Source organism: Cyprinus carpio, chromosome A14, assembly GCF_018340385.1.
Source record: "Cyprinus carpio isolate SPL01 chromosome A14, ASM1834038v1, whole genome shotgun sequence".
In the NCBI taxonomy this organism is placed as follows: domain Eukaryota; kingdom Metazoa; phylum Chordata; class Actinopteri; order Cypriniformes; family Cyprinidae; genus Cyprinus; species Cyprinus carpio.
Window position 1 is genome coordinate 25,153,809 of NC_056585.1, and position 58,788 is coordinate 25,212,596.

Consider the following 58,788-nt stretch of genomic DNA (forward strand, 5'->3'; position numbering starts at 1 on the left):
ACAAGCAATTTCTGAGTGAACACTAAAAGGTAAATCATACACCAAATTTGCATCAGTGTAATAGACAAAACACTGTTTAAACAACATTTAAACTGTAAAAATTCTTTTTCAAGTTTTAAACAAAAATCATTGGAGTATGTTTTAAAAGAAAACACTATTTCAGTCTTTCAACTTAAAAATGTTCATGTTTAATTCAATGTGTTACTTTCCATTTTATGTGATTATTCATTAAATTCACTGGCAATATCTGAGTCATTTTTTTTTTTTTATAAAAGTTTTGTTTCACTTTTATGTTTAATGATTTTTATGAAGTTTGACATACAGATTATGAAAATCACATTTCTTTTTGTGCTTATGAATATATATATATATATATATATATATAATTCTATATATATATATATATATATATATATATATATATATTGACTTATACTAGGTAATGTATTATTAATGCATAAAATGGCATGGTATATAATATGAGCTAACAACAGTTTTTAACAAAAAAAAGGTTCCCAAAAGTGAGGTCGTCCAAATCTTGGATGACTTTTATTTTTTATGAGCATTCCCACAATGTTCAGGAATGTTACAGAAAGCAAAAGAATATTATAGAACATTAAAGAATGTTACAGAAACTTCTAGAATGTTTCAATCCTTGCAAAAGCAAAATATCTTTTTAAAAAAAGTAAGCAAAATTAGTACAAAAACTTATCTGTACTAAACCAATGTTTCATAATTAATGATCGTAGTTCTAAAATATAGCCCTACCTATAAAATATTGATGCTACGGGAAAAATAAATAGTACAATAATTAGCACCACAGAATTACAAAAAAGAACCACTTTTGGTTCCCCTTTAAAAGAACCATTTTTCTTAGTGTGAAAAAATCTTAAAGATCTTAAGCAGCTTCTGACACTCTGTGGAATGGAAAGGTTCCATGGATGTTAAAAGGTTCTTCATGTATGGAAGGTTGCTAATGCATTTTAGAATGAATATCAAAAACAAGAGCTGATTATTTAAGTATTAAAGCATTACAAACACAGCACTATGACTTTCCATAAAGCTGCTTTGAAATGATGAGTATAGTGAAAAGTACTAAATGTGCCATATGGGACATATTTCCCTGGACCTACAAGTTTGAAAATACAGATTCAATTCATTGAAATTCTTTTTGTTGCTATAAGAGAAGGATATAGAGGGACGACATGGAAAAGTAAAACAAAGAGAGAATAGGCACTGTGTATTACAGCCTCGCAAAACAAGGAGGTCGCCTTGCGGACATTAAATCTTTCTGCTGCTCTGCTTCTCTCATGTGTCCGATGACAACTCCCCTGGTTCACCTTTGAGCCGGGTCTTCACCCCGACCGCTCCTTGGGGAATGGCGGTCATGCGAGTCTGAACCCTGCTTCCCTCGGACGACAATACAGAACGCCCAAGATCCCTCTCCATTTCCTTGAAGGGCTAAGCATGTCCACAGCGAGGTCAGAGGGGGCATCCCAAAGTGGATAACAAAGCTTTGAAAAGCTTTGCCACTTGAAGATTGCCTGACAGAGCTGCTGGCTCCCTTCCCCCTCCCATCCCCGGCGACTTTGCCCACCCTCAGATCAAGCCCTGAAGCTCTCTCTGTGGCCGTCAGTGATACAAAGGAAGCCCTCGCTGCAAAGAATGAACCCACTTGTCTATATACAGTACATGCTGTAACAACAGACATGGCAAGACTGATGAATGAACAAGTGTTCGCGCTCTTGTTATGGTAACATTCAGAGCAATGACCGAGACTTGCTTGAGGTAATTCCTCTGTCCTGATGTGAATACCACCACTCTACCAATAAACAAAATTTAATACAATGTTTCTTCAGTCCATTTTAATTTCATCAAAGGTGTTTTGTCAATTTCACTATTTAATTGTGAATTCATATAATTTTCATGCTTTTTTTTTTTTTTGAACAATAATTTTATTTTCAAAGATTTACATACAGATTAAGACAAGAGTTAAATTTTTCATTATGACATACACATATATTACCTATATATACATACAAAAATAATAATAAAAATAAAATAAACAAATAAATAAAAATAGTAAATGTAAGTGAACTCTTTCATGCTATTTTTGAAAGAAGATGCTATATTACAAAGAATGCTATTTTTAGTGTAAACACTTTCCAGTGACTTTCAGGGTTTTGGTTGTTTTAGAATGGAGCCACAACAATTTGCATAAAACTACTGTAACAAAAAAGTTCTATAAACATCTGGTGTACTATTATGGTTTAAGGATATTCTTTAAGATCTATATAAATATATTCAGTACTATGATACGGAGTGTCCCCAAAAACTATTTGGACACTTATGCCATACTCAAAAATGTATTAATATTTTTGCATCATAAAAAATACATATAAAACTAAGTGCCATTTATTTTAAGAAACTCATAAGCACAATCAAACATAAAAAGATGCATCCTGCACACCACTTTAGCTTGGAAATTTGAACACAATGTTACAAAATTAGGTGAATAATGCAATGTAAAAATGCAACAATGTGTATTGTGGATAGTGATAATATGAATTGTGTATAGTTCACCCAAAAATTAAAGTTTAGGCTTTTATTCACATATAAACAATGATTAAACCACACACAACTATTAAAAAACAAAAAAAAAACCATGTCTATTAATCATTAAAAATAAAATTAAAATAAAATATATTATTTAATAAAATGCAATGTTTAAAACTTTTTAAACACATGTAGACAGGGACAGAGTTCAAGCATCATGAATATTATTTGAACTAGAAACGAACTGTCCAAAAGAACCAGTTCACAGAAAAGAATCAGATTTCCAGTTGCCTGAGGCTTTGAATTACAGGTAATGATGTTTTAAATAATATTCTGTTTCTTGCACAGACCTCTTGTTTTGCTTCATAAGACCTCAGTATATCGTCTGGAGCCACAGGTATTAATTTTGATTGCTTTGCTTCTTTATGCTTTTTTTTTTTTTAATTCTCAGAAAATGGTAGCCGCAGACTTGCATTTTAAAAATCATCAAGGACCAATGTTTCAGCTAATAAAATCTTCTTTACTGTTCTACTGAAAAAAGTGACCTAGCTACATCTTAGATGGCCTGAGGGTGAGTAAATTAACAGCAAATTAAATTTTGGGGTGAACTATCCCTTTAAGAGATCTTACACTGCAAAACTACAAAATACGATATAATTCTTCCATGCACAGTGTAATCTGTCTGTATGAGTTGTGCCATATGCAGCGGTTGAGCTCTCTAACACTAATGACAGATCCTCTGTCCATAAGTATCACCTGTAGCTCTGACCTCAGAGAGCGGTTGATCTGCTTTTGTGCAGGGGGCCTCTCTGTGCGCACCAGGGAGAGCTGGGGGGCTGAAGTGTGCCGTCCGGCTGCCAAAAGACTCTGTGAATGGGCATGCAGGAGATCAATGCAAGCCCCTGAAAATCCCATTAGGTCCCAAAGGCACTTGTTGCCTTGGCTTAGACCTTTGCTAGCCGTCCTGCCCAGGGCTACATCTTTCTCTTTGTCTACCTTGTCTTTTTTCTTAGATTTTATCACATTAGTTCCAGGGGAAGTTAGAAATCGGCAATTATTGCAAGGTCTGTGATGCTGGCAGGACTAAGGAGGGGAGGGAGAGATCAGGGCAAAAGGCCAAATGAAGCAAGGGACAAATAGTACATGGTAAAATTGGAAAGGCATCTCTGTTTTCCACAGTTAAAAAAGTGAAAAATGAATTGAGACCACATATCACGGCCAAGTCGAGTGTTCTTTGTCGCAGTTCAGGGGATTCGTCACACTGGACCTTTGAGTTTAAACTTTTAACAGAATACAAATGACACTTCAGGTCTTCAAATGTATCAGGCTTTTTAAAATGTGCTTGATGTTTTTTTTGTTTTGTTTTTTTGTGTAGATGAAGAAAATTATTTTATGTCAAATAGATCAAATTGAAAATGTCTCTTACTACTGTTAAAACAGCCAGCTGGATGCCTTATACAAGATGGGAACAAAATAAGTGAAGCATTACATGAAAATAAATTGAACGTAATTTAATAATCAAGATGATTCACATAAGTTAGTGAATATAGTCACTGCCTGTACTGCTGACATGAAAAATGTTACAAAAACTACTGAATGTTTAAAAAACTTCACAAGATGGTACAACATATTTAGAAAGGCACAACCTAAAAATGACAGTGGAATTTAACAAGCACTTCTTTGAATAAGCATGAACATAAAGGCCCATCTATGATAGTGGATGGCAATAATCCTTCTTCATATACAACTTAAATATTTTCTGACTGATACACAAAGAAAAAATGCTAATTTTATTTGTAAAGTTACATCCTATTTCATAATTCCACTGGAATTGAGTTTCATACATAGCCAATATGTTCTATATTGATGCTAGAAAAGTTGCATTTGACTTTATGCAGTTCTGCTTTGACATATTACTTAAGATAACTGTGTGTATGTTAATGTCACCAAGAGCAGCATTTTGAGAATTTCCATGCTGCTCTTTTCCATACAACTACTGTTCATAGTAACCATGACTAATAAACTCCAAAAAGAAATATTGCAGCGACAACGAACGTCAAGATGACGCAACACAATTTGATTAAAAATCAAAAGAAAAGATAAATAAAAAAATAAAAATAAACATATGTATGGATGAATCATTCAAGGTAACATCTGTTACATGCATTTAGAAAATACTGTAGACCTGAAAATAGGGTGAATATTCATTTCATATGACATTAACTTTTTAACAAATTGAAATTATTAAATATTAATGCAAATTAATAGTTATGAATAATTCATTAAAACAGTGACATGTAACTATTGAATATTTTTCAAATAAGAAAAATTAGTTCAAGAACACAAGTAGCTAAAATAAAATTTGATTGTTTGGTTATTTTTTATTAAGGACATAATACACAGTGGGTAAAAATTGTCATTAAATTTGCTTCATTTTGCAACTTCTACCTACCGACATTGCTAAGTATACGCTAGTCTAGCTGCAGTCTAGTCTAGTCTAATCTGTGGCCTTTTGACTGCGATTTAAAATCTTTCACAATGTTTTATTAAATCGGTCTAGCTTGAATAATTAGCAATTAAATTTCACATTTGTTTAAGATTAAAAATCAAAGAAAGAAGACTGCATTTGATAAATAGCCAGAATTATGCATTGTTAGCAAGTTACTTTAATCTTGCCAAAACATGCTCTACATATATACTTATTTCTTAATTTGCCTCAACAGTAAAGAGAATGCACACACACACAATGCAGCTGAATCACGCCGCAGTTTGCCATATCCACTGGGACAAACTAGATATTGATCTCAGACAAATATACAAACAATCTGTCTCTGTCAATGACAAGTAATGGCATGTGTTTGGGTCTTTAGCTTTAGAGATATATATAGAAAGAATATATAGAGAGAATATAGAGGAAGCTGTACCTTAATGTGGAATACATAAATGTATCTGTGTTCTTTTAAGAGGAAAGTGTAATTCATTCATTCATGCATATTTACGTATGTATGTATTTGTTAAATCTTATTATTATGTCAGATGCATTTTTTTAAAAATATTATTCGGTTTGAGTTATTTTTTTACATGGGTTAAAGGAAAAAAGACATAGATAGTACAAACACGAAATACATAGTGCAAATAGGTTCCCCAGGCTTTATAAATAAATAAATAGATGAATGAATGAATGAATGAATGAAAAAGAAAAGTTGTATATAAAATGTATGCTCTAATCTAAAAGACAAACTTTAAAAAGAGGTAAAATGACAGCATGTTTTACATGTCATTTAAAATATATACGTATAATATATAGAATATTTAAAAGGATTATTATTTTATTTTTGTTACCAGATGCATTATGTTTTGTGTGAATACAAATAAGAGTGATTTTATGAATACAAAGAGACAAAATACCTTCTATGGCCTCTTTGGTTACATTAATATTTTGTTAGATATTTGTTACTTTGTCCAGCCCTGTATTTCTGATTTTATTTCAGTTTCAGTTTTTAGTTGAAATGTTTGTCCAAGCCTAGCAGTTTTTCCAGTGCATACTAAAGAGCGTTCTTAATCCTCCTGTCAGAGGAATAATGCAAAGAGAGGACAGTACCCGGGGTGTGACACTCGTGCGACGCCTCAGCTGTCCCGCTTCCACCTCCAGATTGGGAGAGCAGTGGGAGCGATGATCAATAAAGCTGCTGATCAATCGTGCCCTCTCTTTTTCTTATTCAGCGCTGAGAAACCCACTCCACTCTTGACGTAGCACTTCTTTTACAAACTGGGCTTCCTGTCCTCATTATTGTAAAGCCAGAGGAGACTGCTGATCACTCCTCTGGAGGCTCAGAGTGGGGCGAGCATCCATCACTCGCCCTGAGGACCTGACACTCAGGCTTTTGATGGGTTCTTGCCTGTACTCTGTCACGAGAATGATTAACATACTACCAAATACCCTTCACAACCTAACTAGACCTGCCACCTCTCATTCACAGGGTAATGCTCAGGAGTCATCACTTCTGCTATGACAGACTGACAAGATGAAGTTTTGCTGTGAACCACAATCAAGTGTGACTCTAAAGTTTTATATAAAGTGCATGACCCAAAAATCCTGTAAGTTGACAGCTCTCTGCACTGCAGATCTTTTCAGTTGAAAGTGTGTCTTATTTTACCTAAATGTGCTTGTAGCTCACCTACAACACTGAAAAAGAGCACACAACCTGCTCTTACCTCACAAAAATGTTGACATTGCCATTGAAAAACCACTATGGGTTACCTAAAGAACCTTTCGGTGAAAAGCTCTTAAAAGAACACTTTCTTAGTGTGAAGAGCATTTTAAAAATCAAGCATTTTTTTCTAAAGAGCCTTTTTGCACTATGAAGAACCTTCTGTGGAACTGAAAGGTTAAATGTTTTTCACAGAACCACTGATGTCAAAAAATAACCTTTCTTTTTTTAAGAGTGTAAGGGCCTATTTCTACCTGATGTGAAATGTAAAAATGATTTTTATTGATGTAACTTGATATAGTGAGGTTAATTTATTTTCCAGTTCATTTACAGATTTGCACCCAGCAATTGAAGAAAATACCATAATACAATTACAAAATTTTAAAAGGTTTTCCCTAAAGAATAGAAATTCAACCTCTAATCCATCAGATATTAAATTAACAACAATAAATACAAACTTAAAATAAATATTAAAAACAATGACAGTGATGATAATGTGCACATTATACTGACACCAGTAAAATAATATCCGTAAGAGGCAAAAGAAATGTGACCAGCCTCTTTCCTTATTAAATTATAGTCTGTAATTTTCTTATTTCCCCAAGGGCTGAATTTCACAGTTATCCACTTCTAATCTACTATAATATAGTCCACACATAATGTTATTAATGTAATGTAATTTAATTTTAGATTGTTCAAATTAATGTTTGATTATGAAACCATTACATTTGAGTAATTTATCATTTTGCATTAGTTCAATTTACATCCTATCTTATCATTGACTAGTACTAGTACTTTTTTATTTTTGAATTATTGCTAAACATAACACCTAAGAAAATACTATTTTATTATAAAGGCCAAGAGACAGAGTGGTCAGTATGTGGACGTGAAAGAAATATAGTATGGAGAAAAGGATAGTGTCACATTTATGATTCCTCTTTACTCCCGGTAACAATTGTGGACTCCCTTTGCAAGTCGAGTTTATCGTGTGAACTTCTGAACCCATTATTATGACCACTGTGTAAACACAACCTGCAAACAATTCTGATACCATGGAAACACCAATATTGGTTATGTAATGTCTGAAGAAAAATAATTGTTTTCCTGTGGTGTTGAATTAAGAATTGAGACTCAGTGTTGGTTGCAATGAGGTGTTCAAAACTGGACTGCCAAATAAAAATGTGAGGTGCAACTCTGTTTAATAGAGATTTTTTAAGACAATAGAAAAGAACCTATTATAATTCAAAGTGTAAGTCAATACAAACACATTCTGTATGCAACAATCTTACAAACTTCACCTCACCATAAACAATACAAAATATAGTAGCAGTCGTAACATCATACTTTTTAAATAATAGGTGTATTTTAAAAATTATATTATAAAATGAAATTATATTTCAATATTACACAATGTAACAAAAATTTGGTTCAATTATTTTTTTATGGTTCTTCTGTAATTCTGTGGTGCTAATACTATTTATTTTCATGTGGTATAAATATTTTCGTAAATATTGAGGAATTTTAGAAATTTTATCATTAATTATGAAACATTGGTTTAGTACAGATAAGTGTTTGTACAAATGCATGTTTTTTTTAAAAAGATAATTTGCTTTTGCAAGGATGGGAACATTCTAGAAGTTTCAGTAACAATCTGGAATGTTCTAGCACTTTCTGGAACATTCCAGAACATTGTGGGATAATATACACTTCTGGGTCACTTCTGAATTTTTGGACCACTCACTCTTTGTAACTGTTTATGTTAAACTATTGTTGTGAGATCAGTATAATGTACCATGTGATTTTTATACATGAGTAATAAATTAGCTTGTATAGGTTGTTGACATATAAGTTTTCATGAGCACTGTTAATGATACACAAAAAGTAATGTGTTTTTCGTATTCATTCATTCATTCATTCATTCGTTCATTCATCCATTCCTTTTAAATTCTAAAGCACATGACAACTGCACCTGCTGTAGACCAAAGTTCTGTAAAATCATACAATACATTAAAAAAACAATCCAACTGAAAACAACATATACTAGCCCAACTCCTTAAAAGCTAATGACAAGAAATACTTTTTAACCCCAGCTTTAAAGGCGTTTATAGATGTAATCTCTCTGATATAAGATAGCAGACTATTCCAAAACCTGATCCCCTATCAGCTTTAAATGAGTTTGAGGGATAGTAAAACACAAATTATTAGCTGGTCTTAAAGACTTAGATGTTTGACAAAAAGTAATAAGTTCAGACACATAAACAGGAGCCATTCCTGCCTTGAACACATACAACAGAACCTTATATTTTATCCTGAAGCCCACTAGTAGCCACCTGAGAGATGCCAAAATAGGAGAGATATGCTGACTTTTCTTAGCACTCACAAGCAGCCTAGCCACCTCATTCTGAACTAATGGCACTAAACTAATAGGTTTTAATCGAGCACAAGACCTAATTTGGAAAAACAGCTCTTAAACACAGCATTCATTTGCTTGTCAAATTTCAGATCCGGGTCCAACACAACTCCTATATTCCTTATTTGGACATGAGAGTAGGCTGTCCCGATTTTAAAAGAAGATAAATTTGTTTCAATCATTGGCATACAAATGGTAAGACATGCCATATTTTTTAAAGATCGAGCCCAGAGGCAGCATACAAAGAAAACAATACAGGGCCAATAACAGAACCCTGAGGAACCCCACAGGTAATAGGAGCTGTTGTTGAAACAAAGTCACTATACTTCACAGTGAATGTTTTATTCGCAAGATAAGAATTTTATCACTTTAAAATTGTCCCATGGATCCTAAATAGATGTTATATAATTAATGCTTTAAGAGAATCACATAATCTAAAGGCTGCACTCAAGTCCAGTAAAATCAGAGTTGCAGAATTTCCTGAATCTTTGAATGTCAAACTTCATAAAGAAACATTAAAAATAAAAGTAAAACAAAATTTAGAAATTTGTTTCACTATGTTATTCATATTTTATTTAAATGTTTTGTGTGTGTGTGTGTGTGTGTGTGTATTTTAACATTGATGAGACATTTAAAACGTGTATTTTTGTGTGTGTGTGTGTGTGTGTGTGTATTTTAACATTGATGAGACATTTAAAATATTTGCATTAAAATGTTTTAATATTTTAACAATTATTATAATGTTCGGATTAAAACTGTCTAGTGCTATGCTAAACATTTTTCAATGAATCAGGCCGATTTTACCTATATGAAACCCTGATTCTACTGTTTTGATGCAGGCCTATACTAACTCTAGTGTTTTGTTAAACCAGTTGGCCAAAAAAGCCAAGGAACATGGAAACAGAAATGACTATAGTGACTTCCTGCAAGCTCAATGGATTTTACCTAATGATTCTTCTACTATCTCAAGTTAGCACATGTATAGTGACTTGCTGCATGGTAGTATGCTTTGGGATACCTCAGATTTATGCAATTTCAGATAACAGCACTTGTTTTGCTTGTTAGCGGGAAGAACAAATCAATAAAATAAATACTGGAAAGGACAATGTTTCTTAGCAGTGTAGGCTAGTCTTTGGCTATCCTGGTTCCCTGCTGTGAAACCTGACCTGTGTGCATTGGTCCAGAATGCTTGGTTTTATTATGGAAGGCTTCAGTGGTGCCACCTTCTTACCATTCTATTGTGTGTTCAGAGAGGGAAAGGATTATGTGGTCATGTTTAAAAAGCTGGGGAAACAACTCCCCTTTGCAAAATGCTTAAATGGTGGCCATAGAATGGTATCCTGCTTTTTTCTGCATTAGGGAACATTGGGCTTCACCCTTCAGGTTGCTCTAGTCACCTGGTGTCTTTGCCACCCAGCAGGACACGCTTTCATCTTTTGTTGTTGAGCAGGGAATGGGCGGCGTTTTGCCATGCAGCTGGTTGAGACCGCCAGTTCCCAAACCTCCCTTCTACCCCATGCAGCCAAACCAACCTCCAATATTCAGCCATCAAACATGACAGGAAAAACTTATCAATGGTAACTGTAAATCACAAAGGCATCATTCAATATCCTGTATATAATCCTTTGATTTTATTATTTGAATATATTATACTGTGCGTGTGCATGTATATATATATATATATATATATATATATATATATATATATATATATATATATATATATATATATATATATATATATATATAGAAAACTGGAGTAATATCTGCTGAAAATTCATTTTTACCATCACAAAAATAAATTGCATATTAAAATAAATTAAAAAAGAAAAAAAAAAATTTAAGCTGCAAAAATATTTCACAATAGTACTGTATCTAACTGTATTTTTGATATAAATAAATGCAGCATTGGTTAGCAGAAGAGACTTTTTTCAAAAAAAATTAAAATTCTTACCAACATTGAACAGTAGTGAAAATTTCTTAACTGCTACAATATATTTGACAAAATTAAAATATGGAAATGACACACAAAAATAAAATTTAAAAATATCAAAAAAACAAAAATAAAAAAACAAAACAAAAAAAAATATAAAAAGATTTATTTACATATATTAATATATTAAAACAAAAAAAAAAAAAAAAAATAAAAAAAAATAAAAGCGCCCAATGTTGAACATAACAATTGTGTTTGAAGTGTGTAAAGACTCACGTGGTATTCATAGCACCATATCTAATGGCAACAAGCTACGGATGCAGAATGTGGGACTTTTTATTGGATAAGTGGAGTTCCTTTGTGCTTTTGAACTGCAGATAGCCCGTTGGGATCTTAATCACTGGCTTTCGGAGGTAACCAGTGTTCAGAGGCAAAGGATAAAGAAGCCGCAGCCATTCAAGGAGCTGTTGATCTAGACCTCATTGTTCTCACCACTATGGCTTGGGTAAGCAAGGTAAATAAATGGCAAACAAAAGGCGGTGCTTCACAGCAAAGCGGGCTCTGTGGGGGGTTCGTGTCCTGAGACCGGGCCGAGGCCTGAGCCTCCATTATGAGTGCCAGTGCTACTCGCACCTACGAGCGCTGCATGTCCCCGCTGTCCCTTGCCAGACATCGGCTGACACATGGGCTCCGGCATGGAAAATGGCACAATTAGCACTGTACTCCCCTGATAACAGAACCTGTAGGAATACAGCTCAAAACTGCTTATACCATGATCATTTAACAATAAGAGGCTTTTGTTTGAACCATATACAAAATAGTTTTTAAGTCACTTTAAAATGTCTGAATGTCATTGCATTAGACACAAAATATCACAACTAAGTTTCATCTGCAAAACAGTGAATCAACAAGTTTTCAACTGGTCTTAAGATTATTTTTATTGGATGTATAAAACGGTTTTATTTTTGTATTATTTATATAATATACTAGTTTTTATTAGTATTTGTTGTAAAAAAAAAAAGGCACTTGTTTTGATATTTTGTTACATAATGCAAAGCCATTTTGGGGTATCTCTTATTTCTCTGTGCACTTTTGCCCTATGGATGTTCAGGAAATAAACTCTCTTAAAAAAGTTTACATTCTCAATTTGTCAATTAACTATGTGTGTGTATATATATATATATATATATATATATATATATATATATATATATATATATATATATATATAGATAGAATGTAATAATACATTTAAAAAAACTGAAAAAAAAAAAGCAAAATAATAATATCAACAATAACAATAATAATAATACATTTAAAAAAACTGAGAAAAAAAAAGCACAATTTCCACCGCACACATACCTCAAATTATAAGATGTTTATTGTAATTCATAATATTCTGTGAAGGAAATGACTGATAAAAAGACATATTTTTGGACTAAAATGGCTGATTCCTTTGTTTACAATGGCATTTTACATATCCTAATTAAATAATATCTAAACGCTTTTGCATAATTTGGCAAAATTTAAATTTGGAAATAACACAAAAACATTTTGTAATATTTACCTTGATTTTTCTTCATTTTCTTACTATGACACAGTTTTCTCCTTGATAAAAAAAAACATTATTTTTATTAGTGTTCAAAATAAAAAAAACTGTGGTATATCTGTATTTTTAAAATTTATATAAATGATTTTCACTGTTTCATAACAGTTTTTATGATTGAATTTATGATTGAAAAGGTTGAAACAACAAGGTCTATATATAAAATGCATTTTAAAAAGCTGGGGTATTGTAAAGTTTTCATGTGATTTTTTTATTAACTCTTATGCAAGTATGCATTCAATTAATCAAAGTAACACAGTAAAGACATTTATAATTTATTTATTGATAATAATCAGAAATGTTTCTTAAACAGCCAGTTAGCATATTAGAATGATTTCTGAATCATTCTAATATAAATATATATATTTATACATAAGTTGAACATAAGAATGATGTCTTATGTGTCTAAATACTTTTTGGGGTCACTGTACATTAATGTGATGATGCTATACTTACAAAGAAGCTAATTATATTCAAGCTATTTTTATTAGACAGGCTACAGGTTCATATGAATTGCATTCATTTCAGGCTTTATATTTCATCAAAACTGTATTCAGCTCTTAGCAAGTTGAGGAACAAGCACAAATGACATTAATCTAGCCTTAGGCAGCTTATATTATGTCACTCCTTCTATCATATCACCTTTTATAGAGATTACGATGCTACCTGTGGGGGTTGAGCATGCGGCTAGTATATAGTTATGAAGCCTTTATTTGTCAATTACATTATCTGAACAATGTCAGGGGACCAGGCTGTGCCATCTGGTGCTGGTGCCAGAGTGGTGAAAATCACAAATATGCCAGAAAAGAGTCATGTGACCAGAGATAAGCATATGCACTGGCATGTTTGAAGTGCAGCTAAAAATAGCTAATGATGTATGAAGACATCTGGACATATTCAACCTGATTTACAATGTAGTTAATAAACACAGCAAGTTGTAAACATTTTAAACCAAAGATTTTTTTCAAAACTCCTCAAATGCAGAAAAGAAGCTGATCATTGTAATAATGAAATAGATGCAATGTCTTTAATACAAATGAAAACCTATGGCAGAGATGAAGTTTGCAAAACAGCCATTCAACATTATACAAAGCCGTCTAACTGAGAACAAACTGTCACTTAGGGTTGGGAATCGTTAGAAATTTTCTGGTTCCGGTTCCGATTCCAGTTCTATTAAAATCATTAAATAACTATTAAAAAATAGTGGTAAGGGAAAATGCACAATACTCAACTTCTCAATGCTCAATACTGTTTAGTACTTACTGTCAACTTAATTTAAAGGTTGGCAATATCAAAATTCAACATATATTACAGTATACGGATCTTCATAAGTAGGGTTGGGTATTGTTAGAAATTTTCTGATTCTGGTTCCATTTAAATGAACTATTATTATGTTTTTTACTATTTTACCTTCATTGAATGTAGTGCTGCTGGAAGTAATGTTGAGTAATGCTAGTCCATCAGTCAGCATGTGCTTCAAAATTGATGTTTTTTACACTATAACTTTTCAATACTTTTCAACCAGGAATAAGCTGGTTGGCCAAATAGTCCCTTGAGGGCTAATATGCTTGTTCATTTCCCTAAATTAATGAAATATACACTGTTATACTTATAACCATGTATACACACACTCCATAAAGCCCCTATTTTACAAATAATAATGCAGTCAGGAGATGGTGATGCAATGAGTGGTTTCCACATTTTTAAACATTTAAAATGCATGAAAACAAATATTTTCTATCACTGTTTATCACTCTTGAAATGACTTGTACACTAAATAATCTTACCCACATACTTACGTAACAAAAGCAGTCTGTTTATTTAGTGGTCCAAGCTGAAGTCAGTATATATATTAATGAGAACATGGGACAAATATAATGTAATTTAATGGCGGCAGGTGCTGCTCACTGGAGTATCACAAAAACTGCTGATCTACTGGGATTTTCACGCACAACCATCTCTTGGGTTTACAGAGTATGGTCCGAAAAAGAAAAAATATCCAGTGAGAGGCAGTTGTGTGGATGAAAGTTCCTTGTTGATGTCAGAGGTCAGAGGAGAATAGGCAGACTGGTTAGAGATGATAGAAAGGCAACAGTAACTCAAATAACCACTCGTTACAACCAAGGTATGCAGAATACCATCTCTGAACGCACAACACGTCGAACCCTGAAGCAGATGGGCTTCAGCAGCAGAAGACCACACCAGTTGCCACTCCTGTCAGCTAAGAACAGGAAACGGAGGCTACAATTCACACAGGCTCACCAAAATTGGACAATAGAAGATTGGAAAAACCTTGCCTGGTCTGATGAGTCTCGATTTCTGCTGCGACATTCAGATGGTAGGGTCAGAATTTGGCGTAAAGAACATGAAAGCATAGATCCGTCCTGCCTTGTCTCAAGAGTTCAGGCTGGTGGTGGTGGTGTAATGATGTGGGGGATATTTTCTTGGCACACTTTGGGCCCCTTAGTACCAATTGAGCATTGTTTAAATGCCACAGCCTACCTTAGTATTGTTGCTGACCATGTCCATCCCTTTATGACTACAGTGTACCCAGCAGGATAATGCACCACGTCACAAAGCCCAAATCATCTCAGAGTGGTTTCTTGAACATGACAATGAGTTCACTTTACTCAAATGGCCTCCACAGTCACCAGATCTCAATCCAATAGAGCAGCTTTGGGATGTGGTGGAACGGGAGCTTCACATCATGGATGTGCAGCCGACAAATCTGCAGCAACTACGTGATGCTATCATGTCAATATGGACCAAAATCTCTGACGAATTTTCCAACACCTTGTTGAATCCATGCCAGGAAGAATTAAGGCAGTTCTGAAGACAAAAGGGGGTCAAACCTGGTACTAGCAAGGTGTACCTAATAAAGGGGCCAGTGAGTGTGTGTGTGTGTGTGTGTGTGAGTGTGTGTGTGTGTGTGTGTGTATATATATATATATATATATATATATATATAGATATATATATATATATATATATATATATATATATATATATATATATATATATATATATATATATATATATATATATATATATATATATATATGATGGTTGCATTTTATTTCGACATTCCACATTCAGTGCTGGGTAATCTGTATTATGTAATTAGATTCCAAAAGTTCTGTACTTATAATTAGATTATGCTACATTTTAAAATATTCATAATAAGTTACTTTTTACTAAAACACTGTTACTTTTTTATTGATAACATGATTACAAGATTATTCTCAAAATAGCAAAATAAATTATTCATCATTTATTGATTCTCCTTAATTCTTCTATTTCATCTTTAATTTTCCTTTCCAAAATATCCTATCACTTTCAGAACGTTTTTCATGGATATTCACACAAAGACCAGTCACTAGTCAGGTGGCTATAATTACACAAAAGTCTTATCCGAACCTCTTTCATATAATATATTTAATTGTAGTACCCCCTGAAATTTTAAAGTAATAGTTACTCCAAATAATAATAATTGATGTGAGCTAATGATTTTAAGTAAAGACTACTTGATTTGTCTACTGCAGCCTCTTAAGGTCCTATGTTTATTCAGCTTAATCTGTTTAGTCTAAAAACTTAAAGGGTTTAAGGCAACAGGTTTCCACATAATTTTCTAGTAAAGTCAACTAATTTGGTTTAAGAGTGATTTACAAGTTCACAGATCTCTGACATTGGTTAATGGTCACATGACATGCAGGTAAACAAATAGTTAATCTTCTCCTCCTATTTTTATATATGGTACAAGATTATCCTTTTTAATTCAATGTGATAAACAAGTTAAGTGAAAAGTAATCTAAAAGTAGTCTGATTATATTACCTAAAATGTGTAATGGATTATGTCACTATCATTTTTGTCATGTAATTTTGAATCCGTGATGGACTACAATTTGTAAGTAATGTACCCAGCACTGTCCGCCTTAGACATTATAGTGTCCACAAAACCCACAATCAGAACTGCTCAAGACCTCAGACATGATTCAAACTGGTCATTTGCACAAATTTGTGCAAATGTCCTCAATATCTTTTGAATTAGAGTTTAAATAAAACGAAGAAAAGAGAATCATTTGCACACATGAACTGACACAAATGCTCACTGAACCCTCCATAATAAGGTTGACACTGGCTTCACTCATCTCACACCCTCATTTTAGCTGAGTAAAAAAATAAATAGAAAGAGCTTTGTTTGATAGAACAAAAGTCGTCTCTGGAAATTATGAAAATGCACAAAAAAGGGAGTTCCCTTGTCTTCCAATGCACCATTAATCATTCCCAACTCTCGGTGTCCATTCCAGTGCAATCTATGGGCATTTGGGAGTGGAGATGTCAGTCAAAATGCCCATTCTGTTCATCTGTCACTTTAAGAGTAATTGCCCTTTCTGTCTTTTTTTGCTTTCTCTTTGGCAACTTTTTAATATGTCATCTTTGATAGAATAAAAAAATGAAAAGCCCACCTTGTTACACGCCATCTGCATTTGCTCCCCTACAACGTGGAATCAGCGCAAGTCCGGGGGGTTGCCATGCGCCCGCCCGCCTGCTCGCCTTTGGCCGAGTGTCACACGGCCCATTGAGAGGATTTATGCTTGTGTACTTTATTTTGTTTTGTATAAACAACGGCGCTATGCACTACCTTTATCGGCCATGGCGCGTTCTGATTATTCCTCCCTAAAGTCCTCCCATCTGTCCCCGATTCTGCAGCTCGAGCCTCTTTCAGAGGCCTGACAGGGAGTAGCGCTGGAAAAAAGTAAACTGGTAGGGGGCCCTCATTTCACACCAACCCTCGATTGTGCCCTTCCGAAGCAAAGCACTCTTCTATAGCTTTTTGATAGGCTTTCAATCCCAGCCCCACTGACAAGGTTTTCTTTAGGAGGAGTAGGAGTTGTGGTTTTTTTGGCTCTGGGGTAGGGGGGCTTACCGCAGAGACTTAAGGGAGAGCAGAGGTGATTTCTTCGGGTAGGGGGGCCATCGGTGGAAAGGAAAAACTGCAGCAGATGGGGCTGATTGTGCTCCCTACGCAAATTAAGGAGAGAGACATCTGCAGCCGCAACATACTGGTGGTCTGAGGCAATTAAGGCAGGGGTACGAGGCAAGGGGGGGCACAGGACAGAGGAAAAGACAGTCCTGCCTGCCGGTGCATAGAGATGAAGTCAGGCTCACATTACAATGAGCCAGGCTACAATAGAGGGAGCCGTCCAAGTGGAGAGGGGGGGACGAGCGGGGGGTTGAAGATTAATGTACGGAGAAGCTGGCAACAACACTTTGTGCAGCCAAAATAAGAGGTGGGGCCTTCAGGGCTGAATTGAACCCGAGTTATAAAGTGTGTCCTTTTCTGCTGTCTTCCCCATTCGAGGCCTGAGGTCATTTACAGAGGTGACAGCTTAGACGTGCACTGTTGTGGATTTAATGTGGAGCGTTTTCCCCCATTTTTCTCCCCACCCGTCCCCCTTCAGCTCTGGAGAGGTGACGTGACAAAGCGGGGTCATCCCCGGGATTAGACCCCTTTAACGGTGCCTTTCTTTATCGACTGGGTGCTGAGGGGGAAATTCGGGCTGAGGGAAGAATGCCGTGGTGGTGTTTACAGGCTCATCCCTCCAGGGATATATGTGTGCAACAATGCCATCCGCATGCAGATTTGCATAACTTGGGCGCATCTAAACAGGCTCAAGTTGTTTTAAATAACTGGGGCAACTAACAGGATGCAATTGTTTTGTGGGGGACGTTTGGTCTTCAGATAACTAAACACAAATCGTAGTCTAATTAACATGCACACATGTAGTGATCGTGAAGAATGTGCAGGTGCTCTGAATTTTTTTTTCAAAATCACATGATTTGTGAACAAATACACTTATTTGTTAAGGGGCAGTCACAAGAGAAACGGTTGTGATAAGACATCACACTCTAAGGCTTATTCAAATCAACATATAACAAGAAATACTAAATCAAAAATATAAAAATCTAAGTTTATAAAGATTGTTTTACAAGGAAATACTATTTCAGTTTTTCTAATTCAAAATTTCACATTTAATTCAATGTGTTACTTGCTGTTTTTTTGTTATTATTTGTGATACTTCCAAGCAATTTCTGAGTAAAAAAAAAATACTGTAATTCAGATAAGAGGTCGTGTCGTGAGGTATTGATCTTCTACTGGTCACACATCTTCACATGATACAAATTTGCAAGTCAGAGTTCACCAAACTTGAACTTTGGAATACAGCAAATTGTGACACTTCTTCAGATGAACTTGCATTATTACCAGAATTTTCATGCATATGAATGGAAGTGAATGGAGCGAAGTATAGTGTGACCACTGCTTTATACATGTTACTTTTACTTCTTAAACTGCATTACTGTTATACTGTAGGTGCATTCAGTATTGTCATCATCAAGAGTTTTGCCAATAAAAAAACACAAAGTAAAGTATATGGAAAATTATGTTTAAAATTATGTGTTGATGATCAGTAGTCAGTACCCTAAAAAAGCTGTTTTAATTTACATCTTGCATATTGAGATCACATGACCAACTAAATACAACTTACTTTATCTCATGAACACCTTATTAGACACTTTTGCTCATAGAATTGAATAAGTATGTCTGACTGCTATACTTCTGTTTTTCTACAATGGCAATAGTGATAACTGATAACTTTTGCTTTTGCGCAATGCTACATCCACTCCAGTAGGTGCCAGTATAAGTTCAAGGTGACTTCTGAGTTTCTCTGAGAGTTTCTTCTGTCAAAATGTTTTAATAATCTGGCAGTTTAACAAGGAATTGTGCCAACATTAAAGTTGTGAAGTTTATTATTATTGTATATTTTTTTTCTGAAACCATTGTGGCGACTCTTGAAGCTCCATTATAATGTGTGATCCCAAAAAATGAGACCACGTTCAAAATCTGGGACCAAAAAAAGAAAGCTTTAGTATTTGAAAACGATCATCTGGTTTTACACAAACTTGTGGAGTTCATTCAGCTCAGACGCAGCTGTCATTAAAGCAAAAAACGTAGCAACCCAATACTAAGAAGACATTTCACTCAAACTGATATGCTACTAATATAATTTAGGTAGCATTTTACACTAAGGTTCCATTTGTTAACATTAATTAACAACTTATTTAGAAGTTATTTAACTTGATTACAATTAGTTAACATGAACTTACAATTAAACATACTTCTAAAGCATTTATTAATCTTAATTACTCTTAATTTTAACATTTTCTCAAGGGCTTAGAATTTAGTAGGGATGCTAGGGACATGTCCTTACCAATATCCAGCAACTACTAAACTGTCCCTAGCAATGATTTTGATCAAACAATTAAATATACAGGTGCATCTCAATAAATTAGAATGTCATTTAAAAGTTCATTTATTTCAGTAATTCAACTCAAATTGTGAAACTCGTGTATTAAATAAATTCAATGCACACAGACTGATGAAGTTTAAGACTTTGGTTCTTTTAATTGTGATAATTTTGGCTCACATTTAACAAAAACCCACCAATTCTCTACCTCGACAAATTAGAATACTTCATAAGACCAATAATAAAAAAACATTTTTAGTGAATTGTTGGCCTTCTGGAAAGTATGTTCATTTACTGTACATGTACTCAATACTTGGTAGGGGCTCATTTTGCTTTAATTACTGCCTCAATTCGGTGTGGCATGGAGGTGATCAGTTTGTGGCACTGCTGAGGTGGTGTGGAAGCCCAGGTTTCTTTGACAGTGGCCAATCTCCATTTTTTTGTCTGTTGTTTCTCATTTTCCTCTTGACAATACCCCATAGATTCTCTGGGGTTCAGGTCTGGTGAGTTTGCTGGCCAGTCAAGCACACCAACACCATGGTCATTGAACCAACTTTTGGTGCTTTTGGGAGTGTGGGCAGGTGCCAAATCCTGCTGGAAAATGAAATCAGCATCTTCAAAAAGCTGGTTAGCAGATGGAAGCATAAGGTGCTCCAAAATTTCTTGGTAAACGGGTGCAGTGACTTTGGTTTTCAAAAAACACAATGGACCAACACCAGCAGATGACATTGCACCCAAAATCATCACAGACTGTGGAAACTTAACACTGGACTTCAAACAACTTTGGCTATGAGCTTCTCCACCCTTCCTCCAGACTCTAGGACCTTGGTTTCCAAATGAAATACAAAACTTGCTCTCATCTGAAAAGAAGACTTTGGACCACTGGGCAACAGTCCAGTTCTTCTTCTCCTTAGCCCTTGTAAGACGCCTCTGACGTTGTCTGTGGTTCAGGAGTGGCTTTACAAGAGGAATACGGCAACTGTAGCCAAATTCCTTGCACGTCTGTGTGTGGTGACTCTTGATGCCTTGACCCCAGCCTCAGTCCATTCCTTGTGAAGTTCACTCAAATTCTTGAATCAATTTTGCTTAACAATCCTAATAAGGCTGCGGTTCTCTCGATTGGTTCTGCATCTTTTCCTTCCACACTTTTTCCTTCCACTCAACTTTCTGTTAACATGCTTGGATACAGCACTCTGTGAACAGCCAGCTTCTTTGGCAATGAATGTTTGTGGCTTACCCTCCTTGTGAAGGGTGTCAATGATTGTCTTCTGGACAACTGTCAGATCAGCAGGCTTCCCCATGATTGTGTAGTCTAGTGAACCAAACTGAGAAACCATTTTGAAGGCTCAGGAAACCTTTGCAGGTGTTTTGAGTTGATTAGCTGATTGGCATGTCACCATACTCTAATTTGTTGAGATAGTGATTTAGTGGGGTTTTTGTTAAATGTGAGCCAAAATCATCACAATTATTAGAACCAAAGACTTAAACTACTTCAGTCTTTGTGCATTGAATTTATTTAATACACGAGTTTCACAATTTGAGTTGAATTACTGAAATAAATGAACTTTTCCACGACATTCTAATTTATTGAGATGCACCTGTTTGTGTATGTAACCAATGTTGTAATTTTGGCTGCATCTGAAACAGGTCATATCATTGATATTACCTGAGAAGTTCAAGTAAATACACGGTAAAACCGCAGGATTTCAAGGCTTTATATTTAATATGCATTCATTTTTAACATTAAAATACAAAAAGACACCCAGCGCTCTGATGCTGCTGTAATGTTCTTGGTTTTACATCATCAAAATTGTCTAATTACTGTCTGATGTAGGGGTGTGAACCTAAACTGGTCTCACGGTTCGGTTCAGTAACGATTATCATGTCATCGATTCGATTCAATTCGATATCATGATGCATCAGACTATGATGAATATGCTAATATAAAAATCTCTCTTTTATTAATTATAGGTAGGCCAATGTTGGCATTCATAGCTATAAATGAAGGCTATATTGGCTACAATAGCAATAAACTTTAAATGACATGAAACTGTGGTCAAAAGTCTATCATAAATGCAAAAATGTTGAGGTAGTTGGATGGGGAGGGGGTGTTGTCTGCTGTTATGTCCCCACCAAAGTCAAAATCAAATCTTCGCCCTAAGTTAGATGTTTTGTGTTCATCTGCTTTTCCGATTTGGCCTTTTTCCACTGACTATCACTCTATAGACTAATACAATCAGATACAACAATAAATTCTCAAATATTTATTACTATATACACTAATAAATTGAACATTCACTCCAGTGGTATGAGATGACTGGATAGTTTCAATTAATTTCCCATTAAACTGTCACCAACTGAAATACAGTGGTCAAACTATTTAAAATATAGTTAATTAAGCAACAAACTCGATCATAATGCACAATGTTTCCATCTAACATGTATTTTAAGGTGCAGCTCGTCATTTTAATGAAGTGTTTTCACTATTAAAGGGATAGTTCACCCAAAAATGAAAATTATGTCATTAATGACTCACCCTCATGTCGTTCCAAACCCGTGAGACCTCCGTTCATCTTCGGAACACAGTATAAGATATTTTAGATTTAGTCCGAGAGCTTTCTGTCCCTCCATTGAGAATGTATGTACGGTATACTGTCCACGTCCAGAAAGGTAATAAAAACATCTTCAAAGTAGTCCATGTGACATCAGAGGGTCCGTTAGAATTTTTTGAAGCATCGAAAATACATTTTGGTCCAAAAATATCAAAAACTGCGACTTTATTCCGCATTGACTTCTCTCCCGGGTCTGTTATGAGCGCGCCGTTCACAGCACATCCGGTTCACGAACGAATCACTCGATGTAACCGGATCTTCTTGAACCAGTTCACCAAATCGAACTGAATCGTTTGAAACGGTTCGCGTCAACAATAAGCATTAATCCACAAATGACTTAAGCTGTTAACTTTTTTAACATGGCTGACACTCCCTCTGAGTTCAAATATTCATGACATTGACAAAAAACAAACAATCAAAACAGTACACTGACTGAACCGATCCAGATAACGAACGAAACATTGACTCGTTCTCGAGTCAAGAACCGTTTCTGTCGGACGCGTCCGATTCGAGAACCGAGGAGCTGATGAAACTGCGCATGCGTGATTCAGACTGACACACAGCGCGTCTTAACCGAACTGGTTCTTTTGGTGATTGATTCTGAACCGATTCTGTGCTAATGTTATGAGCGCGGGTAAACCGAAGGCTTGAATCAAGGGCAATCATCGCCAATGAAGTCATTACGTCGAGTGCAAAATAACTGGTGAACCGTTTTCGGCAACCGGTTTATTGAATCAAACTGTCCGAAAGAACCGGTTCGCGGAGAAGAACAGAACTTCCCATCACTACCGGTGATCCGAAAACCGATGCAACCGGTTCTTGACTCGAGAACGAGTCAATGTTTCGTTCGTTATCTGGATCGGTTCAGTCAGTGTACTGTTTGAGTAAATGAATTACTCCGGGATATTGGTTTATTTGAACTCAGAGGGAGTGTCAGCCATGTTAAAAAAGTTAACAGCTTAAGTCATTTGTTGATTAATGCTTATTGTTGACGCGAACCGTTTCAAACGATTCAGTTCGATTTGGTGAACTGGTTCAAGAAGATCCGGTTGCATCGAGTGATTCGTTCGCGAACCGGATGTGCTGTGAACGGCGCGCTCATAACAGACCCGGGAGAGAAGTCAATGCTGAATAAAGTCGTAGTTTTTGATATTTTTGGACCAAAATGTATTTTCGATGCTTCAAAAAATTCTAACGGACCCTCTGATGTCACATGGACTACTTTGAAGATGTTTTTATTACCTTTCTGGACGTGGACAGTATACCGTACATACATTCTCAATGGAGGGACAGAAAGCTCTCGGACTAAATCTAAAATATCTTATACTGTGTTCCGAAGATGAACGGAGGTCTCACGGGTTTGGAACGACATGAGGGTGAGTCATTAATGACATAATTTTCATTTTTGGGTGAACTATCCCTTTAACAGTAAAGCGGTCACCTCACCTGAATATGTTCGTAGATTTGTGTGTTTAGACATGGAAAGCAGTTATCTTCGGAATGGAAATATGGATATTTTATTTGTAAACATGATACTTTTTCCGCTTATTTCAGTTAATGTCATAAAACTAGCGAGCTGAGTCCGCAGTAGTGCTGATAGTGCCGCGTAAACAAGACTGAAGGCGAAAAAAGCGGAGGAAAAGACAAACCGATTCAACTGAGTGAGTCATTTACGCTGGAAGCACTCGACGAACTCGATTCACTGGCAAAAACCAGATCAAAAGAGCCTTTCATTTTCGAATTTCGACATCGCTTGTAATGAAAAGCACGTAGTGATGAGTTAAACAGAGCTTTTCAAAACTCTGAATCAGTTAAACCATTGCGTCGCAAAACGAGTCACTGTTTCGAAGCGCTCCAATCGCGTATTGTGAATCATTTGATTCATTTGAATCATTTTCCCAATATAAAGATTCGTGTTACGCGCTCAGAGCAGAGTCCTGATCTTAAATGATGGTTCGCGAATCAACTTTGGAGCGGAATGTTGTTGGTTATAAATAATCAAATTTGTGAAATTATTGTCTGATGAATATGTTAAGATAAAAAAAGCTCTCTTTATGAATTATGAGTAGCCTATGCTAGCTGCCATAGCTATAAATAAAGACTTTAAATAGATGATATGAAACTGTGGTCAAAAGTCTATCATTAAATGCACAAACGTTTGGTTAATTGGATGTCAAAATCAAACCTACACCCTAGCATTTTCTAATACATTGTTTAAATCCAAAGTTTTGTCTGTTTGTATTAATGTAGTACCTGACGTAAAATGAATCAACAATTAACAGTTGTATTTTTATTATGTAAAGTTAACAAAGATAAAATATAAATACTGTCAAAAAAAAAAAAAAAAACCGTATTACTCATTGTTACTTTGTTACTTAGTGCATTAATTAAATTTAACTAATAGGACCTTAATGTAAAGTGTTACCATAATTTGTAATGAAAAATTTCAAAATAAAAGCATCAGACTTATGGACCCCATTGTATTTTGTTGTAATGATCACTGTCACCCAAAAGCAGTCCGACTGTACTCCAGGGTCATATTAAACAAGTGTTAAGGGTTTGGTTTATGACCATCTAATTCAAATCCTAATTGCCAGGCCAAAGGACAATTATAATGGCGCTTATCCGAGAGGCTCCCTTGTCTTTGAAGAAATGCTACTCAGACAAAAGTCCCAATTACACCCAGTTCTCCTGGGGCTCGGAAACAGGCAGCTTGTCCTCGAGACTGAAACGAGATCCCGTTCTGCGGTAAGCCTACTGTTTCTTCACCTTTTTGTAGCTTCTATCTCTCCATTGGGTCAGACACCCCAAGTGTGAGGCTTTCTCCAACAGCACTGTTAAATGGGTGTAGAGTCCCCCTTCAGATCCACACTGAAGGAGTCTGCTTTCAAAGACACACTAGAGGATCCTTTTGAAGAGCGAGCGGCCCGAGGTTACTCATCCATGGACTCAATGAATCCTTTCAGAGTGGGGTACTCATACACAGACAGACTCAACAAAAAGTGTTTGCTCACAAGAGGGTGCCCAGTGCAAGAAGACCGAGCCGTGTCATCACTCCACAACTGTCCATCATCTCAACATTTGCTTTCAAAGTTATTCAACCGGCCAAAAGAGAAACACTTGAAAATATGAACGATTTGATCTTCCTCGGTTGACTTCTTCATGCAGATATAGACATATTAACATGATTTTTTTGGTCACATGAGCATTAGATTGACAATCCTGACAACAAATCCTCATAATCTGCTTTTTTTGTACAGAGAAAAGTACAGAAGTGACACATTGGAACAAAGGATCTTCTAGACTCCAACATTGTTCGGTTTGCGGCCCGAGCAGCTTGCATACAACTTCATGATTTAGAGCTTTTTTTTGTACTCGATGAAGGACTAAAACCCTGAGGATATTTTTCCTCCTGCTTTTGGAGGAGCTGATGTTTCTTATAATTGTTCACTGAAGTGAATCAGCCTCCACAAAACACTGCAGCACATTGAGAGCACTAGCAGAGGGCACAGGGAAGGTGACGAATTGGCAGTGAGAATGAACTTAATCCCCTAAGCTCTTGTTGGGGCTTGTCTTTGCTGTCCCTTCTTCCCTAGAAAAGACCCCGAATGTACAAAGCAACTCAAACAAGAGCTCCCACTCTGAGCCTGCTGAATGCTCACTGAAAAAAAAAAAAAAAAAAAAAAAAGCTCCTGGTACATATCTGTGCGTTCTGCCAACTGTGTGGGGAATGAGCTTGCAGCTGCATTTTTTCTGTCAGATTTGGAAGTGGCTATATTAGAAAACCAATGCTGGAAAAAAATAGTCCAAACTTAACATGTATAATATGTACATATTTCCACAAATACAACACATTTTAATTATCAACCTCAAAAGGTTTACCAACTTTTGGACGTTTAAATATAGTTACCCTATAATATCAGAACCTTGATTTGTGATCGTGTTACTTTAACAATAACATAAAAACACATCAAAATAGACATTTATACAATTAAAGAAATATTTGTACGGATTTTATAAACTAAAATAAAATAAAATAAAATAAAGGGTAATAGGATTACAAATGAAGCATAAATTAAGCTCACTCAATAGTGGTTAGCTAGTTTGGGACCAAATGTTGATCTGTGGTTACTGATAAAATGAGGGTCACAGGTTTGTTTGTTTTGTTTTTTTTAAGGTCCAAATCGATAAATTGCCTTACTAAATTTCTAATTTGCTGCTTATTAATAATCTAAAGTATGGTCATGCAGAATAAGGCATTAATATGTGCTTTATAAGTACTAATAAACAGACAATATGCTAATAATATGCATGCAAATTAATAGTAAGAATTTGGTGCTTAAAATAAAATGTAATAAATAAATAAAATAAAATAAATACCAAAATGAGTTACTGAAATAACTTTGTATCTAACATATCTATTGATTCTTGTAACAAATACATGGGATTTGTGCATCTAATGGTAAAAAAAAAAAAAAAAAAAAAAAAAAAACGGTCATGGAAAGTACCTCATATTGCCAAATCTTAGTCAAGCGTTTGATTTAGAGGAACATTTAAATATCACAAAGATAGTATTTTCCATGAAATCGGTGACATTTAATTGTTGTATTCTCATAAAAGGGTTCAGTGTCTTACAACTTCATGAAAACCCAAGCTTCAGTTTTTAGTTATGCAGGAAAATGGCCTTCAAAACCTTTTTTATGAGTCTCAGCCATTTATCAAATTCATATCATCAGACACCATGACAATAATCTACTTTTTTCATTTATCCTATTGCTACAAATATAACCAATATTTGACTGATTTGGACATAAAGAGATTATCTTAAAGGAAATGAGAGGCATCTCCTTCATGACAGCGTTACTTCAGAGGTGTCCAGTTAAAAGCATGGATAATAAGATTACTCTTAAAGTCAAATCTTCCCAGAAGTCACTTCTGATTGACTGATCCTCAGCCAGGCCTACATGCTTGCTCTTATAACCAAACATAATCCTGTTTTACTCAAACTGATTCCTTAACCACACCTGAAGATTCAAGTCAACACCTCAAACCTATTTATATAGTAGTTCTACCCTAAATACATTAATTGACCACCAACAATCTTGATATTGATGCCCCTGCATTTATTTTTACACACAGGGATTCATTATAAACCACTGAATATCTCAGCAGCTAAAAACATAAAGACAATTTAAAATACCTAAGCACACATGAATAAAATTAATCAAAATGTGAGACTTTTTATGCAATAAACTAATATATATATATATATATATATATATATATATATATAATGTTTTGTTGCATTTCAAAGTATCTGATAGTGACCGAAAACATGTCATAACACAAAAAAATAAAAAATAAAAACATTTTAGCATTAAATATAACAGGCAATTCTATAGGAATATTATAGCAGTAATGAATTCAGTACAGTAGCAGTGCTTATAAAAATGAGATCAAAAACAACTGATACTTTATTCATTGGAGAGACAATCAAAAAATACAAAGAACAAAAAAAAAATCAGGGTAAGAACAGATTTATTTTGTTATGAATTTATAGAACTGTACATGCCTTTAATAAATGAGGAGTGAAAATGCTTTAGATTGTCAGGACATCATGTGCTGTATCTATACTGCCCTCTACTGTTACAGTCAAAACTCAAGAAACTGCCTTTATCCTTCTGATAATGTTCCTTCACTGTCTCCAAACAGTGAGAAATATGAGAATGAATCAAATAGTCTATATAAATAAATTAATAAATATAATACACTGTATACATATAAAAGATCTGGTCAAAGTCACAGGAGAAGTGAAATGCACCCATAAAGTAGTCATTTAATCAGTCTGCAGTCCAGGAATATCAATGTAAATGTTTTTTTGTTTGTTTTTTTTTCTGCTAATAAGACCACTTATTATATATTACAGACTGCACATGCTTTGCTTTACTTGCATTTCTTACTGTTATACAGATAAAATTTGTTACTGAGCCAAGAAATTTGTTTTAAAAAACAATTATGAAATGGAACTGAAATGTAATTTCATCTTTAGGTACAAATAATACAATAAAATATAATAATGATAAATGATCATTTTAAATTTTGAGAGATCGGTCAGTTTTAGTGTAACAAGTCAACAAATGCACAAGCCAAAACAGATTTATCCCATTTCTACAAAACAATTCTAGCACAGATTCACAGACTCATATTTTAATTTCAGTGACTGCTTTGGCACAATACTTTATGTTTATAAAATGATCAATTTAATACTGGATTCTTACTAGCCAATTTCAAACAGACACACGTGGCAATATATAGTAACAGCAATTTCGAGTTCCAAAGCAAATCGCTCGTGAGATTGATCTGGTCTCTAAGCTCAGGTGAGGTTCTCATGCTGTTCTTCAGACTCTGGTTTCTTGCAGAACATTGTGGAGAGTTCCTGTAACAGCAGTTCCTGTTGGGGGCTACATGATCTGTGGACCTGTGCTTACCTGGGACGTGCAGAGAGTCAGTGGGCTCCTCCTGGCCCAGAGTGTCTATTGACTCGCCTGAGGATAAGAGAGAGTGCACAGGCTTTGACCCAACCATGCGATCCAGGGAGGCAGCCTTCCTCTGTCCGAGACTGACGGGCCGTGCTGGCACCTCCTGTGTCTCTGCGTGAGCACTGGACAGGAAACTAGTTTCCAAAGACTTGAGCACCTGCAGACCGAAGTCGCCCACCTCCTCATACAAAGGCTCCGAGCTTTCAATGCGCTCCTCAAACGAGTCCTGATGCACCTTCATGGGCTGAGCAGGAAAAACAAAAAAGACAATGGGAAGGCATACCAGGAGGTCAAAAAGATATCTGTGGTGGATTTCAAATTACAACACTTAATTGCACGGGGCGAAGTCTTTAAACCAATAACACATGACAGTCCATTACAGTCACTTTAACACTTCTGAAATAGTTTTGAAAAACTCTATACAAAGGTTGAATTTAAATTAAAACAACTGCAATATGATGATAAGAGAACCCAATATTCAATAAATAAATCTGGTGATAATAATCATATTAATTTCTTATCAGAAATAATGAAATTTGAACCTTAATAATAATAATAATAATAATAATAAATATGAATAGTTATAACAACAATATTTTATTATTATTATTATTATTATTATTACTGCTCTTATTATTATTATTGTATACTACAACCATATTGTGTTTTATTATTATAATAATAGCTGTGGTATACAATAATTATTATTATTATTATTATTGTTGTATGACATTACATTTTTATGCAACTATATGAAGAAAGAATAATATATTTTTATAAAGTGAATATACTTTTACATGTATCTTATAATATTATACACACTTTATAATTATTATTATTATTATTATTATATTGTTTTTGTTGTTGTATGAAATTGTTTTTATTAACTATATTAAATCAGTCATAATATAGTTAATATACTATTACTAATTATTATTATTGTTGTTGTTGTTGTTGTATGGCATTACATTTTTTTAACTACAAAAAAATTAGCTATAGTGAATATATTACATTAAATTTAAAATGACATGAAAATAAACAACAATAAATGTTATAAATATTGTTTAATTAAGAAATAAATTAATGCATGCATACATACTATCTGCTATTTTACAACAGCTTTGAATGTATAGCTCAACCAATCTATGAAGCCATCTGTTTATAAAATGCAAGTAAGCATATGAGCTTGCAAACACAAATGTGTACGTCCAAAGCAAATCAGTATCTTGAACGAAGATAATAAAACTACATCTAAATCATAAAGGTGACTATTATCTCGTGAAAGTACCTAATCTTCTAGATATCTGATTAGATGATCTACCATTATGCGAACAAAAGAGGTATTTGTGGTTAACGGGACATACACAGAAAGGGATTCGCCCCTCAACAATGTTCAAAACAAATTACTTCCTTTTCTGAGTTGAAACTTTTGTCTCAGTATCAGAGAGACACCATCAAGATAATTGCCAAATACATTGAGGACAAAAGCATGAAGCCCGCAGACAATTTGCTTGTGCAAGCTTTTGGGTTGGGACACACCAGAAGCTGCGGCATTTTCCCAAAACACAAGAGGTGAAGCGAGCTCCCTGCCCTGCCCTCCCTCAAGGCTACAGTTGCAGAACAATGCAGTAGAAGCTTTCTTCCTCCAAATGCATCCTGTCATATCAGGAAGCCCTGGTTCCCAACAGGAATGGGGGGAAGGACCGAGGAAGTCAAAGGGAATTCCTCCATTAAGTATAGGCTCTTTTGTAAAGCGTACTCCTAAATTTTTAAGCACTTTTTAGACGCAAAAGTCATTTGATACATTCCAAACCTCCTACTTTTACATTTTGACCAGCCACTGTAATCAGAGTAATTGTGACTGATTGTGTTGAAGAAATGGCAACAAAACTTATGCAAAGGTGTGAAACTGAACATTAAAGGAATAGTTTACCCAAAAATAAACATCTGCTGAAAATGTACGCACCCTCAGCCCATCCAAGATGAGTTTGATGAGTAGATGAGTTTGTTTCTTCATCAGAACAGATTTGGAAAAATTTTGCAATATTTCACTTGCTCACCAATGGATCCTCTGCAGTGAATGGGTGCCGTCAGAATGAGAGTCCAAACAGCTGATTAAAAACATCACAATAATCCACAAGTAAACAACACCACTCCACACCATCGAACCTCCATGTCTTCTAAAGTGAAAATTTGTATATTTGTAATAATAAAATCCATAATTATAACTTTAAATTATCACTTCTGTCCTGGAGTGGTGGACTGTACTGGTGTGGATTACTCGTGGATTATTGTGATGTTTTTATCAGCTGTTTGGACTCTCATTCTGACGGCACCCATTCACTGCAGAGGATCCATTGGTGAGCAAGTTATGTAATGCTACATTTCTTCAATCTACTCATCTACATCTTGGATGGCCTGAGGGTGAGTAAATATTTAGCAAATCTTAATTTTAGGTTAAACTATTCCTTTAAAGTAATTCTTATATATAATGCATTGGATTAATCTGCAGATAATAAGAATTACTTACAAAGAACATTGAGAGAGCTCTTCTCGTGTGGAGCTTTCTCTGCAAAAACACAAAGACAACAAGTTAAGTGTCAAAGCAAAGAACAAGTGAGCGTTACATGCACTGAACCACTAGAGGGCGCCATAGTGTTGTACCAGAGTCTGATTGGCGGAGAGCATGGTGGTGTTGGTATTGCTCTCCTCTCCTCTGATGGGCACTAGAGGCATGGTGCCAAACTTCTGCTTGGAAATGTCAGAGGAAGAGTGCCGTCTCATCACAGGTGGACGCAAATCATCATTCTGAGGGAGGGACGTTAATGTTAATTGACAGCTCTGAAATGTCAATAAATGTTCAGATTTGTTCTATTTAAAATGTGCTGTACCTGTGCTTTTAGTAAATTAGTCATCCAATCCCATAATTCAGTCTCACAGGAACAGCTGAGGTACCTGTGAGGTCAAGGAGAGTGATTACTGTTCACTATGTAGCTATAAAGAGACACTTTCTATAAAGCCTGTGCAATGCATTGCAAAGTAATATATAATGCTTTTAAATGCACTCATACTTATGTCCTATAATGCAGTTCAGTTTGGGGACTAATTCTCACTATTAACTATGATTTTGCCTAAAACTCCTAATTTGCTGCTAGTTAATAGTTAGTAAGGTAGTTGTTAAGTTTCGGATTAAGGGCTATAGAATATGGTCATACAGAATAAAGCATTATTATGTGCTTTATAAGTACTAATAAACAGCCAACATGCTAGTAATATGCATGCTAATAAGCAACTAATTAATAGTGAGAACTGGACCTTACAGTACAGTATATATAATGTATTTATTTATATATAAATATAAACTTACAATTGCTGTTTATCCAGCATCACTGTTAATCCCCATCTGCAAGCCAACATGTTTGTTATTTAAAGTTCTATCAAGTTCACTGATGAAAAGAAGCTTATTGTGGAACATGCATCTCACTTTGTTGGTGGTTTTAACTTCTTTCTGATCCCCATGTAAATCTTCAAGGTTTTCAGTTGCCACTCTTTTTCAGGTTTGTTGCTCTGTGATGTAGGAAAGATGCTTTTAGTTTGTTTTCAGTTCACGGTCTTCTCATTCATACAGAATCCTCTGACGTGCTGTGATGTAGAAGATGATGATGAACAGTATACATACTTTTTTGTCCTTCATCAGGAGCAGTCTGTGGTCTTTAATTTGAAATGAGTGCTCCTGGAATTTGTTTCCTTGCAAGAGCTTGGGTGGCTCTTCCCGACACTTCAGCACTCCAGACTTCACTATCTCACTCTTATAGGCTGCAGCCCACAACACACAGATACAACAGACACAAGGTCAACAACAATACAGCTGTATCATTTTCTACAATTTTGCAACAAGGTATACAGTTGGTGTTTTTCGTGTGACAAAACACGGTTTCAGAGATGTATAGTAATAGCTGTGGGTACTGTGTAGTAATAATTCAATGTGACGTGCTATATTTTCTTCTCTTTTTTTCGAATTCTTGTATACTCTACTGGTCACAAGTTTGGAGATTTTTTTTTTTTTTTTTTTTTAAAGAAATTAACACTTTTATTTAGCAAGGATAGATTAACTATTCATCGAAAAATCCTGAGAAGAAAAAAAAAATCCACAAAAATATTAAGCAGCATGACTATTTTCAACAGCATTCAATGTAAGAAATGTTTCTTGAGCAGCAAATCAGCATATCAGAATGATTTCTGAAGGATCATGTGACACTGAAGACTGGAGTAATGATGCTGAAAATTCAGCTTTGATCACAGGAATAAATTACATTTGAAAATAAAATGAAATCTGTTGTCTGAAATGTTAATAATGTTTCACAATAGTACTGTATTTTTTATTAAATACATGCAGAATAGAGCATAAACTACCCTCTTCAAAAACAACAAAAATCTCAAACTTTTGAACAGCATTGCAATTTTTATGCATTTTTTTTTTTTACCTCAAGTTAGTGGAAAGACTAAATGGAATATTTGTACTTATAAAAATGTTTTTGTGACAATGAAGTACCACTGGATCAAATACTTTAAAATATTCAACACTTCACTATATTTTCTGAAAGTCAGTTCATCTGATGAAATGAGTGTGCATTCACCTGTGAAAATGTCAATAGCTTCTCCTCTAGGCACCTTCTTCACCACCAGATACGCTGAGCTGGGATCAGCCATCTTACACCACTGTAGAGCTTGTTCCAGAACCATCTCTTTGGGGTGAAGAGGTCGCTCTGCAGAAATGACATCCTGCATTGATCTATTGTTTCCCCCGGCCTTAAAAAACATTGCTTGCACTGCAGTGTGTGATTAACTTCAGTAGTGACTGAAGTGAGATTGTGTTTGGATGAATTAGTGTGCGTTTTGCTTTTACCAAGCTCTCCTTCCTCAATGGCCTCAAAGGTCATCCAGACGTCTTTTTCCCCCGCAGGAATATTTCTCATATACAGCACCTGATTGGTCAGCTCCTCAGCACACATTGTGGGAGACACCTGTGGGAGAGCCACACCAGAGGTTTGCACTGATGGTTTGAATCTGCCACCGTGTGGTAATGTTGTGCACCCGCAACATGAAATGCAATTCGAGTTTTATACTTTTTTTCACAATATTATTTTATGTATATTAGCTTTAAGGCCATCTATGTCATAGTATACTAATAAATGTTGACATCAAATCCTGCCTAGGGATGTATATACACATTTTTGTGTTTCAGTAGGAAAAACAGAAAATTGCAAATTGCATAAAATTGCATATATATATATATATATATATATATATATATTTTTTTTTTTTTTTTTTTTTTTTTTTTTTTTTTTTTTTAAATATGATCTACTTACTTTCAGAGTGATGCAGCAGTCTGGTAACTTTTCTTCTAGATATACTTCAATAATCAAGTCACCTGCCTGTGAGAGCTGGAAGAAACATATGAAAAATATTAAAATATAATACTATATATTTTTTTTTTTTAATTATTATTTAAACTCTACCTGTGTGTCTCTCCAGGTGGTTATCAAACTGATTTCCAGTTCAATCTGAGTTTGATGTTCTTCATCAATCTGGCCAAACACAAAAAGAAAACCTTTAAAAAGCATCAAAATTATTCACATTTATTATCACCTGATATTATAACTTCGCCATGGTGTCGCTTGAATAACTTCATGTTATGAAGTTATTCACTTACATCAAATATATACAGGTAGTTATCGATGAGGTCTTCTATGATTTTGACCTCATGTTCCCCTTTCCCATCAGTCTGAAACAGGCTGGGAGCGAACAGCAGGGACAGGTTCTTAGTGCACATCTGATTGAGATCAGCACACTTCTGCACCCTAAGAGAGAGGAAGACAAAGCCATGTAAGAGCTGCTGTAAATGAACAAAGACCAGACGTGGCTGAAGCAGACTGCCAAGGAAGACTCACCTGTAGAGATGACTGATGAGAGCTGCTAAAGTTGTTCTGTTGACCCGAGGTAACCCTCGAATCAGCTCTTTGTATCGGTCCAAACGCTGTGGCTTTTGAGGTATCTCTGCATATAGCATGAGAAATCACTGAGACAACTCAAACTAGCCAAAATCCAGTATGTTTGTTATCAGTTATACAAAAATTCTGGGTTGTTTAAAACTTCATGTCTATGGTTGTAAAATCCACTTTTTGTTATATACATTTAATAATACATGTACAATGTGAATCTTACTGTATTACTGTTAAACCACTTAAATTCCTCAGTAAAAATAATTAAAAAAAATTTGCTAACAAGTTGTCTAATTGGTCTTTTTCCGGTATTTGGTTGTGTTACCGATGCAATTTTTGCACTTTCGAAAATTATGGAATTTTATAAATTGATTAGCAGGACTGCCCAGTTGTGATTGTGATTATAAATATATTACAGTATTTTGTTTTGTTTGTTTTTACAGAAATTACACTACCATTTCAAAAGTTTGAGGTGAGGATGCATTAAATTAATCAAAAGTAACAGTATAATGTTACAAAAGATTTGTAAATTCAGCTTTACCATCACAGGAATAAATTACATTTGAAAATATATTCAAATAGAAAATTCTAATTCTAATAAAATTTCACAGTATTATTGGTCTTACTGTATTTTGATCAAATAAATGCAGCTTTGGTGAGCATAAGAGACTTTCCCATAAAAAACAAATAAATAAAAACTTTAGAATGGTAGTATATGTTCTATCAAAACTATTGTTTGCAATCGTTAGTATGCAACAGATGCATAGAAATTATGCAAAAAATAACCCACAATTTTTAATTAAACTGCATTTCAAAGAAAGTGTACTGTACTAACTGGCAGCTTCCCTCCAGAAGGGGTGGAGATCAGCCATGAATATAGGATCATCAATCTCCCGAAAGAACCTTTTCAGTACATCCGTCACGTCCTCTATGAAGTTATCTCCAATGCGGAGTTTCACATTGCGGGCGTCCTTACGAAACTCCTCCATCAAAAGCTTGATTCTGGACTTCGCACCATTTTTCCTGTATATCCCCTCATGGCCTAGACCTGCGTAAGAGAGATCATTTGGACTGCAATGTTAATTTATTTAATAATTATTTAGGCAGGGTGGAATGTCTTCAGTACAAAGCGCAGGGATTTCTCACCATACTGAGTTATAAAGGCAATGCAGCTGTCAACGATGATGGGGATGTCATTTCTGCTGAGCTGCTGGTCTTTCAGGGTGTTCCCTTTCCCTCCTGCTGCCTTCTGAATGTCTGCGTACCACAGGGAGAAGTCAGTCCTGCCCGTGCCCTGCAGATGCAGAGTCCTGCAGACAGAGTCATTATATTTTGATGAAAGAATAATGGGACTTTTTCTTTGTTGTAATGAAATGCAATCGTTTGCAATAAGAACATGGAGGTGTATTAAAGGAATAGTTCACCCAAAAATTAAAATTTGTTGAAAATGTTCTCACTCTCAGGCCAAGATGAGAGTTTGTTTCATCATTTGGGAAATGTAGCATTACATCACTTGCTGCAGTGAATGGGTGCCGTCAGAATGAGAGTCCAAACAGCTGATAAAAACATCAAAATAATCCACAAGTAATCCACACCACTCCACTCCATCAGTTAACATCAAGGTGTTTTAACTTTAACCCATCACTTCTGGTTAAAATATGACTTCATAATCCATAATATTGCTTTATCCAGTGAAAAAGTCCATCCCTTGTTGTCTGCTAACATCAAAATACACTGATATATTTGTTTAAAACTGTTTTTGCTTGTAAACAGTCCTTGATATATGCATATTTCTCTCCGGATGCAGATGAGATTTTTCACTGGAGAATTATGAATTATGGACTCTAGCCGCATGCAACGGTTTGAAGTTAAAAACATCATAATGATGGATTTGTTGAACAGACACACAGTTTTTTGCTTCACAACTGATGGACTGGAGTGGTGTGGATTACTTGTGGATTATTGTGATGTTTTTATCAGCCTTTTGGACTCTCATTCTGACGGCACCCATTCACTGCAGAGCATCCATTGGTGAGCAAGTTATGTAAAGCTACATTTCTCCAAATCTGTTCTGATGAAGAAAACAACTGCATCTTGAATGGCCTTAGGGTGTTTTTTAAGCAAATTTTCATTTTTGGGAGAGCTATTCCTAAAGGTTTAATTTTGGATTAAACATGTACATTAATAGAAGTCAAAGACCCACCTTCCTTTCTCAACAAGAACCAGGATGTCCTTCTTCTCATGGTTCTCTGTTTCCGATGCAATGCCTGATTTTTAACCCAAGACAAAGACGGATAAGTACATAGCTCATTTATTAACCTCAAGGGTAAATTTAGCAGCACAATTTTCTCTGAAATATTGTATCAGTTTCACAGTGATTGAGCTAACAGACTCACTGAGCTCCTGTAGGCGTTTCAGGTTTATAATATCCTCTGCGGCTCCATCATTTCCAGGGCATATGAACAGGTTGGACTTCTGCAGAACAAAGAAGCCTTCTTTCCACTGCTGGGGGTCTAGCATGGCCCTGTAGCGCAGGACGCCCACTCGCTCGAACTCTCGCGCCAGCAGGCAGTGACAGCTGAGAGGTGTGGTGGCCTGCCAGAGATCAAAACCGAGGTGAGATCTAATGCACTGATGTGACAAGCTATTTCCTGTGTACACTGAGCAGAGCTTGACTGATTAATATTTACCTTCCCTATCGCTCTCGCCCAACTGTGCAACGCATCTGGAGTCTCAAAGCCAAACTGGATCAGTTTATCAGATGTTAGGTAAAGTTCAAATGTGTATCGAAATCTGAAAGGAACAACAAAGAATCATATTGTTATAATGTTATGATTAAGATACTATGACATCTCTAAATCGGGTTGTGTTCTGTTATGCAATGACACCCACTTGTCAATAAAGCCGCTGCTGTTGCTGGAGTCTGGCCGGCTAACCCCTAAACAGATGATGTCTTTCACATCGATCTTCATACTGGGCTCATGACATCTGTCAGACTCATAGAAGAGAATAGACTTCTCCACCGAACACCAGTACTTTTGGAAATCTGCTGAATAAATAAAATCAAACAGGTATTTAAACACACACACACACACACACACACACACACACACACAAAAACAATCAAACTAAACTACTGTTTCGTATCAGATGTCAGTATAAAGTCCAAGACCACTGATGTTTTGAACTGAGCAGTAATCAGATGACCATGTTTTACACTCGTCTGAATGTACAGTTTTACAGTGTCTTAAGCTCACTAAAGCTGCATTTATTTGGTTAAAAGAAAAGTAGTATTGTGAAATATTATTAGAATTTATTTCTGTGATCAAAGCTGTATTTTCAGCATCATTACTCCATTCTTCAGTCACATGATCCTTTAGAAATCATTCTAATATGCTGATTTACTGCTCAAGAAACATTTCCGGTTATTAACAATGTTGAAACCGTTTGCTTAATATTTTTGTGGAAACCATGACTACATTCTTTCAGGATTTTTTGATAAAAACAAAGTTTAAAGAACAGCATTTATTTTAAAAAATCTTTTGTAACATTATAAAAGTTTTTAGTGTCACCTTTGATCAACTGGATGCATTTTTGTTTCATTAAATATAAATTTCTTTAAAAATCTTATTGAACCTAAACTTTTGAATGCATTTTAATTTTGTAATGATTTTTAGGCAAAAATACCCATTTCATTTAATACGTACACAATCTGATGAGCAGTTCATTTTAAAAGTAATGCATTACAATATTGAGTTACTCCATAAAAAGGATTAATTGCACTAATTGGAAATTATTGTGTTACATTATTTTGTGTTACTTTTTATCACCTGGGCTGGGCTTACTTACTTGTTTTTTAATAACAAAAAACGCAAAAGTCACATTTTTGAGTAGCTTTATTTTTTACTGAGTAGTTTTATTTTTATTGAAGAGGTACATTCTGCTCCTAAATCACTGCCAAGGCTTGTTTATGGCACATAGTCGCCTACCGTCTCTGGTTCTGCGAGATAATGTCCCTTTGTTCAAGGAGCTTGACTTGTAGATGTAGCCGGAGTACAGGATGGACTGCATGATCTCATCATAGACACAGGAATCTGAATCCAGAAAATGACAGTAAGATACTTCACACCTCTTGTGTTTCACTTAACAATGACATATATTACAATTTCCAGAATAGTATGTAATTTTATTGATGTTGTAGTACAGAAAAATAAAGAGTGTAGCAAAAACATCCATAAAAACATTATGCACCAGGTTCAAGATGTTGAATTTTAAGAGAACTGTGATTGAGTTTATTTTTCCTAGTTTTGACATGGTGCCTATCAAATGATATCTTCACCTTTAAGAAACATGGCTGTAGTGAAGTACTGGAAGGGACTCTATCATACCTGCTGACTGTGTGTATGAGTAATGCGGGGACACGCGCTTATCGCTTCCATCAGCGTCAGCTAGTCGCACGGCCTCGGCCTCCGCAAAAATCTGAGTGACCGTTTTTAGCAGGTTCTGCTCAGTCACAGCGGTGCACAGCGCCTGCAGGGTGACCACACACACACACAAACATATACACACATCAACAAATGCACCGCTAATATCAGATTTAGCCAAAGGACATTCAAAGCTTCTTCCAAAAGTCCTTCTATTCATTGCCATCCTTTTATTATCGTTCTTAATTATTTTCAATTCACGACACAGCCACTGGCTTATTCAGGGGTACATAGGTAGCCTGGATACACAAATGATAGCCTTGGTAAAGTCCTGAGAAAGAATATTACACACTAATCTTGGCTTGACCGCTGGCATAATACTTAGATGGCTCTAGCTATATTAAGACAGGATGTCCTCACTGCCCCAGCGGTGACTGATCTAAAAGTTTTCTTTTGAAGCAAAGCTTTTACAGGGAGAAATGTCCGCTGCAATAGTTCACCGCACTTCTCATTTGAGGAAGTATTCGGGGTATTTCAAAATTAAGTGTGTTGCAGAAGAGGAAAGGGAAATGCATTTACTGTGCAAAAGTGCTAAAGTTATGTGGCTCTGAAGATAACTGAGAGTAATATTAACTCATCATTATCTAAGCAAAAGGCCTACTGTATATACATCTGCACAAGGTTTATGCAAAGGTTTCAGATAGTGGAATAAAAAGTTTCCATATTTTTTAAACAATAAATTCCCTTGACTTTTCCATGGCCTTTCATGACTACTTAGCATTACTGAGAATAACTTATAATTACCATACCTATGACTTTTAATTACATTTAATAATAATTATTAGTAGTAGTAGTAGTAATAGTAGCAATATTAATATTATTATTAAATTTTTAGATTATTATTATATTTACTTTTATTGTGCATTTAAAAACAAAAATAGTAGTAATAACAACAATAATAGCAGTACTAATAACAATAATAATTATTATTAATAACTAATTTATTCTTTATTTTACTATCTATGTTATTGTGCATTTAAAACTAATAACAGTAATAGTAGTAATAATTACAACAAAATAGGTCATTATATACACATACACATATATATATATATATATATATACAAAAAAAAAAAAAAAAAAAAAAAAAAAAACACATATACATATACATATACATATACATATACATATATATATATATATATATTATATATATATATATATCTATATCACATACATAAACAGATTATTTTATTTCCATAAATTTTCCAGGCTTGAAAATTCGATTTTAAAATTCCCTGATATTTAGTTTTTTTTTAAACTGAGGTTTAAAATTAAAACCGTGAAATTACACAAAAACTGATGTTAAAGCAGCCATGCTCAACACTTCTGAGGCACTTTTTAATTTTATTTACTAATGTATTTTGAAGACTATAAATAATCTTTATTAATTCATGAAAAATCTTAATAATCTTAATGACTGATAAACAAGTTATCATTGGTTTGCATGATCTGTCCCCTGTGGATGTAAATGGCTTATCCATTACCTTAAGAAGGTCCTCTTGAGTGCTAAAACTGGGTTGAGGGTGCCGATATCTGCCTTCTCTGTATTTGTGGGTGATAAACTCTTTCCGCTGCTCTGGGGAGGCGTCACAGTCCAGCTCCTCAGTCACAGGAAGTCTGGCCGCCCAAAATTCATTGGCTCTATCATTGCCAAGCATTATGAAGAGCTAGAACACAAAAACACAAGGCCTAATTTGTAAAAGACCTTGTGGTAAAATCACAGGAATCCTGATAACGGCAACCCCTACCTGGACGATCTCATTGCTCCACACGCTGGTGTCTAGTTTCAGACTCTGCACTTTCGACACCATTGTGCCGAGACCTCGATGCTGGCCTGCAGGCAGACAGAACAAAAGAGGCACCACATCACTCTCCACGCACCATTCATTCTTTGTGTCCCACTAAGACTTCCTGATATGGTGCCTCTGAGCCACTTTTATCTTTAGTGTACGGCACAGAGGACCTCACATGAACTCTTAAATGAGCTTAGAAACTCTTAGCACCATCTGTATCAACCAAGACTCCACACCGCCATTACCCATGCCAGCTAGTGACTATTTGGAAAAGGGATACCTCTCACACCAAACTGTTTTGACAAATTTCTGGTCTAATTCACAATTTGAAATGATAAAAGTCATCGAGCTGATAAGTCACCGCCACACACCTGCGCAGTTCTTGCAGATGACCACACAGAGATTGATGGATGCCCAGTCTGGATTGATGGCTTTGCAGTCTGCGCAGATCTTGTTGGACCTGTTGGACCAGATCTTCTCTGCCACCTCATAATCAGACAGTGTTTCCGCTATAGATTCCTGCAGGGCCTCTATCCAGTCCCTCTTCTCTCGCTCCGACTCTGCCGTAAAGCTGCAAGGATGCACACAACCCTCTTAATGCTCTGCCATCATGGATCCTATTAACTGTCTCTGGTCTGGCATGGTTACTTTGTGAGAACAGACCTCTGTACGACTTCTCTACCTTCTTTAAGTGTGTAGTTCAATTTAAATGATGAAATTGACTTTATTTCAATAACGTCTATGTGTGTGTGTGTGTGTGTGTGTGTGTGTACATGTTTTTCTATACTAGTGGGGACTTAAACCTGATAGAAAATACAGTTTGTACCGTATAAAAACCATTACGCCTATGGAGAGTCCCCACAAGGATAGTAAACCACATTGTGTGTGTGTGTGGGTGGGTGTGGGTGGGTGGGTGTGTGTTACAAAATATACACTAGCCTGTAATGTTTTTTTTCCCCCCAATAAATTAGTACTTTTATTCAGCAAGGACACATTAAATTGATCAAAAGCAACAGTTAAGACATTCATAATGTTACAAAAAAAATTCCATTTCAAATAAATCCTGTTCTTTTGAACGTTCTGTTCATCAAAGGATGCTGATAAAACTGTATCAGGGATGCCACAAAAATAAGTCAATACTGACAACAATAAGAAATGTTTCTTGAGCAGCAGTAATAGCTGCAGAAAATGTAGCTTAGCCATCACAGGAATTAATACAATCTTCAGAAAGCAGTCATTTTGAATCGTAATAATCATTTCACAATATTAATGTTTTACTCTATTTTTGATCAAATAAATAAGTATGAGAGAATTAAAAAAAAAAAATCTGACCCCAGTCTTTTAAAAGGTAGCATATAAAAACGTTTAACCATAATTAAAAAATATATATTTTAAAATACAGATGTATATCTGTATATATTATATATACATATATATATATATTAAATATTATTATGTGTTATCTATTTTTAAATCAGCGTATTTGTCTAGTTTTCCATAAATTGTCCTTAAATCAATTTACTTGAGAATTAAAGTTGTGTATGATAATAGAACTTGTTTTTAAAAAAAATATGCCTTACTGGCCAATTAATTTTTCTTGTTTTAAACTATGGGGTATGAAAAATAAACTCAGCTCAAGACATATTTATAAATGGAAAATCGACAAATCACTGATTAAACAAAGTTTTTGCAGAGTTGGAAATGACTTAAAAGGGTACACACGTACAAGCTACTTAACAGAAGCATAGCGTGACTTGAACGGTTTACCTGAAGGTTTTATAAGGTGTAATGAGATCAAAGCTCTTGCCCTTCCCATCACGAATTGTAGCTCCTCTGGCCTCAATTACAGTAATTCCAATTCCATTTTTAAAGCACTGCAGAACACATATCACAAAGGGTCAGTCTTAAACTAAGAGTTAAACCTCCATGATGCAAATAATTTAAGCCTATTTATGAATGAACTGCACATATGCTATAGGAAGTTCAGAAAACTCAAATTGCATCACACTGAGAGAAGAAAGAGGCAAAATAAATCATTAGTACTAAATCTCGAGTAGTATGGCTATAACGTGATTAACTAATCACCTGCTCATTCTTGTACAACCAGATCTGCTCCATTATAATGGCTGTGTAGATCTTTGACTTGGTTCCTTTGAGCTCCAGGAAGCCGTTCTTTTGGCAGTGACTGCCAGGGCCAAAACGTAAGCGGCCGAAAACCAGCTGTTCTTTGACCCGCTCCTGCAACGTGCCGCACCATGTGCTCCTCTGAACTATGAAAAGAAGAAAAGCGAGATCATAAGGTTTCTTTTGATCTAGTATAATTTTAAATAAGAAGGTAAAACACTTTTCTAAACATTCTTTTGGAATATTGTGCCATAATAAATGCTTTTAGATGGCAGGTTGTGTCAATGCTATATTATCTGCCATGAAAAATATATATTTGCCAACATATTGAGATTTTTAGTCATGGGTTTCAATTCCCAGGGAATGCATGAACTTTTATCCTAAATGCAATGTAAAGTCGCATTTAAGCATCAAATGCATAAATGTAAATTTAGAAAAATTTAGTTATCTGCTAAAAATGCTGTGCTTACCATCATTATCAGCTCTGAAGACAAATGTCCTGTGACTTGTGACAACCTCAAATTTATTGTCTTTGGCTACGCGGGCCATTTGTATGGCAGCTAAGGGAATCACACCTTTGGGATAAGCATCCTGTGAAAAAGAGACCATTTGTGTTAGGAATAACAGTGTTCCAGCTTATGTGACGTCTGCAGGAAAATACAAGGGAATGTAGGAATTGTTTGGATTCTGAAGGCCTTCAGGCAGCCTGAAATGCTTAAAGGGGTCATATATCATGATGAATCAGTTGATTGTACTATGAAAACATACTGCACTGTAACTTTGGGAAAACAAACATCATAGTGTAACATAACATTTCCCAGACCAGCTGTGCTGAAAGGTTCAACACACACATGAATTTGGTTGTTGATCAGCACCAACTATTGTTTGTGCAATTTGCTTTTCATTCAGCTCAATGAATATTGGTTTCGCTCTTTGTGTGAATAGACCATTCATCAACGATTCATTAAGATTTCCTGTATTGGCGTTTGGTGTTTACACGTCAACAGCATCTATTCAGTGTTGTTCACCTGTTTAACACATTATTCAATGTTCACAATATGGCAGGGCTGGTTAAAAATTACATTGGACAGTGCAGCTCTGCCCACACACATGCAAAGATGGAATTTATGTCAAAGCAATTCAGAGAGAGGGTGGAAAAACTGCACTAGCATTCAAAAGTTTGGGGTCAACATTATTTTTTAAAGAAATAACAAAGATGCATTACACTGATCAAACACAACAGTATCATTGATGATACTGAGAAATGTTTCTTGAGCAAATCAGCATATCAGAATGATTTCTGAAGGATCATGTGACACTGAAGACTATTTCTTCAAATAGAAAAAAAGTATTTTAAACTGTAATAATATTTCACAATATTACAGTTTTTTTCCTGTAATTTTTTGATTAAATAAATGTAGCCTTGGTGAGCATAATATAATTATTTCAAAAATCTTACTGACCTCAAACTTTTGATGATATGATATGAAATGAGTGATAAATGCATGATATGACCCCTTCAATCATAAAACAGCAGGATGTTTGTTTGGAGTTTTTCACATGCAATCCTACCTTTTCACTACCATAGTACATCAAGTTCTTCCCATCAAACTTCACATATCGCTTCTGGAACACATAGTTTCTATAACAGAGGAACAAAGATGACATCAGAGGAAAACAACTACACTGCAAAGGTCACATTTAATATAGTGCTGTCTGAAATTATTCAAGGAGGAAATGAATCTAGACACTGGAAGACGTCAAGCAGAGGACAGGAACAAACAGCAGGAGACACAACATGTGAAGTAATGACAAACCGGCCGGAGAGGACAGACAGGGAGCAGAAACAGCTGTTGAGGAGCATGCAGGAGACGCAGAGATGAGAGGAGAGCAGCAGCCCCGATGGGGCGTACCCTTGAGGAGAGAGCTTGTCCAGCCAGCCGCTGAGGATGGGTGCCGCCCGCTCGGACAGCGAGGTGAAGCTGGCGTAGGGAGAGATGATGTCCTCATCCGTTTCATTGGAGACAAAGTTGTGAGGGAGGGAGAACGAGTGACGGGCCGGGGACGGTTCACCCACAGTGCAGTAACCTGGAGAATCAAGACGCTTGAGCCAAGAGTGATTGTGCTGCCTGTGGGAGGAGGAAAATATAAACTGTACAGTAATATTACTACATGATAAAAAAAAATCAGGTTTATGTTCTGGTAAAAAGATGTAAAAAGCCTGAAAACAAGCTAAATAATAAGAAGCAGAAATGCATTTTTAAGTAAGTTTTTACAATTTTTCTTAACCCACTTTTTTCTTGTATTAAGCATAAAGGAAAATGTAGTGAGATTTACACTAAAAACAGAGTAAAATTGTCAGCAGTCAAAACAAATTATTGTAATAATATAATATAATATAATATAATATAATATAATATAATATAATATAATATAATATATAATATAATAAATATAATATAATATAATCAAATTAACAGTTCAAGAAATATTTCCTAAAAAAGAAACATTTTCTAAATTATTACTATTAGGGAACCATTCAAGAAACATTTTCTAAATTATTACTATTATTATTATTATTAGTGTATTTGTTTTTAGAATTTCAATTAATTTCATACATAAAATTAAATAAAAATATAAAATCAAATAAATAAATACAAAAAAAGAAAGAAAAAGTTTGAAGTGGATGTCTTCTGAAGTAAACATTAGGGGTGTGTGAGAAGAATACAAACATTTAAAAAAAAAGTGCTTCTATATCAGCTGTGGCCTAATGGTTAGAGAATTGGACTTGTAACCCGAAGGTCGCAGGTTCGAGTCTCGGTGCTGGCAGGAGTTGTAGGTGGGAGGGAGTGAATAAGCAGCGCTCTCTTCCACCCTCAATACCCATGGCTGAGGTGCCCTTGAGCAAGGCACTGAACCCCCAGTTGCTCTCCGGGCGCTGGATATAGTTGCCCACTGCTCCGGGTGTGTTTACGGTGTGTTCACTACTCACTGCTGTGTGTGTGCACTTGGATGGGTTAAATGCAGAGCATCAATTCCGAGTATGGGTTACTGTACTTGGCAAATGTCACCACTTTCACTTTTCACTTCACTTTCTTGCACAAGCTTCAGGACACGCTTGCATCACGCTTCACCAAGCTATCATGAACCTGTGTTTGACAACTGGCCGACAGTTTATTGTTTCAAATTTTCAAATATTCGTGTAATCCATAATACTGGGACTGTATGGATTACTATCGTGTAGAATTTGAGATGTCAGTATTGAGGGTTTCATCCACTTGCTTTATATCTCTGCCAATATTTTTTAACATCGGCTTTGTTGTCCTATTTTTATACTTGCTGAAGGTAATGATCGAAAAGTAGTTTGGGCAATAACATGCAGGTATTGTACATAATCAACCAATCGTGGCATAAGTAGCATTTGTTCTCTATAGCTCTCAATGGACTTTGATGTCAAACACCGATCGGTCTGTGCAGCGCTGCTTCAAATCGAAAGCAAGTATGAAAACAGGGAAACAAAGCCTAAACCTGGATATTTTAGGCAATATAGTAATCCTGGCCAGGATGTATCTGGGAAAAATAGCATGTTTTGTCATCCTATTTTCTAAAAATCTTAGTTTGTGTTCATCTGAGGAAAGAAAGTCATATACATCTGGGATGGCGTGACGGTGAGTGAATTTTTATTTTAGGATGAAGTATCCCTTTAAATCATTAATGCTCTTTTTTTTTTTTATAAAAATATCCATCTTTGCCTCACAGATGCAGACACTTACATTGGAAGCTGTAGACTCACACGTTCTATGACAGACAACAGAGGCTGGAAGACACTAGAGCTCAACCAAGTCAACACACTGACTCTTTATCCCATTGTTTTAGGTGCCACTATGTGATTAACAGCTGGATATAACACTGTGCTTTTCTTAAAGCAGTCCATTTAAACTCTAATGGTAAGACTTACCCATGTTCTCTTTGTTTATCTTCATTATTTGTAGTCTTTTCCTCACATTTGGTCCTCTCAACCTAAACACATTCAACCATAAATAAATTGCACCTATTGAAGTACACTTGGAGTAAGTGAGAAAAAACTTTATTTTAGAGAGAATTTTTACTTTGAGTATCTTACCTCTGAATGTTGATATTGTCGCCTGCTGTGGAAAACAGTTTCACAGTACGGGTTGATCGTTTCATCTTCTTCCTCAGCAGGTACTATGCCAGTTGAAAAGAAAATTGCAGCATAACATAAATTCATAAGATAAAATTTAAATATTAAGTGCTAAAAATTGATATGACAGCATAAAGCTCACTAAAGCCAACATGTTTAGTTATGCTAACATGCGTAGCTCTCAAACATAACACAAAAAGGCAAATATGAACAAGTGAGATGGTAGATTGATGATGGATAGCAAGTTTTTAGCACATTTCACAATTGCTCAAAACTTGAGGTTCGATAAGATTTTTTTATGTTTTTGAAAGAAGTCTCTTATGCTGACCAATGCTGCATTTATAGAAAGTACAGTAAAATAAGTCGTTTTGTGAAATACTATTATTACTATTTAAAATAACTGTGCTCTACTTGAATTTATTGTAAAATGTCATTTATTCCTGTGATGCAAAGCTGAATTTTCAGCATCATTACTCTTCAGAAATCATTCTAATATGCTGATTTCTTATCATTATCAATGTTGAAAACAGGAAATCGTGATAAAATTATTTCAAGTTTCCTTGATGAATAGAAGTTTCAAAAGAACAGCTTTTATTTGAAACATTACAAATGCCTTTTTGATAAATTTAATAGATCCTTGCTGAATAAAAATATTAATTTCTTTCAAAAAAGAAACCCAAACATTTGAACGGTAGTGAATACAGAATATAAACTCTTCATCTGCTCTTCACACAAATATATTGTACAGTTTCCTTGTAAAGAAAATTGTTCATTATTCATTCAATGTAAGAAAGTCATAAATATTAGGAAGCACATTAGAGTGAGTAAATAATAACATTTTCCACAGCAAAGTTTGAAATAAGTGGTGGTAATAAACCTACCAGACTTTCTTTTAGGTGTTTCAGTTGAGTTGGACTTTTCTAAAGTGCTATAGGAGGAGAAACTTTAGTTAGTTGTATGAGGATAAACAAAAAAGAACCACAATACAGCAGAATGACGAGTTTACCTATGATTTTCAGTGGATGGGCTGCCCTCCTGGCGTGGAGGGGGAACGGGTACAGAGCGACTCCAAAACGGAGTGCCTGGTAAAGTGCCACAGTAGATTTCATTAGAGACCATCTCTAGCCCTGAGCAGGGTGGACTTGGAGGTGAACCGGGTGAGTTAGTGAAGGGAGAGCACTGATAACTGGAGGGGGAGTCAGGAGGGGTGCAGAGGGGTGGGGTGCTCAGACGCTCCTGCTCCGACATTCTCCTGAATGTGGATGGGGGAGTTCCTCGATTTAACCTAGGGGGCACTGGGGGTAACGGATCACTTTTACTCAAACCTGGTTCACAATGGCCCTTTTTTGATTCAGTAGATGATTCGACAGTGTCTGTACTGGAGGATGAACCTTGTGCAACTTTTAAAAGTGAGTCCTGAGATGACTTTTGGCGAGGTTGCGCTTCATGTTGCGTTGGTAAAGAAATTTTCTCTGCTCTCAGTCTGTGAAAGACAGTTCTTGGTTTTGGTACCGGCTTTACAACACTGGTGCTACGGTCTGAGAACGAGCGCTTCACTTGTGCACAAAGATTCGGGGCTGACCTGTTACGTAAGGCTTCTAAGGAGATGCCAGAATGTCTTGAAGGAGAATGAGGCTGCGCTTTGACAGGGGTCACCTCATGAATAGCAGAGTCTGAATTGCAGCGATCTAGCGAGGGCTGTTGACAGATCAGCTGAATGTGCTCGACTAGTTTGAGGATACGCTTCCTGTGGCCGGTGGCAGTGACTCCCACCCTGTTCAGAGCCACACTGTCCACATGACAGAAGTCTCGGGCGAGGAGAAAGCCTGCCTGACGGAAGTGGTCCAGATACCTCTCGAGGTGGATGGAAGCCAACAGGTCCTCTGCATCAGAGCATGGACCGATTGCTGTTGCCATGGTGTGCATGGGTGCTCATTCGTCTGGATGCAAAACAGCAGCAATTCCAGCCAAGAGCAGAAGACGACACCAGTCCTTCATCTGAAAAAACAAGCAAAGAAAATAGGTTTCATTGCAATAAAGAGACCTCTTTACCCCAAAAATGAAAATTCTGTCATCATTTGCATCAAATAGTTGATGGTAGTTTCTATTAGTTTCCATACTATGGAGGTCAATGGCTACCTTCAACTGTTTGGCTACCAATATGTGACCCTGGACCACAAAACCAGTCATAAGGGTAAATTTTTTGAAATCGAGATGTATACATCATCTGAAAGCTGATGTATGGTTTTTTAGGATAGGACAATATTTGGCCGAGATACAACTATTTGAAAATCTGGAATCTGATGGTGCAAAAAAATCCAAATATTGAGAAAATCGCCTTTAAAGTTGTCCAAATTAAGTTCTTAGCCATGCATATTACTAATCGCAAATTAAGCTTGGATATTTTTACAGTAGGAAATTTACAAAATATCTCATGGAACATGATCTTTATATAATAACCAAATTATTTATAAAAAAAAAATAAAAAACAATAACAATCTCAACTTTTGCCTTTTTCTTTTTTTTATTGGTTGTGTCTTGTGTTGTCGGGGGGTCCCTGTGTTGTACAATTAGCAATAAAAAAAACATCAACAACAACAGTAATAATAATAATGATAATACACTATTTTATTAATATTATTAGTTGCTTATTTCATTATGCATTTGAATATTTATAAGAATAATTTTATTTATTTATTTATTAAATTATTATACTAGAATTGTGCCTGAATGCAAAGACAAATCTTACAAAAATAGTAATGTCCACCTCTAAATTTGACTAACAAAAGACATGGCTGATAGTTGCAGGGATGTTAATGGTTGTTTATGACAGCGAGCATTTTCCAGCTGAGACTGAATCACCCAGACATTTGCAGATGATGGCATGACCCCATTCATGACACTTAAAACCACCGAACTGGAACAAAACAGTCACTGACCGAACAAAAACAAATCTTTGTACCATTTGAAAATGAGCATTCAGAGTGGACACAAATGGGAATATTACAGTATCACAAAGTACATGCAAGGAATGACAATACGGTCATATTTCTTCAGAATATTTTTAGCAGCCTCCGTTCATTGAAGGGAAGCTGTTGAAAACATGAGGGAACTAGCCGAGAAAAAAGACTCCATTAGGGTGGGCCTGGGAGAAAATCAGCATGGGTGGGGATGGCATAACTTTGGGAGCGACCCAGTGCAAAAGGTTTCTATAAACATTCATGAGACTTTCCTGGCTGTGTGTCCAAAAGACTGACAGCACTTGAGAACAGTGGCCTAAGAGGAATCTCAAGGCTACGAGTGGCATACGGCCAAACCCAGGAACACAGAGCCGCTAGTTTTCATGACCTCCAGGAGGGGCGGAGCCTGACGGGTGGGCGTGATGATTGCATAAACGCTCATCACAGGGTGTACATCTCCAAACCTCAAAGGATGCACAGTGTTCTCTCTCAAGGACATCTTAAATTAGAGGTAATTATGAGCACACTTTCTATTTGCGGCAGAGATCACAATCACTCCACAGCAATAAAAAGTCAGAAATGTGTTAAAAAGCTATGATAATGTCAACAGGGTTTGTTGAACTCCACAACACTGAGACTGAGTAGAAAAGCTGAAGTTGGAAGGCCGTTAAAAAGGGCTGATGAGTCATATCCTTTGTCTGGACTCTGGATGCTAACCTTTGGCTCGGCCACTCTGATTCACCGGATCCCACAGTGAGGGGGAGGCAGGAAGCTTGTGAGGCGGACTGATAAAGTGTGACCTGAGGAAAGGAGAGAAACGGGTCCGGGTGTTGTCTTTTTCCCTCTAGCACCAATGCAGAAAAAAACAATCTGCAATGAATACAGCCTGAAGCCCTTAATCTACAGACTCCATTCAGATTTGTTCTGTAGATCATTTCAGTTTTGAGTATGCTGCCTGTTTTTGCTTTTTGTAAATGTTTACATTTTGAATTAAATTCTTGACTTGTTCATGCATTCAAAATGTCACTGGTAGTGAGGATGTCATGGTAATATTTGCTGACTGTATTGCAGCTGGTCTTCTCTCCAACATCTGTTTGCATACTGAATTATGATTGGCCTTTTCTTTGCATCCACTTTCCACAGCAAAGTGATTACTATGTGTCTAAACGTGCTGTGTCATGAAAATGACAAAATGGCTCTGAATCAGCATTTCATTTACACTACTGTTGAAGATGTGTTCTTTGAAAGAATTTAATACTTTTATTCAGGAAAGGATGTTGTCGTGGCAATTTCAAGCAAAGGTGAGACAAAAGCCTTTTCAATATTTATTTTCCTGCAGGAAAAGGTCTACCTTCATGCAGTCATTCAGGACTGGCTGTAGATTGCAACAACCCAAACTCAACATTCAAGCCTTCATCAAATGCAGATGCTTTGATCTCATCCAATCATAATGCATATTCAACATATACTGTACGTCCATTTAAAGTGCCTAACTATGTCCTTCAGATGCGTTTCTAAAAATGTAATGCAAACCATTTTCTAAGTCACACTTGTCTTGCACACACACAAACACACACAAATAAATTTCCTGTTATCTCTCAGCTCATTGAAAACTCAAGCATACTGAAGCAAACTGAGACAGTCTAAAGGACACTCTTCAGTACAGTCAAGCAATAATACAGAAAATAAAATTTCCTCCAAAGATGTATTAAACTGATCAAAGGTGGCAGTAAAGACATTTATGATGTTACAAAATATTTCTATTTCAAATTAATGCTATACTTTTGAACTTTTTATTCATATATTGCTTCCCCTTCATCTAACTGTGGATTTGCATCTCTAAACTGACTGTAAGAACAATTTCTCACAAATTATCTACGTTCACACATTTTTGAGTAACATTACACAACCACATTACCATATTTACATCACATTTGATCAGGCTGACATGCAGACTCCCTGTGTTTGTTTCAGTTTGTCACCACATGCACCACAGTTATAATTTTGTGGCTAATTCAGCGACTATTTTGCAAAAGAAAAAGGAAGCCAAGAAAGGTCAAAACCACAATTTCTACATTTAACAGCACACAGTGCATTAGTCAACCGATTTGCCACTCAACAACAGACAACACAGTATCTGTATTACTATTAATATTATAGCCTATATTTAGGGTTAAGGATTTGCACAAACCAACAAGCCTAAATATTCAATTTAACCTGCACAGTTTGTGCAATAAACATTACCAATACCTCAAACCATGCAGCTTGTTGAGAAAGCGCCTTTTCTTTTTGACGTACAAGTACAGAGCGAACAAGATTTTTGCCTAATTGATTATAAAATGGCTAAAAAAGAGATCTCAAATATAATTTTATGATTGTGGCAAGTAAGTAATCATCCCTAACACCCTACAACCTTATAAGAAAAAGCTGTAATAGATGCTTTGGAATGACGCACTACAAACAGGGTTGTGTTTGTCTAATGAGTGCTTTCCCTCTGGGGATCCCGCCAGGGGAAGGGACACTTGCAGATGAGGTCTCAGACAGGTCTGTTCACGCAGATGAAGGTCTAGACAAGGCAAAGATGGTGGCTGGAATCAGCAGGACACCAGAACCATCTCATTCCAGCAGCATCTTCAAATCATCCTCCACATCTTCAATCGCAGAGCAAGACGCCTACCATCTCAAACAACAATCAGCATGTATTTTGCTGGGAAAACTGTGCCCTGCCCTGCTCTGTCCGCCCCGCCCCAACTATATTTATCTTGATGGCCGATCTGGGTTTTCTCCGAACTACTGAATACACAGGATACAGCTGTCCCTCAAACAAAACCCTCCTCCTCTCTTCCGCGCTAGAGGAAAAGAGATACGGTGCATGATACACAGATGAACTGGAGATCTGAAAACCACAAGAAGGGCTGACACATTGATAAGGTTGCATTAAAACAAACTGATTTGAATGAGGTAGCACACATAAAACCTAAAAAAAAGAAAAAAAAGCACTTTCACACAATCTTTAAACTGTGTTCTTGACAAGCTCCTCTGATTTTTAAAAACCAACTTTTAAAACCTAAAAAAAATTATGTAAATGCTAGACACCGAAGCAACTAACAGAATAGGTATTTCATGGTCAAAAGGACATTGGCAATCACACTGAGTTTACGCAATAAAAGAGCCACTCGTTTCAATGAGACAACTAGCTGTGTCTTCACATACATTTCCTGTACTTTTCACAACCTTATTACCAAATGAAGCCAGTGGTGATGCATGTTTGCTTGCAATGAAGTTAGTAAACAAGACTTGCGTTAATATGAGCTCATAACGTCATACTAACCAATCACTCTATAGCTATAGAACACAACGTGCACATTACCACACATTTCCTTTGCATGCAATTCACAGATTTTAACATTTTAAAAATTAAAAACTGTTAAAACAGGACACACATACACACTTTTTCAGTGCTTACAATGTCCTTCCTGTGATACTTCCTTTTTAAAGGGACACAATTCTATCTTCACTTACTCATTCTCATGTCATTTCTAACCAATAAGGCTTTTGTTCATCTTTGGAACACAAATAATTTTTTTTTTTTTTTTTTTTGCCGACCCATTTAAAGTCCAGACAACCAAAATTTTCATGCTTCTAAAAAAGTACAAAAAGACATTGTAAAAGTAAGCCGATATGAATCGAGCAGTTTAATCCAAGTCTTCTGAAGAGACATGATTACTTTATGAACATTAAATTTAAGCTTTTATAAACATTGATTAATGGAAATACAAAATGCATATCAAATACTATGTGACAAACACAGAAGATCAACCATGCTTGCAATAAATATCCTTGTTATTATCAGAAGACTTAAATTAAACCGTTCAGTTCATATTGCATTACTTTTATGATGTTTTTTGTATCAAAGTTTTGGTTTGCATGGACTTTCAATAGACAGAAATCTCTCAGGTATCTTTAAAAACATATCCTAATTTGTGTTTTAAAAATGAACAAACGTCTGGGTTCGGAATGACACAGGGATAGTTGATGATAGAAGATTCATTTTTGGGTGAACTAACCCTTTAAGCTCTCTTAATCTGGCATTTCCGCAACCTTTTTTGGCAGGTCTCCCAAATATCAAGTAACTCGAGCAAAACATGTTTTGAATTTTTAATTACTTATGTTTTTGTTTTTTATTATTTTTTTTATTTTGCATAGTCCATAAGTCATAAGCACTAATGCCAACTGTGATAGCAATCATGCTTTGAGCCCTTTTAGGGAACACCCTAAAAAGCTGTCAACTCCTGCTATAATTCATGTGAAAAACAACACTATCTCAAACTGTAATGGAATGAAATGAACTACAGTTCCCCAGAACTTAAAGGGAAGGAAAACACTTCTGTGACAGAATGATCCGTTAACTATCTTGGATTGCTATCGGAACAGTAATCTTTATCAGCAGGAAAATGACTTGTTAGCAGGAAAATTACTTATTTGCATTTCAAATGATGTGTCATACTCTCGAGAGATTTAAACAGCACCACTTTGGAGGTTCTGTACATACATGCAACAGGAAGTGAAGACATTAGCACAGCATTCAATAAATTACACAGGCACAGATTAACACACAAATCAAATAAAGCCTCGGCTAATGTAATTCAGTCTCACGGGAGGAAAGTGAGAATGCAGTTTAAATGAGTAACTTTATTTAAATGCTTTTATTTCTTTGTGTGTTGTTATTCTTTTGCATGATTATTTCTTGTTGTTTTTATTTTTGTTAATAGAAAAGCATGCTTCATGATCTATTAATCGCACTTCTCTGTGGGTTGTGACAGAGCCAAAGGAGAAAAACATTTCTAAACATCTTTCCCTCTCATATCCTACTAAACATCCCTGGGCAACCAGAACGAACAATTAGTGGAAGCTGTAGAGTCAAAAGCAATTTGTGAAACGCAGGAATCCAGGAGGCTTTTGGGATGCAGTGTGCTGGGGAGTGTGTATAAATAACAGTGAAGCACTATTGTGTGACACAATACGTCATTGTTCACAACTGGTGGAGGCTGCGTAGCTGAGATGACAGAACACACTTGTGTATTAATATGCTGGACCCTTGCTCAAACACAAATTGAGATCTCAGTTCCCTAACTGGATTGAAACCACACTGCTGCAAGATAACCTACGCTTTCACATTTAAACTTACTTAGATCACTTAATGCCCCAAAAAAACAGCTAATAACAGAGAGAAAATTCAAACTAAAGCACAAATATTGAAGCAGCCAATGCATGCCCACATAAAAACATGTGAAAACATAAATTTCAACAAAAACTTCCTTTTTTTTTATTTTTACCTAATATTATCTATGTTTATTTTATTAATTTGTTGCATAATTTTTTCTCCCTGCATTGCAGTATATTTTTGATATTGGAAATATAATTTAGTTCTGCTTGCTCTACTTGTATATTATATTATATTATATTATATCAAATTATATTATATTATTATATTGTTATATTTTATTTTATTTACATTCATTAAAGAATCTTAAAATTTTTGACCGTTACCACAAAAATATTTGTTTTCAACATTGACAATAATAATAAGCATATTAAAATCATCATATTAGAAAGATTTCTGAAGGATCATGTGACACTGAGGACTGGAGTAATGATGCAAAAAATTCAGCTTTGCCATTACAAGAATAATTTATATTTTAAAATAAATTAAATTAGAAAACATTTGCTTTAAATTGTTATAATATTTCATAATATTAGTGTTTTTATTGTATTTTTTATCAAATAAATAGAGTTTTGGTTTGGTAATTAAAAAAAATACTAACAACCAAAAACGTTTGAATGTTATGTAATATTATAGTAAATTATATTAAATTATATGAAATTGTATAATATAATATTATATTATATTATATTATATTACGTAGCAAGAGTATTTCTGTTATAAACCTCTAAAATAAAAATAAATAGGATATGAGCTGCAGAATCAGAATAAATAGATTAACTAAATGTCTGCAATATTTGAAGAATAATCATTCAAAATAAAAACACTGGATTAGATTGTAAACTAAAAATTAAAAACCACATCCAGAACCCTTACATGGGTCTTTCCGAAAGTGGAATCTCTGCCAGATCTGAAAATATGTCCCATCCTCCAAGAGTCATGAAGAGCGGCGAGGGAAATACAGGTCAGATTATGCAACAAGAGATTTATCACAATTAATACACTCGCCCGTGTTGTGAGAACTTAATCTGCATTTAGGAATCTGCCCAGTTAGACATATGGCATATACAGGGGTGTAAGAAGAATTTTAAAAGTGCATGCATGTATACTTTAAAAGTAATGATTTCTCCCCAAAAAGTGTGGGATAATTGTTGAGCCTCTCCCTATCAGGCACTTGCTAAACTTGCTGAAAGAAAAGGCCTCCAAAATAGCATGTTATTCTTGCAAATTCCCCAGTGACTCCCACAGTTGTTGTGTCTATAAGGAAGAGTGTTTCTAAATCAGTTTAAACTAAACTGTGACATTCAGAGGTGTAAAGCCTGTGGATATCGGATTCCTCAGTGAGTAACACCCCGCAGAGCCAATCTTACATGTTACAGATTCAATGCACTGCTGCTGATCCTGAATGAGAATCAATGGAATGCCAACTCTCTGCTGGGTAATAGTTAAACTCACGAGCTTAACTAAAAAGTAAACTTTACCTGACAGCACTTCTACCTTTTTCACAAGGTCTGGAACAATTTCGGACCTTTAAGAAAAACGAGCTATAATAATAACCGATGGAACATCAAACTTTACACACTGAACAGCCTTCAGATATTAATCTAACTGTCCGCTACAGATCTAAAAGACTTGTTAGATGTCATCAAATGTCAGTTTGAATGTAAAAATCGCATCTTACCGTAATTGATTCGCGTTACACATTGCCGTATTATGCGGGGCGTTGTAAACTCCAGTAATGTGAGATGCGCTTGAGAAAGTGTTGCGCTGCTGATGGTTGTGTTTGTTATGCCGGAGGTTTCGCTGCTGCTGAGCACTGACTGACCTCTTAAAGGGACAGATACAGTTTAACAGATCTCCATTCAATCATAGCGTTGGTCAGGCCACAAAAACCTAATTATAGCAGTTATAAAAAACACACACAATTAGCCATGTTAAGAATGGTTTTAAGTAATCTACAAGTACGCTTTAAATTGAGAAAATTACATGCAAACTGTAATAAATCTGTCCAGGTCTAGTGCTAAAACACTGAAAGACATTTAGCATTTTCCAGTTTCCCTCAGGAATTATGGGTTTTTAAAATGATGGTTAATTTAGGCTGTAAGGTTTGTGGTTACCCTGATAGCACACGTACATCACAGAGACGTCTATTTGATGTCTGCATTTACATCTGCAAGACGTATTTTTTAGAGTGTTTGCTCATCTGCAATACGTCCATATGACATTTCCTTTCAGATGTCAAATAGACGTTTAGAAGATGCATTTAAGATGTTTATGATTAAGAGTGTAGGCCTATGTAAAACTAACATCTTAAAGACGTCTATCAGATGTTTGTACTCAGGAGGTGCTTTCCAGATGAAGAGATCTTTAACAGACATCTTGGAGACGTACGTGTGCTATCTGGGAGCTACCACAAGGATGTGAGTTTACCTTCTTGATCAGTCAGACAGCAATTGTAACAATCCCAATAGGCTATTTGACTATGTAGGCTAATATAAAAAATCGGTTTTGTCATTTTTGTTTTCTTAAAGTTATGAAAATTTTGACCACAAAGTCTTTACAGTAGTGTTTTGTGTTCACTTGTGGTCATTTGAAACATTTTTAGAATAAAATTGCCTCTATAAATGCTAGCTTCAGCTATCTTGTGTATTCTAAATAAATTTTAATAGGGCTGTCAAATGATTAATCACGATTAATCACATCCAAAATAAAAGTTTTGTTTACATAATATATGTATGTGTACAGGGTATATTTATTATGTATATATAAATACACACACATAAATTATATATTTAGAAAATATTTACATGTATATACATTTATATATTTATATTCTTATATTTTATATTATATATAAATATA

At 35.5% G+C, this 58,788-nt stretch overlaps 1 protein-coding gene across 1 annotated transcript; it reads right to left on the minus strand.

The window, feature by feature from the left end:
• Positions 1-28,156: 28,156 nt before the first annotated feature.
• On the minus strand, positions 28,157-57,735 carry arap3 (ArfGAP with RhoGAP domain, ankyrin repeat and PH domain 3). Its single transcript, XM_042770339.1, is given in 35 exon segments — positions 28,157-29,107; positions 29,110-29,418; positions 31,705-31,743; positions 31,839-31,982; positions 32,066-32,129; positions 32,542-32,577; positions 32,659-32,741; positions 32,854-32,990; positions 33,812-33,940; positions 34,081-34,198; positions 34,544-34,618; positions 34,694-34,762; positions 34,888-35,035; positions 35,126-35,231; positions 36,012-36,224; positions 36,323-36,486; positions 37,380-37,443; positions 37,573-37,771; positions 37,867-37,969; positions 38,069-38,222; positions 39,166-39,270; positions 39,565-39,706; positions 41,148-41,330; positions 41,412-41,497; positions 41,828-42,027; positions 43,224-43,330; positions 43,542-43,726; positions 44,051-44,171; positions 45,153-45,222; positions 45,494-45,709; positions 47,539-47,600; positions 47,704-47,786; positions 48,624-48,670; positions 48,749-49,740; positions 57,608-57,735. Coding segments are annotated over 34 exon segments (4,980 nt in total). The 5' UTR covers positions 49,669-49,740; positions 57,608-57,735; the 3' UTR covers positions 28,157-29,008.
• Positions 57,736-58,788: the final 1,053 nt, after the last annotated feature.